Raw genomic sequence first — 72,089 nt, 5'->3', positions numbered from 1 at the left:
GAAATTTGAGGATAGCCGTTCAAAGCCAGTTCAGAGAGGAAAGCCCAGGAGATTTCTATTAACCAATGTAAATAGATAAATATCCAAGAGTAGAGCTGTGGCTCAAGTGGTAAAGGGTCAGCTGTGAGAGGAAAAGCTAAGGGACACTGCCCAGGCTCTGAGTTCAAGTCTCCATACTGCAAAAATAGGTAGAGAGAGAGAGAGAATGAGAGAGAGAGAGAGAGAGAGAGAGAGAGAGAATTTCTAACCAGACTAATAAAGAGTAGGAAAATAAGAAATAGCATAGACTGCTAATACCAGAAATAGAAAAGGAAATATTCTACTAATGATATAGCTATTAAAACTATAAGAAAAAGCTAGAAATTGATAGGTCATGCTTGAAATCCTAGCTACTTGGGAATCTAAAATTTAGAATATCACAGCTTGAGTTAAGCTCAGACAGAAAAATTTAAGAGATTTTAGCTCCAAAATATCCAACAAAAAGCTGGGCTGGAGAGATGTGCTGAGGCTCAAATGGTAGAGGACACTAAGTAAACAAGCCAAGTGAGCCTAAGTCCTGAGTTCAAACTCTATAACCACTGAGGAAAAGCAACTTATAAGAAAGAAATATTGGAAGCAACACCATACCAAGATTTGAGAAATCTGATGAAATGAACTTTCTTCAAAGATACTATGTATCAACAAGAAATTATCAAAAGATAGCCAGGCACCAGTGGCTCACGCCTGTAATCCTAGCTACTTAGAAGGCTGAGATCTGAGGATCGAGGTTCAAAGCCAGTCCAGGCAGGAGAGTCTGTGAAACTCTTATCTCCAATAAACCACCAGAAAACCGGAAGTGGCACTGTAACTCAAGTGGTAGAGTGCTAGCCTTGAGCTGAAGAGCTGAGGGACAGCACTCAGACCCAGAGTTCAAGCCCTGCGACCAACAACAACAACAAAAAAAAAATATATATATATATATAAAGATAATTTGAGTACAACTGTATAAAAGAAAATTATTCAACAATTTGTAGCTTTCCAAAACACAATGTACCAGATCTATATGGCACACTGTTGTATTCCACCAAAATTCAAGAAGAACTGATACAAATCCTCTCATTTCCTCCATAAACTTACTCTTTATAGTCAACATTATCCTAACATCAAAATCAGATTAAAATATTACAAAGGAAAACTACAAATCAATAGTTTTCCTAGACACATGCAACATTCTTCAGCAATCACAATCACCATTTATCATGGAATTTATTGTAGCTATGCAAGAGTGCTTCAGTCATTTGAAAAACAATGCATCACATGAACAGGTTAAAGAAGTAAAAAAACAAATGGTCATATCAATATGAGAAAAAAATGACAAAAATCTAGCATCTCTTCCTGTTAACTCTGGGCAAACTTAAAATGAAGACTTTCTAAAACTGATGAAGAAAAGTCTAAAAATGCAGCTTATTACACATTTAATAGTGGGAAAGACATGTTTACTTGTATATCACAAATAAGACAAGCCTATGCTTTTTCTCCACTCTCACTCCTTCTGCATTTTATTGAAGTTTTGCTAATGCAATAAGACAATAAAAGGTAAAGAAAGCATACAGACAGAAAAGTAAGCAAGAAAATTATTTTTGTTTCCAGATAACATGAAAACAAATCATCCAACAAATTGCTGAAAAAATATGGAACAAGTAAATATAACATTATATATAACTGTACAACATGGTTAATATATCAAAGTCAATTGATATATCAGAAACAAAAGAAATGGAATTTTAAATTTAAGATATATTAATGGTTACATTAAGATAAAATTTGAAATACCTAAGTATAAATATACAAAATATGCACTAACTCAGTATTAGGAAAAGTACAAAACTCTGATAAAAAGAAACACTAAATAAATGGAGAACTTATCCATGATCTTGATTAGGAAAACTCAATATTGTTAAAATATCAAGTCTTCACAATTGAATCTTCATGCAGTGTAATAACCCCCAAATCCTAGGTAGTTATTATTTCTAAAATTTATGCCGAAAGGCAAAAGACCTGTAACAGTAAAGGCAATGCTGAAGAACAAAGCTGGACAATTGACACTAACTTCAAAAGTTGCTTTAAATCTATAGTAATCAAGACAGAGTAATACTAGTAAATAACTCACAAGAACAGAATAGAGAACCCAGAAACAAACTCACACAAATACATTCTTGATCTCTGAAAAGGAACAAAAGCATTCATAAAATAGAAAAAAACATCTTCTCAGAAAATGTTTCCAGAACAATTTAGTTCCATACAAAAATAATAAGAAGCAAATCAAAAAACTTACATCTTTAAGAAATAATTTACTCAAAATGACCATAAGGTAATAAAATGCAAAACATTTAAATTGTCAAAGATAACATAGGATCAATTTTAAGTGACCTTGGATTTGGTGTTGAGTTTTTAATACTCCAATAGTATCATCTATGAAAAAACAATTGATAATCTGACCTTTATTAAAATTTTAATAAAAAAATTTTTATATCAGGCACCCATAGCTCATGCCTGTAATCCTAACTGCTTAAGAGGCTGAAATTTGAGAATTTAGGTTCAAAGCCATCCAGGGCAGGAAAATCTATGAGACCCTTTTATCCAATTAACTACCAACAAAATCAAACAAAACAAAAAGGTCAGGAGCCAGTGGCTCACACCTGTAACCCTAGCTACTCAGGAGGCTGAGATCTGAGGATCGCAGTTCAAAGCCAGCCAGGGCAAGAAAGATCATGAGACTCTTACCTCCAATAAACCACTAGAAAACCAGAAGTGGTGTTGTGGCTCAAGTGGTAGAGCACTAGCCTTGAGCTGAAGAGTTGAGGGCAGCAGCCAGGCCTGAGTTCAAGCCCCATGACTGACAAAGAAAGCTGCAAGTGAAGTGTGGCACAAGTGATGAAGCACTAACTTTGAGCAAAAAACCCCAAAAGCTCAGGGATAGTGCCCAGGCCCTGAGTTCAACCAGTACAAGCTCTTAGAGCACAATTTACTAGAGGTTAAGAAGATAAATCATAGATGCAGAAAAATTCTTAGCAAAGCACATATCTGATAAAGGACTTGTGTCCAAAATATGCAAGGATCTTGTAACACTAAGAATACAAACAGGGCTCTTTCCCAGCTATCTCTTTTCCAGCTCTCACTCTTTCCCAGCTCTCTCTTTCCCAGCTCTCTCTTTTCCAGCTCTCTTTCCCAGCTCTTTCTCAGGTCTTTCCCAGGCCTTTCCCAACTGCGTGGAGGGCCAAGATTACCTGGTGCCAGCCAACGATAAATAAACCTACCCCTTACCTGAATACCACGTGCCGTGGTGCTGTTCTTACTCGGCTACTTCTTTTTAAAAACCTAACATAAATGGTGCCGTGACTCAGATAAAAGGCTTAAAGTCAGGATAGGTGGGATTCCTCTCTGGTTTTTTTCCTCTTTTTTCTTTTTGTGTTTGTTCTTCCCTTTTTGCTCTGAGGAATACCCACAGTTCTGACAGCCTTTTGCGAACCGGTCTGTCCACTGCGGACACAGAGCGTCGATACCATTGCTGGCCTTCACATCCACGTCCACACCACTTCTCTACTCTGGTGAGTGAAACTACTCTCTAAGGCTCTTTGTTGCTCAGTCTCTGTCCAGACGTGGTGCCGTGCCAGAGAGATCCTACAGCCTTTAGCTGAAAGGCCGGTCACCTCTGAAGCCGAGGATGCTTGGTTTGGAGGCTTGGCCCATTTCTTTCTAGAGGGCTCTGGGGGAAGTCGGGACGCCGCTTCTGCCTGGTCAGCTCTCCTTCACTCACAAAACTGACTCTCCTACACATTTAATGGGGTGCTGTGAGTCACGCCTGAGCCGTGAAACCCCTTTGAAATGCCATCTATTCTAAGGTGCCTTGCTAACAAGTTGCTCTTTTCACAGGCCCTGGTAAGTGAGGCCCAACCATCTGATGTGCTTTGTTAGCAAAGATGTCTACACATTGTTGTCAAAAATTTTAGGTTTTGAGTTTTGCCTTTTTTGTTTTGTGTTGTGTATTCTACTACTGACTATGTGGTTCTAAAATTCTGGGCCTATTTGTGCTAAAATTCTCATCACATCTAACAAGTTTTGTCATTGCAGAGTATTTGTTGGTCAATTCTTGATAAGGACCAGGTAAGCTCTATTCTATTTGATCTCCTTGTTGCTTTAATTGGAAATAATAAAGGGCTTTTGTGGCAAAGATTGCAGTTCAAAGCCCAGGCTGAAAAATCCCTAAGACTCCATCTCCCAACTAACCTGCAAAAAGCCAGGCTGGAAGTATGGTTCAAGACTCTTATCTCGAACCAGCAAACAATGCAAGTGGTACTATAACTCAAAGTGGTTCAGTGCTCGCCTTGAGCAGAAGTGCTCAGGGACAGTGCCCAGGCCTTGAGTTCAATCCTCCTTGACTACCAACTGGGACAAGCCATCCCAACAGCAAGCACCTAGACTCAGCCAGTCTGGGGAACAAGGGACCATGGAGAGGAGTAAGAGGAGATGTCACATCAGCAACTTTGTGCCTGCCCTTTCAAAATTAACCAGAGCCGGAGGTCAATAGAAGTAAGAAGCCTGCCCATCTAGTGTCCATACCTGTCTACCTAGTAACTGGACAGGAATTTATATTCTTACCTTTATTACCTGACTTCTCCTCTATCTAGTCACCAGATATCAGAAGTAGCTAAGGACATTTCTACCAACATTTTTCAGCCCCAAGTCCTTCCTCTTGCCATTTATTTGCTCTCTAGAATTTTTCAGCCCCTCAATGCTCATAACACTTCTCCAGGCTTCATCTAAGGACTCACCCTTGCACCCCTTGTCAGCAGAAAGTAGCCAGAGAGAACCCACACCCTATTTCATGGTTATTAAAAGGCTGGAATGTAAGGTCCGCTCCTGGATGGCCAGCAGACCCCACCCTCCTTGCAGCAAAGTCTCCACCCAGTACCTGCGTTACCTAGGCAACTGGCACACCTGGAAGAGGTCACATCTGCATCTGCTGAGGCCACATCTGAATTTGATGTGGCCACACCTTTCTCCGCCCAGACCCTAGATAAGGCCTCACCCAAGCCCAGATGATCTCTTTCCCAGCTATCTCTTTCCCAGTTTTCTCTTTCCCACCTCTCTTTCCCAGCTCTTTCCCTGCTCTCTCTCTTTCCCACCTCTCTTTCCCAACTCTTTCTCAGGTCTTTCCCAGGCCAACTAAAACCTGAACATAAATATTTGTAGCAGGAATATACCATGTTACTATAAACCATGGAACAGTTCTCTGATGCCTCAGATTCTTGCTACTAAAGGCAAATATGATTTCACAGCATACTGAATATAACCAGGTACAACTTTAGAGGATAGAGATGATCAGAAAATGGTACCCAGGTGAACTAAGGAACCCTGTCATCAAACATAATGGAGGAGGTCACATGACTGAACTAACTGTGCCCCCAAACCTGATAAGCATGGGAGAGGTTTTCACTCTCCACTGTCTCCACTTTCGATCATCTGCCATCTCCTTACACTAAAATGGTGCTATGAAGCTTGAGGAAGAAGGAGCAGACTATCTGTAAGGCTCTCACTTGGAGCACTATGTGTCCTGCTTCAGTCTCCTGGAGAATGAGCCCTGCCCAGGCATCTGGTCAACATCTACAGCACTGTGGAGATTTACTGTGGAATGATTTGCCTACATGCTCAACCTCACTCTCACAGAAAACTGCTCTCTATCTAATTCATCTCTGTCTTCCATACTGAGTACCTTGGGCATCAATGTGTGTTGAATAGATGAATGCTTGGATCAGGGTTGCATGAATAGGTGTGGGGTAGGGGGGGAAAAACCTTTCACAGTATTAACTTTTGCCTGATTACATGCACCGTATTTGATGATTTCTATGGTCTACTTTTTCTGCAGATACTTCTATATTCAGATCTAACTTCTTTCCATCCTTTAAGATTTGAGTTTTATGGATTTTGTTTGTGCCCTCCAAGCTGTACCATTAGTGAGAGCTATGATTTTTAAAAAGTCCTGATCCCTTTTACTGCATTTTCTCCTTTCAAAACAGACCTTTTGTACAAATCATTTTATACTTCTGGGAAGACAAATAATAACAGCTTCAGGGGGTGAATATTAGTATCTGTCCACTGTCATATTTATTCTTATCTGAAAAGTGAATCTACTTCATGTTTATTATTTTTGTTGCCATATACAATACTTATATGTCTCAGACTGTCATTTCTAGCAGTTCTTCATGTAGTCATACACAGCAGAGTCCTAACATCAAGATTGTGTGATAAGGGCCATCACACTTCCAAGGGTTCAGCTCAGCTGCCTCCTGGGCATACTCTTCCAATGATGGAGGCCATGCCAAGACTTTCAAGAACATTCTAAGCCTGTGATAGTATGAAGCTTAGGTCATGTCCACTCACATTCCATTACCCTAATAAACTTCAAGTAATCAGGGCTGGGCAGACATTGAGTTCATCCTGGGGAAGGAAGTGTAAATATTTGTTGGAAAATACTATAAACTCTCCCGGGTCAGCAGGAACTTCCCAGTCCAGTGCTTCTCCACAATTTCCTAGAGCTCTGTCTACATTTTCTGTGTTGGTGGCTTTTACCACTCAATGAATAAGGATATTAAGCCAAAGAGTTATTGAGCACCTGGTATAATCCAGCCACTTCATACATATTATAATTATATCACACTTAGTTCTTTCAAGTCTATAAGGTGAGTACTGGTATGATCACACTCCCTAAAAGAAAGCTGCATATGACAAAAAGACAGTAACTGGCCCAGTTATCCCCAGTGAGTCCATCTAGAGATATATTGAACTAGGCCAGATTCAGGCCCAGTTCTGCCAGCTCATCTCATTTCCTGTGAGTCAAGTCCAGTTTCTTTGGATCTACAGACTCATTGTTCATCTTGTTTGATATATATCATCTGTACCAAATAAAATCAAAGCCAGGTATCAGTAGTTTATGCCTATCATCCTAACTAGTCAAGTGACCAAACTGGGAGGATTGTGGTTCAAAGCTGGTCCATGAGCAGAAAAGCTCACAAGATGCCCTAGTAAACCCATAAATGGATACAGTAGTCCCTGCTTGTTGTTCCAAGCTACAAGGAAGACTGGAATTGTAGAAAAGTGGTTCCAAGCCAATCTGTGCAGGAAACTACTACGAGACACCCTCTCCAGGAGGGAAACCAGATAACATGGCATTTGTCTGTAATCCAAGTGAAAAAGCCGAAAGTAGGTGGCTAGCATCTCAAGTATATGCCTAGGCACACCTAGTCTAGCAATCATAAAGCCCAGAACCACCAAGAGTTTAAAAGAAAGCAAACAATATTCTTGTTTCAGTGAAAAAAAATGACAAGAAAAATCACTAAATGTGGCCTGGTAATCACCTCAGTATGACAGGATTCAAAGGAAGCAGTAAAGTAACTCTGGGTTATGATGCAGACAGGACTCATCTGAATGGTCACACTGTGATAATTCAACTGCACTGTCCATTCTTATGTTATGCATATTTTATATGCATGTAACATTTCAAACAGTACATTAACAAAGAGAAAGGATGGAGCAAGAGGTAAAGAATCTGTTGGACATCTGGCTGTTTCCAAAGTTTGGCTATTGTGAATAGAACTGCAATGAATATGTGTGTGTAGGTATCTCTACCATATCCAGAATTACATTTCTTTGTATATGTCCCAAAGTGGCATTGCTGGATTATAGGGTAGTTCTATTTTTAGTGTTTTGAAAACATCCATACAGTTTCCCATGGTCAGAGTTCCATTTTTCCCATTTCCTTTCTAGCATCTGTTGTTTATATTGCTGATGATACCCATTCTGACTGAAATTAGATGAAATCTCAATGTTGTTTTGATTTCTGTTCACTTCATAGCCATGAATGTTGCACATTTCTCCATGTATGTGTGGGCCCTTTTACTTACTTTCTAGTAATACTTTGTACTACTTCAGTTAATTTGTCCATTTATTAACTGGTTTATTTATTATTAAGAGTTTAGATTTGAGCTCTTATATTCTGTTTATTATTCTTATATTCTGTTTATTAATACTTTGTCAGATGTGTAGCTGGCAAATATTCTTTCCCATTGTGTGGATTGACTTTGCAGTCTAGTGACTATTTCCTTTGCTGTGCAAAAGCCTTTTCATTCATTGTAATCTTATTTGTCAATCCTTACTGTTATTTGCTGAACTATTGAAGTTCTATTCAGGAAGCTACTACCTATAACAATATGTTCCAGTGTTTTTCCTATTCTTTCCTAATTTCAGTTCCTACATTAAGGTCCTGAATCCACTTAGAAATGATAATACAGGGAAGAGGTAGGGATCCAATTTCAATCTTCTGTATGTGGATATCCAGTTTTCCCACCATCACTCTTACTTTTGGGCTCCCTTGTCAAATAGCAGCTGCCTACAGCTGTATAGATATTTTACTCTGTTCCACTGGTCTGGTGTAGGGTTTTTTGTTGTTGTTATTTAGTTGGTTTGGGGTTTTTTTTGCCAGTTTCATGCTGTTTTTATTACTATAATTCAAAAAATGTAGCAATTTTTTTAAAAAGACAGGATGGTAAGGTAAAGAAATGTAGGCAGTGTGTACCTATAGACAATTCTTTAAAGAACCTGTACTATACCTGAGAACTATGGGATTGATGCTTGGGGAGGAACATGGAAGGGGTTTGAGTATGAGACAGTAGATTCTTATAAGCTCTCCAGAGTTAAGAGAGCACAGTTCTTAAGAAAAATGTGAAAAGATGTCCGAAGACAGATGTAGGCCTGCAGACTTATAGATTTAGTAATGGCCAGAGGAAATTGATTTGTTCCAGGTAATTCTGTTTTCTTTTTTAAAATTTTTTTTTAAATTTTATTTTATTTGAGTAAAATTTTATTTTATTGTAAAGATTCTATTCAGAGTGGTTACAGTTACATGAGTAAGGTAATGAGTACATTTCTTGTTGAACATTGTTACCCACTCCTTTGTTGTTTTCCCTACTATCCCTTCCCTCTTCCTCCTCCCAATGAAGTTATAAAGATCATTTCCAACATGGTGTCTTGTGAGTCTCATTGTTGCAATGGGTCATTCTGTGTCCTTGTTTCAGCATTTTGTCATTCCCCTTCCCCTCCACAAATTAGATAAATGTATATATAAGATGCAGGGTATCAAAATCAAATACAGTGACAACAAGGGATATACCATAGGGGGAAACACATACACATATAAAAGAAACAAAGAAAAAAATCACATAGTACATTAAAAACAACAGCAAGAAAGATAAAACCTTCCATGTCCCTATGTTAGGATTCATTTCACCTACCATAATCTTCTATGGTCATATGTACATAGCTTTTGAGCTTTTCTGATCATCTGATAAGATTATCCTAAACACATACTAGTTATTGCAAATAAGGGAAACCATGGGACCTATATCTCTTTGGGCCTGGTTTATTTCACATAATATGGTTTTTTTCAAGTCTTTCCATTTCCTTAGGAATGGGGCAGTGTCATTCTTTCTAATGGAAGCATAGAATTCCATTGTATATACAAACCACATTTTCTTGATCCATTCATCTACTGAAGGGCACTTGGATTGGTTCCATATCTTAGCTATGGTAAATAATGCTACAATAAACATAGTTGTGCTGGTAGCTTTAGTATGGTCTTGTTTGTGATCATTTGGGTAGATGCCCAAAAGTGGGATTGCTGGGTCATAGGGGAGCTCTATGTGGAGTCTTTTGAGGAACCTCCATACTGCTTTCCAGAGTGGTTGAACAAGTTTACACTCCCACCAACAATGCAGTAAGGTTCCCTTCTGTCCACATCCCCTCCAGCATCTGTTATTATTAGAGTTCTTGATTATAGTCATTCTAACTGGGGTGAGGTAGCCAATAGACACATAAAGAAACGCTTAACTTCTCTGGCCATAAAAGAAATGCAAATCAAAACAACGTTGAGATTCCACCTCACCCCAGTTAGAATGGCTATAATTCTGTTTTCAAAGTAACAAGATGTATGATCATCAGCTAAGAACAATGTCTCCAACGGTTTGCAAAAAAAAAAAAAAGCTATGCAATATTCTCAAACACAGATCAAACCGAGCACCAAGTACAACAGAACATCTGACAAAGCCTCAACTTGATGTTTTTGTGTCTACAAATTTAATGTGAGATTAGTCAGCATATCTTGAGCTGTCACTGTGAAGAGTAGATGATAAATTGAGTCCAATAGAATTCAGCTTTATCAAGACCATGAATCATAAAAGAGAAGGGCTAAAGAATAAGAAGTAGATGTGATGTTGAACTCTACAGTCTCATCTGAATAAAGAATGAACATGGACATGAAAGGAAGGACTGGCCAGAAGAGTGGTAAGATCAGTGAATTAAAGACTCCAACCAGCTTAAAGAATGGCTACGATCAGATCTAAAGACAGAGTGATGGGGAAAGGGTGGTACACATGCTCAGAGAATCGCACGCCTGCTGCATGGAGCATAGTACAGTTGTAACATCTGTGGCTTGCTCACCACAGTGGGAGCATAAGAAAGGAGGAAATAGCTGCTGGTGATAGAGACACTGAGGGACTGAAAACTCCAAATATTATTTATGTGATTACTGTAGATCACTAAGGATTGTGGCAAAAGGTGTGCTAGGGGCCGGTCCCCCATGTTATATCCCCTGTTGGTACCCTGCATCTTGTATATACATTTATCTAATTTGTGGGGGGGGAGGAAGGGGAATAACAAAATGCTGAAACAAGGACACAGGATGACCCATTGCAACAATGAGACTCACAAGATGCTATGTTGGAAATGATCTTTGCAACTTCAGGGGGGAGGGAGGAGGGAGGACAGGGAAGGGATAGTAGGATAAAAGCAAAGGAGGAAAAAAAAGCAAAGAGATGTACTCATTACCTTACTCATGTAACTATAACCACTCTGTATAGCATCTTTACAATAAAATTAATTTTTTTAAAAAGAAAGGGGAGGTCCTGTGTGCAAACCCATTACTGGTACAGGAAGCAAGCAAGGAAGGAAGGAAGGAAGGAAGGAAGGAAGGAAGGAAGGAAGGAAGGAAGGAAGGAAGGAAGGAAGGAAGGAAGGAAGGAAGGAAGGAAGGAAGAAAAGAAGGAAGGGGAAAGGAAGGGAGGGAGGGAGGGAATAGAGGAGGGGAAGGGGAAAGAGGGGAGGGAGAGATGGAAAATGATAATAAGGCAAAAGAGAAGCCAGATCAGCTCTCCTGGTGGTGCTGAGGATGAGAAAAACAAACAAGAACAATAAAAACTAAACAAAACAATGCCTACTTGAATAGCTTAAAAAAGAAGCCAAGTATTTGAATAATGGCAGAATTTTAAAGGGACAAAAGCATAGAGATAATATTTAACTAATGAAAATGTAAAATAAAGGAAATCTATGTTAGGACTTCAATCCAGAAGAATCATTGGACAATCAAAAAGAGTGGACAAGAGACTTTTACTAAGGACCTCCTTTCCTAAGACGTGGGCTCTTTGGGTGATCGCTGAAGTCAACAGAAATGAAACTGTACTAGGAAAGAAAATGAAGCTAAGATGATCTAAAATGGATTAGGAAATTCTGAATAAATTGCACACATGCCTGCTAAAGGTCCAAACCACAGAATATGCCATTGGCCTTGGCTGAACAATTGAAGTCAGTACCTATTGGCCTTCAACATCTCTGAGCTAGAAGCTACCAGGACGTCATAAATCAGAACCAGTTTGCTATTTAGGATTTCTGCCCAGCAACTTCAGAAATCCTCTCCAAAAACGCTTCTCTGTATAACCCTCTCAGGAGTTATTTATGGCTGTCCTAACGCAGTATATCTAAATCACAATTCTGTGTTTCTGAAATAAGTGCTACTTCCTTCCAACCCTGTGTCAATCTTTTTGAAACTTTTGTTTTGATTGACAGTAATAAACTGAACTAAGGTCCAGAAACAAGTAAGTCAATTATCATTTTTACTTAGTTGTTCCATAGGAATTGAGTGCAAAATTGGGGTGGGGAGACTGTCTGTACTTGAAGATCACAAAGGTTGAGATGTAACACATACATACACACACACAAACACACAAACATACACATAAACACACATTAATACACACATACATGCACCCTTTAATCATGTGTTCTGTCTTCTTGGTACTATCCATGAATATATATTTTTATTATTAATAAGTTTTTTATTGTGAAAATACTGTACAGAGTGGTTACAATTACATGAGCAAAGTAATGAGTACATTTCTTATCAAGCATTGTTGCCTCCTCCTTTGTTTCCCCTTACCATCCCTGCCCTTCCATCCCCCCAAGCCAAAATTTTTTTTCACTTATTTCTTTTTTTTTTCTAGTACTAGAGTTTGAACTAAGAACCTCATGCTTGCTAGAGAAGCACTCTACTATTTGATCTACACCTTTAGCCCTTTGGGCTTTAGTTTGATTTTGATAGGGTCTTGTGTTTATTAGTAGAACAGCCTTTATACCAAGATCCTTTTACTTCTGTCTCCTAAGTAGCTGGAATCATACTCATACAGTACCACCACACTTTGGAACTCTGTTTTTTTATACAAAGCTAAGGATATAAATTAATTCCTGCTGGAATTCATTTTGCTAAATAAAGCCCATTTTCTAAACCAGCTGAGGCCTTTATAACATTGTATGCTTCCCTGTATTTTACAAATTTCCTTCCAGTATTAAAAAAAATAATAGAACAGAGGGCCTCTGTCTTAAAAGCAGTCCTCCTCTACCATGTATGCCCCCACCCACAGGCCTGTTTTTCAAAGGTCTCTTTCACCATCTCTATTTGTCTCTAGTTGATTACTTCATTTTTCTTGATAATATGCCTATTATCCTAATTTTTAACTCACTAAGTGTAGATAATAGCTACTGAATCTTCTGCCTGATGGTTTACTCCATTACTGTCCCTTTCCCTAGTCTATATCTGAGAAGGGGTGACCCCCTGGTAAGTATTCATCAGCTGAACATCCATGCATGTAAGGCCAAAAATGGCACCAATGGTCCAAGACAGGACAGAGGAGAAGGACATTCCACCCTGATCCATCAGCCCTTTCTGGTGTGCAGTGTTGTGCTCTTTCTTAGCAGTCTCTAGAGATACCTTCCAAACCAAGTGTCCCAGGCAAGCTCAAAAATACTAGTCCTTCTCTGAACCTTGACATCCCAAATGGTGCAGTATGAAACCATTTATTCTGCTTCACTTCTTCATACCCTCATCCAACATCCCTACAGAGTCCTATGGAGTCCCCTTCATGGAAGAATGGTACAATGCAGGACATTCCCACATCCTTTCCCAGCTTTCTCCAAAAAGGTACTTTTATCCTTTTGTTTGATCCCTTTCTTGGGTGACTGTCTTCCTAAGTTTGATAGAGCACACTTTCTTTTGGCACCTACTGCCTGCATCTCAGTCCCCAGGCGGACTGGGAAATGAGAATGTTATCTGCCTACTTTCCACTTTAACTCCTCTTTCCACCTCTATCACATAGACTTTTCATATTGTCAGTGATGTCAGAAATCAGCTTCTGATCAGCAAGACCAACTGAATGCTCACATGTTTGCTTCATTCAAATTCTGGACACAAGTAGCCATGATGTCTTTAGGGCCACATATGTCTTACCACTTCACAGCCCACTGTGGAAGGAAGTTTCTGTCCCTGTTCTTGGGCTCCAGTGGAAAATGTCCTCAGTCTTACCAGTTGCAATGGACAGCCATTTTACATGGTCATTCTTCATCAGTAGCCACCAATGATGCTATCGTTACTTAGCTTCAGATTTGAACAATGACTTTTTGTTTGCTTGTGGGTTTTTTTTTATAAAGCCTTGAAACCATCAGGCTCATCTGAGAACTTTTCTTTTTATTTACTTTCTGCAGACTTACCTAACCTCAAGTTGATCACCCTACATCTAAATCCTTGAAGTCCCCACATACGACCCTCTAGACATAGTCAAGGGCCCTGCATCTTGGGCCTGCTCCTTGGAGCTCCCCCTCTCTTTGATTGTCTTCTTTCAAGTCCATCTTTCTGCTGTGTGAGAATAAAACTTCTTCACTCTTTACATATCATCTCCAAACACATCTTTTTATCATTTTGTCATAGTCAACTGAACTTTTAGCCAGGTATGAAATTTACAGTTCAAAGATTCAAAATCATCTCCATTTAATTCCTTAAACTTTGGAAAGATTATTCTGTTGTGTTTAGCATTTCACATTACAAATGTGAGTTTCTGTGCCAGTCTTCCTCTCTCTCACTCTCTTTCTTCCTCTCTATCCCTCTCCCTCTCACCTTCCTTCTTTTCTCTCCCCTTCTTCCAACCATCCATTTGTAAAAGCTTTAAAAAAAATCTCTTCATCACTATTGTTCTGGAATTGCATGAAACAAAGATATATGTATTTCTAGCCCAGTCATGAGTCCTTCATCAGCTTTGAGATTCTTCCTTTTCCCTGTCCTCATTTTTTGTCCTCATATATTCAGTTAATCCATTGGCTCCATGTATACTCCATCTGTTGATTCAACCAGCAGTGGGTTAAAAATATTGGAAATAAATTGTTCCTGTATTAAACATGTACAAACATTTTCCTGCCATTATTCTAACAAATGATACTATAAAATATCTGAGTGTGGTAGCTGAACAAATGTTAAAATAGACAAACAAGCTATCTCAAACTAAGAAGCTTCTGTTTACAGCAATCACTGGAGAGAAAAGAAAACCAGAGCAGAATGGGAAAAAGTATTTGTAAGCAATCCATGTGACAGTATTCACAATATTCAAGAAACTCAACAAAAACAAAAATCCAATTAAAATTGGTAAATGAGTTCAGTGGACTTTTTTAAATGCAAAAATACACATGGACAGTAAAGTATATGAAAGAAAATGCTCACATAATCACTAGGAAAGTGAAAAATTGAGACTGCAATTAGTTACCATATCATCTCAGTCGGTATGATCATTATCAACCAATCAACAAATAAATATAATCAACACTAGCAGGGATATAGAACAAAGGGAACTCTCCTACTCTGTTAGAGGAAATGTAAATTAGTATGGCCTTGGGGAGAACAGTATGGAGTTTTCTCAACAACAACAACAAGAAAATCTAGGAATAAAAGTCTTATATGACACAGTTGTCCAGAAATCCTCCTGGGATTGCGTCCCCATGTTGCTGAAACGGAAAGGTACATACCATTAACCCAACCATTGTGATTTCCCCCACAATTGGGATAGCAGGCACCTACTACTGCATCCAGTCATTTGTTGAAATGTAATCTAACAGTTGGGGCTTAGGCTGGCCAGTTAGAGCTGCTATGCCAGGTATTTTTAATAGCACTATTCTGTTTTATTTTATTGTAAAGATGCTGTACAGAGGGGTTACAGTTACATAAGTAAATGATGAGTACATTTCTTGTCCAACATTGCTACTCCCTCCTTTGTTTTTCTCCTACTATCCCTTCCCTCTGCCACCTCTCCCACTTTTCCCCTCCCCAGAAGTTGTTAAGTTCATTTCCAGCATAGTGTCTTGTGAGTATTGCTGTTGCAATGGGTCATCCTGGGTCCTTGTTTCAGCATTTTATTATTCCCCTTCCCCTCCCCAAATTAGATAAACATATATACAAGATGCAGGATACCAAAATCAAATATAGTGACAACAGGGGATATACCATAGGGGTAAGAACATACAAAAAGAAACAAAAAAAAATACATAGTTCATAAAAAAACAACAACAAACAAAATCCTCTTATGTCCATATCTTGGGGTTCATTTCATTAGCATACTAAAACTACCAGCACAACTATGTCTATCACAGCATTATTCACCATACTAAGATATAGAACCAACTCAGATGCCCCATAGCAGATGAATGGATGGAGAAAATATGGTATAGATATACAATGGAATTCAATGCCTCCATCAGAAAGAATGATACTGTCCTATTTTGTTAGGAAATAGAAAGACTTGGAAAAAAATCATGTTAAGTGAAGTAAGCCAGACCCAAAGAAATATAGGTCTCATGGTTTTCCTTATTTGCAATCATTAGTATACGTCTAGGATAATCTCATCAGATGATCAGAAAAGCCCAAAAGCTATGTACCATATAACCATAGAAGATAATGCTAAGCAAAACAGCACAATTTTTAATTGCCAAAATAAGAATCCACCTAAGTGTCAGTTGGTGCATAAATGAATTTTTTAATACATGGTGTATGTATAAAATAGAAACGTTATGCATGGTCAAAAGAATGAAATCTTGTCATTTTGAGCACAATGGATAAAAGTTGGGAACATTTTCTTAAGAGAACTAAATTGGACACACAAAGACCACATGTTCTCTCATATGTGGAATCTAAAAGAAAGTTGATCTCAAAGTGGAAAAAGACAAGAATAGAAATCACCAGAGGCTAGGAAGGGCAAAATAGACTGCAGCAGGATAACCCACAGTCCAAAAGATAGATAAAAATCTCTTGTTAGATAAAATCACTAGTGTTTCACAGCACAGTGGAGTGATTGTATTTTATGAAGAAGTGGAAAAGCTAGAAGACTCCAAACAAAGATATGGAAGGGAGGGGGAAAAGCCAACTGCCCTGGCTTGATCAGTGCATATTGTATGCATAAATTGAACTGGTCAAGGTAGCAAGCCTGTACATAATTCCAGCACTCAGGAGGCTGGATAATCATGAGTTCAAGGCCAGCCTGGAATATATAGTGACACTATCTCGAAAACAAATTGCAGACCACCCCGTATATATGTGCATAAATACGGTTAATAAAAGAAAAAACATGACTGTCCTGGACTGTTTTAGTGAGGGCAGATAGCTGTGAACCCGGCAAGCAGCCAGTGAAATTTCAAACTTGGGTCTGTCATCCTCGTGTGTGCCAGCCAGGCCACCAGTCACTTCTGGAGTTTTTCCGGTGCTCCAGGCGGGGGACGCTCCACAATCTCTCTATCTGGTGGCTGCAGATGGAAACAGAAACAGAAAAATGGGTCTTGCGCAGGAAAGCTGAAGCCCAGCAGAGTCCAGATGTGGGCGGTGTGTGTTTAAAAAAAAAAAAAAAGGGTGGAAACTCCACCAGCCAAGTTGTAGAAAAAAAAAATAATAATAAGTGGAGTGAACTGTGCCTATCTCCGGGCTGAGCCCCTCCCCTCGGCGCCCGCCCCGGGAGGATCGTGACCCAGGTGGGGCTTCCTCCCACCCTTCCAGGCCCACAGCCCCAGCTGCGACCCTCTCCACCGCCTTCTTCTGTCCCCGCCTGGGGACGAGCGCGCCGGACCGGTGGGCCATGAGCAGCCTCAACAGCACATCGTCGCCGCCCCACCATGGTGAGTGTCCTGCGAAGGGATGGGGCGGGAGCCCCGAGGGGGGGGCAGCGCCCCGCGGCGGGCCCGGACACCCCGCGGGTCCTGCGTGCCACCCGCTGTCCCGCGCACGAGGAGCCAAGTAGGCTCGGGGCTGACAGCAGCCCCGGGATGGCGGGCGCTGAGCGAGTCCCCAACCCCAGGCTCCCGCTCCGCGCCCCAGCGGGCCCTGCTCGTTCCCTCGCTTTCAGTTTCTCGGTGTGGGGTTTGGGTAGTGTCTGGGCCAGAACTTGCACCCTATCAGGATAAAGATCACGCCTAAGAGCCCCGCGTTGGGCCACCCCAGGAACCGCACAACAAGTTGCTTTCTGTGGGGAAGCTCCCAGGGACCGCAGGCTCACACTCCGCATTCGCGCGCGCGCGGGGCTGTAGGGGAGAGGCACAGATGTTGGAGGGATCCGCTGGCCTGGACCCTTTTCGGGTTTGGAAAAACAGGAAGTCCTATGTCCTGAGAGTCTTGGCGGATGCTTGGAGACACTGCTGTGCCTTGCCCCATCTCCTCTGCTGTGTTGCTTTCAAGAACGAACTGAAGTTTTTAGTTGTTTTGTTATGTGGTTTGTTTGTTTGTTTAGAAATAAGTGTTTAATCGTGGCTAAGTCCGATTATCAGAGCTTGTGTGAGAGAAGATATTCTGAGCCTCTAATGCCATGTGATCACACTAAATTATTAACATGGTAAAGATAATGGAATTTGAGGCATGGGCTCTTTTATAAGTGCTTGAAATGCAAGCCACTGGCCACCGCCAGGACTGAGAGTAGTCAAGCTCTGCTGATTTGCGCTAGGTGCATGTGTGCACACCACAGTGCTTGTGCAAGCCTGTGAGTGTGTTTGGAATAGTCTACGGATGCACATACACTATAGAACATGGGAGCTTTGGCTGCACTCTCTGCACTGAAAGTGTCTTAGCCTCCCTCCCCCTATACACACATAGTTGCACATCGTCTCAATTCATTAGTTTATGAGTACAATGAATCTTGACCAGTGCCACCCCTTTCACCATCTTCCCCATCACCTCCAACCTCACTCCTCCCTTCAATTTTCCTAGTTCCATTTTTACATATGTATGTTGAATATTATGACTTCATTCACCCATCCTTCTTCTACCTTACTTACTAGCAAGCAAAGCTTCCTAATCCACGAATGAGAATCATCATAGTAATATTTCTCGTTTGAGTTGTAAGAACTAATCCTATTTAGATGGTTAGACATAGAGGCTGATGTGTAAACATTAGGCACCTTTATAGTAACTGGATCTGTGCATTCATGAGCAGTAATGTGTTTGTGTATGTGTGACTTGAGCTCCTCTCTCCTGTGTCTATATGCACATGTGTACATTGAGTGCTTCGGGGGCCTGGATTAAGGGAACAGAAGGGAAGCCTTTGTACTCATTTCACTTCAGGGGCTGAGGAAATTCAGGCCACAGACATCCCAGGTCTAAAGAGGATCTTCCTTCCCACTCCACTCCCTCTCCTCAACAGTTCTAGGATTCCACTTCCAGACCTTGACCAATGACTTGCAAATACTTCCCCTCCCAGATTGGTGGAGCCCTTGCCTGCATACCATTCTAGATTGTCCTCCCAATTTGATTTATGGCAGAGGCTCTGCTGTGGGAGGTCCCTGGGGCCCTACTTCTTGCTGCTAACTCAGACAGGATGTGTCTATATCCTGTCTCAGTTTATGTAGCTGTAGCTGTTCTGCAAAACCAAGGTTAGAGTGGAGAGGTCTTGCTTCCTTCCACCGGCCTTGCCCTGTCTAGCTGGGCTCAGTGGCTCTCCAAGCCCAGATACCAAAGTTATTGCTAGTGAGTCACTCACAATCGCCATTGCCTTGCCCTTGAAAGAAAAGGGTCAACCCTCACTGAGGAAACGGCCAGGTTTGGCAGCTTTATATAGAATCTGCCGCCTCTGGCAACAGCAGAGAGGATTGCATTAAGTGCCAAATGAAATTCCATCTCTGCCATTGCTCAATCCCTCCAGATACTGGTGGTGTTGGGAATCTCTTGGGGGGCTGGCTCAGTCAGCAGTTGGACTTTTCCCAGGGTGTTCTTGGTTGGGCAAGTGTTGCTGGGGGCATGCAAAGCATGCTGGGAAACAGGAAGCTTGGAGTGAGTATTCTGTTAACAGGGGGAAAGGTGAAGCACTTTTACAGTAAGTAGAAGAGGCTCCCTCAGTAGGGGTGAGAAAGTGGCCATGCTGATTTGCCTTGCCCATCTTTGGAGAGCAGAAATCTGTATCTAAAATACCTTTTTGAGACCTAACCCCAACACTTTCCAGTGTGCAAGTGAGCCCAGCTAGTACGGGCTGCACCATGAATGAAGAATTAACAACAGGAAAGAGAACCACTTCTTCCCACCACAAGGACAACTACATTGACTGTTAAGAATCCTTTTGGAAGCATTAGATGTATGCATGTGTATGCATACATTCATACATACACACATACACACACACATACACACACACACATACACACACACACACACATACACACTCATATATATATACATGTAATGCAGCTTGCTTTTTATATATCAACTTTATCTTGCTTATCTCTCTAAAAATATATCTTAAAGATTATACCTAAATGTGGCACCTTATATAGACTAAATCATCTCAGGACTGCAGAGTATGAATTACATAATTATGAATATCTTCATCTAATGCATTTAATTATTTAATACATTTAATTATTTAATACATTTCTTTGCTGATGGACATTTAGTTTGTATATAGACATGTGTTTGTGTGTGTACATGCATATGTATATGGGTGTGTGTATCTGTCTATCTATTGTATAGGGGCTTGAATTTAGGGCCAGGGCTTATCTCTTTTTCCTTGAGGTCTGGTGCTCTAGCACCTTAGCCCCAGCTGCACTTCCAGCTTTTTGGTGGTTAATTGGAGATAAGAGTGTCACAGACTTTCTTGTCAAGGTTGACTTTGAACCTCAATTATTAGATCTCCGCCTCCTGAGGAGTTAGAATTATAGATGAGAGCCACCAATACACAGTTTGTTTTTTTAACCATATGTTGTAAATCCTTGCAAATAAGTTTTACTTGCATACAGCTGTATACTTTTAGGGTAAATTTCCCTAACCTAAAATTTAATCTATGGAAGAAGGTTGTGTTTAAAACATTTCTTGAGCTGGGCGCTGTTGGCTCGCGCCTATAATCCTAGCTACTCAGGAGGCTGAGATCTGAGAATCACGGTTGAAAGCCAGCCCGGGCAGGAAAGTCCATGAGATTCTTATCTCCAATAAACCACTAGAAAACCAGAAGTGGCACTGTGGCTTAAGCGGTAGAGCACTCGCCTTGAGCTGAAGCGCACAGGGACAGTGCCCAAGCCCAGAGTTCAAGCCCCACGACTGACCAAAAAAAGCCGGGCACTGGTGGCTCACACCTGTAATCCTAGGTACTCAGGAGGCTGAGATCTGAGAACTGCGGTTCAAAGCCAGCCCGGGCAGGAGAGACCATGAGACTCCTATCTCCAATAAACCACCAGAAAACCGGAAGTGGCACTGTAGCTCAAGTGGTAGAGCGCTCACCTTGATCTGAAGAGCTGAGCGACAGTGCCCAGGCCCAGAGTTCAAGCCCCACGGCCAACCAAAAAAAAAAAAAAAAAAATTCTTGACACTCAGAAACTTCTTCCTAAAAGTTACACTCATTTCTAATGCAATCTTCCCTCATGTTCACTCACTGGCAGCCTTGGCCAATTGATGGAAAAATTCCAAATATTATCATTTTGGAATGCACCTCTATAATTACAAGTGAGACTAAACATGTTTTCTTGCTTCCATAAGGCATGTATCTCTGTTTTTGGTTTGTGCCTGTCCAAGACCCTTCTATCCATCTGTCTGTGCATCTCTGTATAGAGTTAGGGCAGGCCTGCTGTGGGAAAGGTAGGAGGCACCTCCCAACTTCAGTGTTCCTGTCTGTCCATGAGGGGGTGGGAACAGCAAAGTTACTTCACAGGAGTCATGTGGGGCACAGGACGCTGGCAGCCTGGTGCTGTGCCCAGCAGTGGTGGTAGTGGAGAGGGTGGTTCTTAAGGAAATGTATGCAAGCAGACCTGGCCTGCAAGTATGGGTGCTATCTGGGGTCTCCAGCATACAGTTGGTTGTTATTTTTGTGTTTTTGATAATGGAACAACATTACCACTTCTAAGCCAAGCCTTGGAAAGTGCTTTGCCTCCATAAGCTGTGTGTATGAGAGAGACAGACAGAGACAGAGAGAGAGAGAGAAATGATGGGCTTTTTCTTACCTGTTTGGCAGAGGAAATGCTTGAGGCTCAGGGAAGATAACCAGATAAAACTGACTTGGGGCTCTGAGGTTCTGAAGGCAAAGCCAGTCTGACAACAGAAACTGTCAGAGCTATACACCCTGCTGCCCTGAGCCCTTCTTGGGGCATGCCTAGTGGCCCCTGTGCATCTGCCCTTGCCTGGCCTCCTCACTAGATTCACCCTCCACAACTTCTTGCATCAAAACTCTGTTGGGGATCCAACACACACACACACACACACACACACACACCTCTGTTTGTCACCTGAGAAACCTCACACACTTGACCAGGGACTCTTTGAAACCCTGAAAGATTATTGTTTCTGTTCCCTTCCCAGGACTCCTATCTTCAGAAGGGCTCTGTTGCTCCCTGTCTTTGCTCAGGGCTTGATACACAAAGGCACTGGAAAGTGACTAAGAAAAGTAGATAACTTCTCAGCCTTCCCTAAGAACCACGCTGTCAGGGCTGGTGCCATTCCAAAGTCCTATTTAATTCCATCCCAAAGGCCAGAAGTGCTTTTGCAAAGTCTTGCCCTCCACAGCTCCTAGGCCAGAAGCTAGCATGTACTGAGAGGCCAGCAAATAATAAATTTCAATGGACAGAAAGTCAAACCAAAACTCATTCAAAGAACAGAGCAAGGAGGCCCAAGAAGTCACTTCCTGGCCCAGCTTTTAATCATGTTCTTGATCTCGCCTTCTCCCCACATCGCTTGCGCCCACCTCCCTCTCATCTTGGCCTGGCAGTTTTTCTAGCTCGTTATATAATCTGACCTTTTCAAGGAGTGCCGGCCCCTGGTCTTAGTTATAAATTTTAATCTTTATACATTCTTTCGGAACAATGTGCCTGTATAGAATCTTAGCCAATGGCAGAAACTGACAAAGGCCCCTTTCCCCTGGTGCTGGCTGGAGCCCAGCCCATGGCCTTGCATTCCACGTCAGGGAGGTGGGGGGGGGTTGGACATTGCCCTCTTCAGACTCCTAGGCATGCTCTCTTCAGGGAGCCCCTGAGCTGAAGAGGGAATCTGCTTCAGCCCTCCGATCTCTGAGGTCCCAGCTCTTTCTCCTATCCTTATACCTCAGGCCTTCAACTCCATCATTTTTTATTCATAACTCTTGTTGACGCTTTATTGTCATCCCTCTAGTTTCTGCTCATTTCCTTCTGTGAGGCAGCCACTCATCCTGGCTCTTACTGCCAAACCATCATGATTAGACATCACTTGGGGCTCAGCAGGTGCCCACTTCACAGGGCCAAGGAAAGGAGCTTCCAATTTGGAGCACTCATGTGGGGCCAACTATGGGCAGGGCTGTCTCAGCATCTCATGTCACTGACACACCCTGGTGCAACTCCTTATCTCCACTTTGCATGAATGGTACTGGACCCCAGAATCCCTTTCTTCACATACTGTGTGATTATGAGAGACCTGGAATCTCATCTCTGCCATTTTTTCTCCTGGGATGCTAGACAAGACAGTTTTCACTGTGTGTGTGTGTGTGTGTGTGTGTGTGTGTGTGTGTGTCTGTCTGTCTGTCTGTCTGTCTGTCTGTGTATGTGCACCAGTCCTGGGGCATGAACTCAGGGCTTGGGTTCTGTTCCTAAGCCTCTTTTGCTCAAGGCTAGTGCCCTGCTGTTTGAGTCAGAGCTCCATTTCTGGATTTTTTGGTAGTTAATTGGGTCTCACAGACTTTCCTACCTGGGCTGGCTTCAAACCTCAACCCTCAGATCTCAGCCTCCTGAGTAGCTAGGATTGCAGGTGTGAGACACTAGCACTTGGCTCAAGCCTTCACATTTTATGTGACATCGGGAATCTCAGCTGTGTTGTTCTCTGTGGGAAAACATCTTGTGGAGGGATGGATGGGTGGAAGAATGGACTCAGATAGTATAGAAAAGCATGATCTACAGCATGCCATCAACTGCAGTGTTTACTACACCTTTTTTCAACCCTTATAAAATCCTGGCCCTCTGTGGTCCAAAGTAAACTCTGAGCTCTTGTTGGCTCAGGCACTCCTTCCTTTAGTGCCCTGGCTAAGTACCCTTGAGGCCCCTTCTCTCTCCACAAGTCCTGACACTTTTGCCTCTCACTGTCCAATCAAACCAGCCATTTCTCTGGTCCTTTTCCCCCCTTTTTCTGATCCTCAGGCTTACTGATGGCCTGGACCCTGTCCCTGAGCTTTTTGGCTCAAGGGACCTATACCACCGTACCACTTGAGCCACAGCCCTACTTCTGGCTTTTCTGGTGGTTAATTAGAGATAAGTATCTTGTGGACTTTCTTATCTTGGGTTGGCTTTGAATCACAATCCTTAGATCTCAGCCTCTTGAGTAGCTAGGATTTATAGATGGGAGCCACCAGTGCTTGGCTCCCCTGCTTCTTTGTGGTGCCCTTTTGAACCAAAGCTGATGGTCCAGGTGTTGCTTAGAGGTTTAACTTCCCTACTCAGACCTCATCCTTAGTCACAGGTCCACTTGTGTGAGTTCCTCAGAGGGGAGCCCAGCTCTGCTTCTTTGAGTGGTGCCCAGGCCTGACATGTCCTTTGAAGTAACTTCTCTCACCTTCCACAAAACCTCTAATTTTAGGGAAATTCAGTTATGGTTGAAATTTTATCATTATTCTTTTTATTTTCTTGAAAACAATTTTACAACCTCTTTTCCTTTTTACCAGTGCTAGGAGCTCTCCTGATCTCTTTCTTTACTATACGGACTGAATCCCTGACTCAAAGCTGCACTTAGCAGAAGTTATCTCATTTCACCCCCGGCAGCCTCAGGGGAGGTATTTTTATCTCCCTTTTGCATGTGATGCTACTGAAACCAGAGATGGGCTATAAGAGAACTGTGCAGAGAGGCCAGCCTCAGCCTGTCATCATCTCTTTCCTCCCCCCTACACCACATTGAGTGTGTTTAGGAGGGGATGGTTCAGCCATCCCACCTGCCTCAGGTGTAGGGCTTAGAGCTCACAAATATGCCTTAGTTCCTTTTAAAATCAAAAGGAAGATATTTATGCTGTAAGGTCAAAGAGTATATTTGTTTTTATATATATATAATATCATCTATATAATCATAAGTACAATTTTGGGAGGAGGAACCCATAAAGTGACAGGCCGAGGCCCATGGAGGTCTCTTATGTCTCTGGCTTCATCTACTCTAGGTCATAGGGCTAGTGCCACCATTCACATATCTCTGTTTCTCCTCTCTCTTCTATCACTCTCTCTGTTTTTCTCTCCTCCTTTGACCCTACTCCCAAACCCCACCAAGCCCCATCATTTTTTTGTCTTACACTTTTTGCCTTGTAAGCTATTGAATAAGTTTTTTAATGACCTAAGTTTATTGGCTCAGTTTTATTATTTCACGTGATCCATGTTCTTTGGAGTATGGTAGCTACATAGCCAAGTGACAGGTAGTAGGAAGTCTCCTCAAGGAAGAGACAGTCAGGCCACCCATGAGTGACAAGTAGATGACAGTCAAGGTAGATATGGACAAAGGGGCTTAGCAGAATCCATACATGGACAACCTGCGGGATTGCACTGATCACTCATGATTGGAGCTGAGAGTAGATATAGACCAAAACCCAAAGCCAGGGTCTTAGTACAGGTGCCCCAGAGCAGACAGTGAATGGCATTTGGCAAAGGCGCACTCTTTTCCAATCAGCAGGGATTCACATGGTCCTGTCTTTAATCCCAAATTTGTTACCCACATAGATGTGATCAATTCTAGGTTAGAAATGTGGCAGCAGAGACCCTGGGATTTCCCTGAGCATCATCACCATTCTCCAACCTTGTAGCCAAGTGTGTCTCCTCCCATGTGGGACTCTGTCATCTGCCCACGCTGAGACACAGCTATCACAAACCCAGGCCCTTCTACTTGGCTCCATGCAGTCCTGAGGCCTCTCTCCCAGCCTCAGAATCAAAGACCTTCCCCCTTCCACAGCCAGATCACGTTTGCTAGTTCATTGCTCAAAGGGGAACAAAAAGGGTCAGCTTGTAGCTGTGCATGTGCTGCCAGGCCAGGCCAAGCTACCATCCCTGGGGGCCGGGGGGAGACAGTTATGGCCAGCTGCCTGTAAGGGTGACTACAAGGGCACCCTTAATGCCCCCGCCAATTCCTGGAATGCCTCTACCCCAAACCACCCCTGACCTGGCAGCTTTGTCACATAGTTGTCAAATGTGTTGCATTTGTAACTACAACAAGCCACGATCAGAGCTGCCATGTGACTGTGTTTCTGCTACTCTTTCCAAGGCCCTTCTACCTCCGCTGCCATCTTCATGAAAGGTGGGTACCTCTCTACAGAGGCTGAAGCAGGAGGATCTCAGGTTTGAGGGTCAGCCAGGCAACGTTTTGGAGAACAAATCTCAAAAACAAATTGCAAAGAAAAGGATTCTGAATATGGATCTCAAGTGATAGAGTACTTGTGAAGCATTTGCAAGATTCTAGATTCAATTCTCAGTGTTGCCCCCCCAAAAGATATAAAATTATAGTTCTTCCCCTTGTTCAGATGAAGAGAGTAACTTGACAGAATTCACATGATGAGGTTGTCGTCAGAGGAGCTAGACTAAAACAGAGTTCTCTGCTTCCTTTGTGAATGACATTTTTGTGCTCCCAGAAACTCATTCATCAGGTGCTGAAGGGGGTGGAGCTAAGAAAGAGAGCCAGGCATCAGAAGAAAGAAAGACCTGTGATACTGACATTAGGTTGTACCATTCCTTCCCTCTCCCCTTCCTATATATGCAAATATACACGTATACATGTCCACACATTGGTACACATGGCTGACATGCATTTATGTACTAGGCATTACATACACATACATACACATGCCCACACACATTCCTCCCCACATTCACCCCCTTTGCAGTCTTCAGTTCACCAGCAATATACTTGCTCTACAATGGGGAGCTCTGGGGGATCTCATGGCCTCAGCTTACATTAGAGCTGCCATACATTTGGTCCATAGGTCCTCCTGACATTCAGATCTAACAAATGAGAAATGCTGTTGATATGTTTGTTGTTGTTGTTATTTTGTTTTTATTTTTGTGTTTTGGTACTGGGGTTTAAAGTCAGGGCCTTATTCTTATTTCACTTGCTAACTTACTAAGCTGGCACTCTACTACTGGAGCCATGCCTCCAGCCCTGCTTTTTGCTGGATGTTTTAGAGATGGAGTGTTGTGAACTGTTCTGTTAAGGCTGGCCTTGAGCCTGGCTTTGATCCTCTGGGTCTCAGCCTTTTGAGTAGCTAAGATTACTGACATGAGTGCTGGCTCCGAGTTCAGCTACTGGTAGCACCTTCTCAGGCCTTGGCTAATGCTAATGAAACTGAACTATGCTATTGAACTGGGGTTTTTTGTTGTTTTTTGGGGGGGGGGTGTTTGATATAGTGCTCTCATTTCGTTTCCCCAATGGGAATATGTGTTGTTTGCCTAGATATCTGAAGTGCTCTCCATTCCTCACAGTTTGCTTTGGGTGATGTCATTCATGGTCTGTGCAACAATCACCTCCACCAGACAGACAGGGACATAGCAATTTGGAGAAAGCAGAAAGGTTGCTGTGTGTGTGTGTGCGTGTATGTGTGTGTGCGCGTGCACATGTGCGTGTGTGAGTGTACACGCGTATGCATAACAAGCCAAATGCCAATCCAGTAGATGGAGACAAATAATTAAAACTAAATCAAAATTAAATGAATTAGAGTCCAAAAAACACAGCTCCACTTTTTTGATGATTAATTGTAGATAAGAATCTCAGACTTTCCTGCTTGGGCTGACTTTGAATGGTGATCATCAGATCTCCTGGTGGTATGAGGGACCAGTGCACAGCTTGCTTTGGCTATTTTTTATTTTGTTTAGTACTGTGTTCTCTCTGCTCTCCTTCATTGAAAATAATTATTCATAAACACAGTAGAGGAGGCAGAGGAGGCCTTCCCTCTGAGTATCTATGCATCCTCAACCATGTATCAGTAATTACATATTTGGGTCACTTTCCAGTTGTACCTTCCATACAGTCCTTCTTTAGTCCTAGCCTATCCCATGATTGAACTCTTTTATAAATCCCAAGACTTGAGCATCAGGTTTAAGCTATGTAAAATTCTATTGTGAAGCAGCTTACCCACAAATGTTTACTAATTAGCTCACTCATTCCTGATTCTATCACTAGACCCACAGGGGTTTGGAGTGGGTCTACCAAGATCTAGTCCTTGTAAGCGAGAGGAGATGAAGACAGGATTTTCAGACTAAAACGGCTACAACTTTATAATAACCAAATAGTTACCTAGGTATTTAAACAACAATATCAAGTAGTGTAACCCTCCCTCATATAATATATGTCAAGCTAACATGAAATTGCAGTGAATTCCTACTGAATAGAGTTTTAGTTGTCTGGATGCAAATCTTGGCCTGGAGGAAACAAGTTGTCAATGATTGGTGTTGACTATTGAGAATACTGTTCTGGGAAAAATCTTCAGAAAGGATAAGTTGGAAGGATGTCAAATAGAAGAGTAGCAATGTACAGAGCCCTCACTCAGTGCAGAGGTGGTCTGGTCTTTGTAATGCCAAGCACATTTGTCTACCAGCATTACTTTTTCTCCATGGTCCTGGGAAGTGGGTAGGGTGGCTGAGGGTGGTATCTCCATCTTCAGGGCACAAGAAGCTATTATGAGCATCAAGGCTGTGATCTGAATCCAGTTGGCCCAACTCAGGGCCATCTTTGAACCTTGTATAGCACCCACCCTCTTATGTGCAGGAAATGAATTTCAAGAGAGAACAACATTTTGATTCACAAGGGATTGAAAGAAGTTGGTTCAAATAGACTAAATGCATTTATTTATATCAAGTTTTAGTAATTGCCTCTGGGTCATTTCCTATTTAAGAATCCTGGAGCCTCTGGGAGGGGGGATCCCATTGGGGACAGGCTATTTTTGAACAATTTATTTGAGTGAAATGATGTCTGTCACTCACTGAGAAAACAAAGCTTGACTGGGGATATTGCAGTCACAGGTGGTGACTGTCCCCTCAGAGAAGATGCCCAGAGAGCCAGTGTTTCCACGGGCTCTTCCACACCTCCACACCTCCTCATTGCAAGTTATCACCCCTTTGGAGGCTGGGAGTCTGTCTAACTCTCCTCCCAGCCTTTTTCTTTACTTTTTTTCCCCCTTTGGTGGTGCTTTTGATAAAAGCCACAATTATCTGAGTTGCTCACCCAACCTCCTTTGCCCTGGGACTGTGGGAACAAAGGAGCAGACTTGGGGGTGATAAGGTGCTGGCCACACTGTCTGCCTCCTTCCTTGGGGAGTCCTGATGATCCCCAAAGATGATTCTGTGAGCTCTCTGCATATGAAAGCCTTACCAAGTACAGACAAGCTCTCTGCCCCAGTACTCTGAATGGTGTCTCCCTTCAGACCAGAGATCCCACTTTGAACAGCCATGCTGCTGCAGGTTGCTGCCCAGAGCTCCTCTACCCCAGGTGGAGTTAGTTGTTCAGTTCAGGTTCAGTTCTCAGTTAAGGTTGTGATCACTTAGCCAGGCCCTTCCTGAGACCCCAACAATCCCAAGACTCAAGAGCCACTGAAGACTATCTTCCAGAAAGAGATGTGCAAGGTCCAGTCAGAGCAGCCCTCATGCGCCCAGGAAGCCATGAGCATGGCCCCATCTCTGTCACTACTGACCTTGTCCCTTTTTGCCACTCCCAGCTAATTAACACCTGTGTCCTTACAACCTCATGGGTATAACCTCATAGGTATTCAAAGTCTATAGGAGACTTGATAGGGGAACACACTGCAGGAGAAACTGACAGACTCTGAAAACACCACAAGTTTCAAGTGGCACCAATCAAAGTTAAAGATACAGACTGGCCACTGTTGCTAGAGAAAGCTAGGTGAGGGTCCAGGCCAAAGGCCAAGCCTGGGGTGCACTTAGTAGGTTCAGTGGGTGTTAACTTGAGAATCAAGACACATAGAACAGAGAGACAGGGGAGGGAGAGAGACAGAGAGACAGAGAGACAAGGAGCACAGAAGCCTGAAAACCTGGTACAGAGGTTGACTACTACCACTGCCTGCTTTTATGAAATTTCTTGGCATGCTGTTGCTTATGTCATTTACACAGTGTCCACACCACTGTCATGCAGCAATGGCACAGCTGAGTAGGTAGTCCAGGCCCACAAAGCCTAAATCACTTACTCTTTGCATTGTAGAGAAAAAGATGCCAACTCCTGACTTAACCCAACAGAGACTTTCTTATGGTGCAACTCCTTGGCCAACAGCCCAGTTGGACCATGGGGCCCCTCTCCAGAGAGGCCAGCCTGAGGGATGATAGGAAGCCACAGAAGAAAGTCTTAGCAAAGAGAGGTCACAGTATAAGCAGTGGCCAGGGAAGTGTGCTCAGGCTGAGTTGACCTAGTCCACAGGAAGCACCTAAACTCCTGTTATTATTCTGTCCTACCTAAGCTACCAGGATAGGGACTTTTTTCTACACTTCCCTTTCTTGCACTCCACTCTCACATCCTCTATGAATATAGACATTGAGGCTCTGTCACTGGAATTCAGAAAACCCTCACCTCACTTGGGCAGGTGCAAAGCATGTCAGATAGGCTTAACCAGAGCTCAACAGACAGCTTACAACTGTGTTCTGATTGGCACCTCTGCATAGGTAAAACAATGGTCTTTCCGTATGGTTTGTAGCAGACCAGGCATGCTTCCCATCTCCTTATAGATACCAGTCCTCATCCCAGAAGGTTATCACCAAATACGGAGGTGGAGATTCTGAGGTTCACTGTGTCATCTGGCCAGCTTATAAAAGAAACTCAGTCATGGTCTTAACTGAGTCTATCACTCCTCTTGTTCGTGAACCGGGCTTGTTTTTCCCATCATGCCATCAGAGGCATTAAAAAACTTTATAAAATGGAGTTCATTCACCAGGAGGCCATATGTGGAGATGGGAGAAGGAGAATCAAATTTGCCTCCTAGGGATGGGGTTTTGTGCCTGTGGGCCAAAGTGTGGAGAAAGGTGATTAGAGGTGAGGAAGCAGCTGGTGGTCTGTGCATGTACAATTGGACCTCATCCATTGGAAGCATACTGACTTAACTTCAAAGGTGTTTTCTTTATTTAAAACATGAGGTTTGCTTTGGTTTTGTTTCTTCACTAGCACTATTGGGTTTGAATGCAGGACCTTGTGCTTGCTCAGTTTTCTTGTTCAGTGTTTTGCCACTGGAGCCATGCCCCTGGTCCCACATTTTTCTGGTTAATTGGCAGTAGAATCTGGTGGACATTCTGTCCAGGCTGGCCTTAAACCTTAATCCTTTGGATCTCAGCCTCCTTTATAGCTAGGATTATAGATATGCGCCATTGGCATTTGGCTTAACACTAATGGTTTCAAAAAATCAACTAAGAGCAGATAAAATTGGTAAGCACAGGAAGAGTCAAAGGGTTTGTTTAGTAACAAGGATCAGGTGCTCTATTCAGGCTTTGCCTCAGCCACCTGCACCAGCAAACCTAGGTCCCAGGAGTCACATTTCACTTACAAAGGAGAAACATCAATTCTTCATCAGGCCCTGGGAATGTGACATTGAACCAGTAATTATCCCAAAGTGGAGCTGATGAGGGCAAGACACAGACACTCAGATACAATGCTCAGTTCATTGGATGGTGCCATGAACTAAGGAAGATGATCCAGTCCAGAAAAGTAGTATGGAGGGAAGAGAACAGAAGTGCCATATGAAGGCTGTGGCCAGAGCAGGTGTCACTGGAGGAGGTGATGTTTGATAAAGACCTAAAGACCCAATGGAAGCAAAAATCAGGCATGGAGGAGTAGAGAGAAGACAGGACACAGGATATGACATAGGAGCAAGCCTGGCTTGATCCAGACACAGTAGGACTGGGGTAATAGAGTGGGAAATTAAGGATGGATAGATGAAGTGTCAGAGAGTCAATGAGTTGGACCTTGTTGTAGCACCCAGAGTTTCACCATTTCAAGTTCTTACTTAAGACTGCTAAGTATGAGAGGGCTCCTCAAGACCTCAAGTAGCCCTTAACAAATTGCTGAGCTTGTTCTTGGGTGAATTATGTCATGTGTGAGCATTAGAAAAGAAAAAGATGATGGAGGAAACTTTCTGGAATCCTAAAATCAGTGGCAGCCATCAACTGCCCAATTTGTATATGTGTACACAGACATAAACGTGTGCATATTTGCATATACACATACACATGGATCATACAGGGCTGTTTTCAAAGTGTGTCTGAAATTTCTGATTGCATCTCCTGGGTGAAGCTTTTCTGCAGCCTCAAGAGCAGTGTCATTGTACAGCGAATGAATGTGTGTGCAGGGCCACTGCCCTTAAGCACCCGTGGCTCACAGAGCCTGGGGGATTATGAAGGAGAGCAAGAAACAAGACAAGGACACTGAGCAAAACCCATTCAGGACTGGTAAGATGTGCCAGGAGGCTTTGCTTGCAGCAACAAATGATGGGAACCTGGGGCTCCAACCCAAACCAGAGCTCAGAGCTGAGCCTTTTTCCTTTGGGGTGTAGGGAAGGGCTGGCCTAGTGGACAGGGAAAAGAAGCTCTAAAGAGTACTGACCAGAGGAGTCTCAGCTCACTGTTCTGGGCCCAAGTTGGCACCAATGGGGGAAAGGGGCACCTCACAGCATGCTCAGCTTTCTCAGACACAGTGAAAATACAGCACAGAAATGCAAGCTTTTCTCCTTCCCAAATCTGAATGGCTCAAGCTCACACAACTCAGCTTCCCCCCAGGATTCCTTACTCTCAGGCCTTGAACTGGCCCTATCAGGTGCAAATTCACGTAACTCATCTGCCTCCCATGGGCAATAAGGAACACTGGAGGTGATGTGCTCATTCTAAACATGGACCCTCAGACTCACCCCATGTGTCTCTTTCCCTAAATAATTTGTTCCCAGGACAAAGATCCAGGAAGGGAGGAGACTGTTATTACACAAGAAGTTTATCAGAGGCAGTCCGGGGCAGAGGAGCCACTTCTAACAGCTTCAATAGGGAGGGAAAAGAGCCTTCCCAGGAAATCTAATAGTTTGTACACTCAGAGCCAGCAGACTGCTTGTCACTGACACCACGTGCTGTACCCACTGGTGCAAACAGGAAGTGGGCATCTCCCCTTCCCTACTGAAACAGAATCTCTAAGAACCTCCTTAGGCCCTTCCTGGTGCCTACTATAGTTTAGAACTTGAGTATCCCTACAAAGGCCCATGTGGTAAACGTTTGATCCCTGAATAGCACTAAGGAATGGTAATAGGGCCCAATGGGAGGACTTTAGGTCATTGCAGGTACCCATGAAGGACACTGCCTCTTTTCTTCACTTCTGGCCTATGAGTTGAACTGTTCTGCTCCATCATGCTCTCACACCCAACATGCCCAGTTGATTGTGGACTGAAACTTTCCTTTCTGCTTTATAAGTTTATGACAATGATGGGGAGCTGACTCACTCAGGTCCTAATACAACTTGGTATCCATTGTGTGCCTAAATGCATAGGGTTTGGAAAAGCATGACTAACAGCCATAAAGCCTTAGCAATAGCAAATGGCAAAGCCTACACTGCAATTTAGGCATCTGCTACAACCTCTGTCTGTACCCCACCAGCCAACTGCAGGCAGTGCTACGCTTTTCTTTGTTATTACCCTGTGGGCTTTAGGTAATGGAGTTTTAAGGGGACAAGTGGCTTTGTGGTAAGCATAGCCTACCCCACCTCAGTACATGCACACACACATGTGCACATACATGTACATCCACATACATGGTGTTGTGGAGAACTGACTGGTCTTTTAGATATATGCACTGGTCTCTGCTCTGCTGCAGACCCCAGGCAGTGAGAGGGCTCAGAGTCACTCACTTCTGAATAATAGGTATACAGTGGAACCTTGCCCAAGGGAGGGTCTTAGAGATTCTGTGTCTGCAAGGGAAAGGAGACTCCCACTTCCTGTCTGCACCAGCAGGTACAGCACATGGTGTCAGTGACAAGCTGCCTGCTGGCTCTGAGTGTACAAACTATTATATTTCCTGGGAAGGCCCTTTTCCCTCCCCATTGAAACTGATAGAAATGGCTCTTCTGCCCAGGCCTGTTCCTGATAAGCTTCTTATCAGCCAGCCACAGGGGACCTGTGGGTCCTGCACTAGGCAGTCAGTGCTGATAAAAGGCCTGAGCTGGCTGCTCACCAGTTTCATCCTCAGACTTGTCCCCAGAGCTATGGTTAGAAATAAGAGCAGTTAACCCAAGAACCTCTACCTCTTTAATTTCTTTTTCTGTTCATTTGTTTACCTTTTAAAAAATTATTGTCTTTGTTGTTGTTGTTGTTGGTCTGGTCTTGAACTCTGGGCCTGTGCTCTTCTGTCCCTAAGCTCTTCAGCTCAAGGCTAGTGCTCTTCCACTTGAGCCACAGCGTCACTTCCAAAAATTATTACCTTTAAGTAGTTGTCAGTAGTAGCCTTAACTCAGGGCCTGGGTACTGTCCCTAAGCTTTTCCAATCAAGGCTGATGTTCTGCCACCATATATATATATATATTTATACTCATATAGCATATATTTATATATACTTATACATAAATATATACAAATGTATGTAAATAAATTTGTATACTTAAATATATTTATATAATCATACATAATACATAGCCATATATAATAATATATTTACAATATTAATGTAGGTATATTAATTATATATTATATGAATTATACATATTTTAATTTAATTATATTATAAAATTGATAGCATTAATATAATTGTAATTATTATATTCAATTATCTCATATAGTATTAGCTATATATCAATATATTATATACAATATAAAATATAGTATTATCCAATATATTATATATTAATTTATGAACATGTAATTGGTTTGATAGTAGTATATAATATGTACCTATATCTTAGCATATATATATATATATATATATATATATATACTAGCATATATAGGTATATATTAAAACATATACCTACATATTATTTAGATATGAGCACTGGTCTCTGCTCTGCTGCAAACCCCAGGCAGTTAGAGGGTTCAGAGTCACTCACTTCTGAATAATAGGTATACAGTGGAACCTTGCCCAAAGGAGGGTCTTAGAGATTCTGTGTCTGCAAGGGAGGGGAGACACTCACTTCCTGTCTGCACCAGCAGGTGCAGCACCTATATATACCTAAATGTATTAACATATATATAGGTATATATTAAAACATACACTCTCTTTCCTTTCTCACACAGCATAATTAGACAGTGCTTGGGTAGCTGCAGCATAGGGCTTCACTGGGAACTCATTAATACATAACTCGATAAAGAGAGCATCATACGACCTCCTTTCAGATCCTAGAATCCTGGGAGCAGCTTCAGTGCTACTGCCCTCATTTTATGGCAGAGACACTGAGACTTATGCAGAGAAGATCTCAAGGTGCTTCGTCTAAGGGGATGTGCTTGAGTGGAAACCAGATTTGCTGGCACCAAAGCCTAGTCTGACTTCCTGCCTGCTAGGAGTGCTGGGTGCTAAATGAAGGTCACTTCAGTTTGTGAGCTCCCCTGACTGAAACCCACAGCACATGTCACGTGAGCTCAGACAAGGGCTGAGGCAGCTTTGGAGCTGGAAGGCAGCATTTGGAATGCACTTACCCTAACATGTTCTCTTTGTCATCTCAATTCAAGTGGAACTGGTGCTCTGCAGTTTCAGTTAGCAACTTAGAAAGATGGAACCAAGGCATGGATGTTTCTTTTTGTTTTTGCCTCTATGAATCACTTTCCTTTAATCTCATGGGTGCCTCTCACAATGGTTGGAAATCTCTTCCTTGTTTTTTGTTTGTTTGCTTGCTTCTTTTTGTTTTTATTTTCCCTTTTGGTTTTATTCTGTGGTGCTAAGATGAAGCTCATGGCCTCACACAATGTAAAGCATGAACTCCACCACCAAGCTATGTCTCTCTCCCTACAAACCTACTTCTTGTATGAATTAAAAGTCTGAGATAAATCTTCACTTTTAGTATCTGAGGTAATATAATTGTGAAAGTGACTAAATAACTGGTCATATGGAAATGATAAGATGTTACTCACAACCATCCTTTCTCTCCTTCCACGTGGATGGTCCCTTTGTAACTTTTGGTTACACTTTTATTATTGCCAGAACCTCAAGCTCTCAGATTCCTGACTTTTCAGCCTTGCCAAATTTGCCTTCCTACAGCCTCTAGAACTCACATCCTGATTCCCTGTTCCCACCCACTCCTTTTACTCTTTTTGGCTTCTCAGGTTGGACTACTGATCTTATCTCAATAGTACTTCCAACTACTCTTCCAAACTGTATTCAGGCCTTCTCCAATCCCTGTCCTGCATTTCTAAAGAATCGCCTTTGCAAAAATCTCTTTCCTGAAGTGTCGCCTTGCCTATCTCTCACCCAAGCAGCTGACTCAAATCCATGATAGTGATGGTGGAAGAAGAAATAAGACAAGGAAAAGGAAGAGAAGAAAAGGAGATATGATATATACACTATTTAGCCATTCATATTCTCTCTTTTATTTCTAAGGCCTCAGCTTTTATATTACCCCAAAAATTCAAATGTATTTATTTAAAAGATTTGAAAAATTTTACCTTTGTTTCAGTAAAAAAAAAATTGTGCTTAAAAAATACACAAGTATTTGAAATCATTACTGCTTTAGATGATTCTGTTTCCTGAAAAGACCTCCACTCTAAATGCTTGAACAGATTTAGCCCTGTAGCTGCTTTGGGGGTAGATGATATTATTCAGGTATTTGATTTGAGTAAGCAAACTCTCCTCGTCTTTACCAAAGAAACGAGCACACCAATCTAACAAAAGGCAGGGCTGTGTTGTGATTAACCTTCTACCACTAAGTACAAGGTTGTGTGCTAAGTTTTAGAATGCTGAGTTCCTTGATGACAAATGATGGAGAAAGGATTCTGTTCATATTGACTACATTACAACAGCAGGACTGGGCCAACTATCCCATTCCTATCCCTCAGGAGATGGTCACTGGAGGTGACACTGGTCTAAGTTTGTTTGGCTTCTCTTTGATTAGTCTCTAGGGCATTTATCACATTCCGTGAAAGAAACATTTAATTTAGATGGCAGTTGATTTGTGTCATGAGATTTCAAGTGACAGAAGGCAGAGTTATGTGTGTGTTTATAACTTCTTTGCTTTTAAAAGATTAATGTTGGGCAAATATAAATCAAAATACTGAAAGGAGGATTGGGAAGACGAAGCAGGAGCTTGTCCATCTGAGTGATGGATTGAGACATGTAATGGAGTATTTTCATCAGCTAGAAACACAATGAGATAGGGATAGTGGATGGACATGATATTACTTCCCTAGGCACAGAAAAAAGACAGCCAAGGGGCGGAACCAGGGGCAGGCATCTTTCTGTTTCCTAATGAGGAAGTGAACTAGTAACTCCCCTAAGAGCCTTTCATACCCTAATACCCAAAAAACAGAATTACAGGGACAAAGGATAGTGAGTAGCACAATGGAAAGATTCTGGCTTCTGAGGCCCTGAATGTGTGTGTGTGTGTGTGTGTGTGTGTGTGTGTGTGTGTGTGTGTGTGTGTCTGTGTCTGTGACTACACATGACCATGTGTGCATCATATGAAGCCTATAGGGATACAACAATACTGTTCTTGGTATCAATGTAGTTTTACTACATTGGACACCACCCCTCCAGGGGACTTCATTATGCCGACACTGCTATAAAGGAGGGAGCTGAGAGTCAAAGACATGTGTAGATAGCTGGGACATCAGGGAGCCCAGAACTCCTGCCATCTCTCTGTGCCAAAGTCCATCCTCAATACATCCCCCCACCCACATCGAGATGGGCCTTAGAAGCCCTCAAAGGTCACAACTGTGAAGAACAGCCTGGCTTTGTCTGTACCCTGACCTGGTAGCATGTTCCTAAGGTATAGACCCAAGCACCCTATTCTTAGGCTATAAAATCCAGACTGGTTGTTATAAGAGCAAGGACTCTTTCCCTGCTGTATGTGGAAGATACTGGGTTTCTGCAGAAAGAAAAAGGCTTTGCTATCTTTCCAACAAGGAGGCCAGGAGCTGAAGAGCATCTCATTTCTGTCTCCCTGGTCAGTTCACATGAGGGATGGGGAGGAGTGGAGATTTATGGGAAGGGAGAGTGGAGAAGCTGCTTGGTGATTGGATTGTATGGTGAGAAGGTAAAGTCTTAGAATTCTTAGGCAACTGGAAGTAGTCCTCTTCAGGGAGGAAGAAGTTACCATATTCTGTACAGGGAATATTGAGACATCAACTGGCCATTGACCAGATAAGCTGGACATATGTCCATTCTTGAAAAGTTGGTTCCAAATCTGGGGACTTTTCCTGAAGTCTTTTAGGAAAGTGTTAGCTTTCACATACAAAAGGATTGATGTAGGTTATGTGGAAATCGTAGCCAGTTCTAGTACTGTACCAGGAACCATAATGCCTCACATGTATACTATAGACCCAGATATCTAGCCTTCATCATTGTCCTCTTGGATGAATGGTCACACTGAGGGAAGGAGGCTCTTTTGATTAGCACAGTACCCTTCCCTGCAGCCCCAAAGTCTCTGGAGGCCTTCTAGATGCAAGAAGAGAAGTCTCTAAAGAACAAGAATGGACGCCCTGCTTCCAATTCCAAGGCATTTCCTTTCTTCCAGGACCTGTCATCACTGTTTACTTCTAGGACCTGTCACCACTGCACTCCTGCCCTCTGTAGCCCTCTGTGGCCATCTTGCTGTCTGGCCTTTCCTTTCTTATTGTCTTCCATGTCTGCTGTGGGTGGGGGACGTTTAATCCCTCACCAAGAGACTCTCCTGTGTTTCTTCTTGCCCTTCTGACCAGGTCCATGAGCACACAGGCTTTGCATCTGCCTATCCACCCCATGAGAAAAAGAGAAAGGCACTTCCCACATCCAGTGAGCAGAAGGCTACACCTCCTGGAAGCCCAGTAACAAAGCATGCCTAACAACATCATCAGTATTTACACGTGCAGCCCGATTGAGGACATCTAGTCATGTAATTAGGTACCTAATTGTGCTGAAAATGCAATTATATGATTTTTAAGTGAATTAAGTCCTCCAGAGAAGTGGTGAAGATTAGAGTACATGATCCAGCTGGAGAGCTGGGACTTCAGAGGGCACAGCAGTGTGACCCGGGCTGTGCAGGGGGTTGGGGGATGAGTATGAATGTGACTTAGCATGTATAGGCATACACAGGCACACATACATGAGGACATCAGAATTGCCTCCGTGTTCACAGGACTGCATGCCAGGAGCATAATAAATGGCAGCTGCTATTAGTGTCACTGGAAACTCAACATACAGCTGTGGACTGTTTAGTGACTTAGAGAATCTCACAGAGGTTTATTTATGCATCAAGAAAGAAGCCGGTGTATGGAAAGAAGGGATGATGACAGAATCTGAGGGGACCTTTCAGAGGATTTTTCTATGTAGTATTGCTCATTTATTCTCCTGGCCTGTGACATGGCCCGAAATGCAGTTCTTGTGCTGTGGCATTTCAAAAACCAGCACCTGTGGCTCACGCTTCTAATCCTAGCTATTTAGGAAGCAGAGATTAGAGGATTGAGGTTCAAAGCCAGCTGAGGCAGGAAAGTGCATAACATTCTTGTCTCTAATTAACCACACAAAAACAGTCAGAATTGGGGCCAGAAGTGGTGGTCAAGTTGTAGAGCACAAGCCTTGAGCAAAGAAACTGCTCAGGGACAGCATCAAGGCCCTAAGTTCAAGCCCCAGAACCAGCGCACGCGCATGCACGCACACACACACACACACACACACACACACACACACACACACACACACACACACACACACACAAAGGACAAAGGCTTGACAACTATGAAACATTTTACTAGAGATATGAGTATGTCCTTTGAAGTCTGTGGGGTTGATGTAACCTCTTTTTGAACAGTCAGTCGACTAAGGGTGGGTTTTATATTTTGAAAGGGTTGTAAATAAATACATGAGCACCTAAGAATGTGCAACAGAGATGATAATTGGCCACAGATGTGATGTGTTTACTACAGAAGTGGACATGTTTACTACATGGCATGGCCCTTCATGAACATGCTTGCTAGGCTCTACAGTGGAAAAAGCAGCACACAGCCCTTGAGCAGAACCAGGAGGGCTTTTCCAAAGAGGTGAATTTAAAGGATGAGCAGAAGTTCAGTCTCTATGGCTAGGACAGAGCCTATGACTTCCAGGATGTTTCCTTCTGGCCAGCTGCCCCCAAAATTGAATGGTCAAGCAGCAGAACCTGGTGGACCAGGCAGTAGAACACACAGCCATCCATCCAGATGTGTCTGGCCTGTCACCAAACATGAAACAGGGAGGTTGCCTTGGCCTTCCTTGAGCCAGTGACTTTGGCCTTTGTGGAATGAAAAGGTCCAGATTAGGAAGGACAGGTGCAGAGAAGGATGAAGAGATAGAAAATGGCCTCTGTAATGAAAAGAGACAGAGCAGCTGAGAAAAGGATGGCCAAATACACCTTGAACATTGCAGCATAAGGCTCCTTCCCTTGAGTTGGCAATCAGAGCGAAAACTGGCTTCTACTTGAGAGATTCCAGCAGCTAGTATGGAAGTTAGAGTCTCTCCAGTCTTTAGAGAGATACCCCAAGCTGGAATTCCTGAGTAGCTAGCTGAGAAGCCTACCAAAGGTTATCTCAAAGCAAGAAGAACTTGTGTGCTATTGCCCCACGATTCCTAATCCCTCTCCCTGTGAGGTGTGAACTGAGCTTTCTTCCACCTATAGAAGGTTCTAACCAAGTATATTTGGCCTCCAGACACAGCTCAGCTTCCTCTGTCCACAGCTACAAGGGGGAAGGCAAAGGATTGACAGCCATTCTTTTTCATGCTGGGTGCTACTCTATGGAAATGACTGTCTGCTTCGAGCATCTCCTTGTCAGGCTAGGCAAGAGGTGTGTGAGCACAAGATTCGGGGGTCATTCAGAGAGGGCGGCCAAGGTCCTGCTAGCCAATGTCAGTCCAATCTTGTTACCCAGTGGAGCACAGAGGTCAGGGTCCTTCACAGACATGGTTTTCAAGGTTCTGAAAAATAATAGCTAGTTCTCCTTTTTCCTTCTTTCCTTTTCTTTCTTCTTTTTGTTCATGGTACCAAAGTTTGAATTCAGGTAAGAAGGAGCTCTATCACTTGAATCATACCACCAACTTTTATCCCTTTAGCATTTTCATTACTTTTCAGACAGAGCTTCATGCTTTCTGTGGGAAGTCAGCCTCAAACCATCACCCTCCTACTTTTTCTCCCAGGTAGCTGGGATTATACGCATGTGCCATTCCCATTGTGCCTAGCTTGTTTGTTAAAATGGGGTTTTGCTACCTATTCCTCCAGGCTGGTCTTGAATCATGATCCTGACATTATTTATATAGTCCTGGAAGCCTAGAGGCCTGAGAAAAGAAGTCAGGAAAAGAAGCCTCTTGGCTCTGGAGAAGAGAACATTCTACATGATTGGATTGTGTAAGCAGAGGCTTGTACCCAGAAGCTGTGTCAGGAAGGGGTATCTCTGCCCTGTATATGCCTGGTAGTCTTGCTCAGGACTTGCAGATATGCTTGTCAGAAGAGAATGGAGAAAAGAAGCAAGGCTGCTATAACTCACTGGTCATCTGGTCCCCAGGTCTTTTCTGCCTACCTCTCTCTGCCCTTACTCCTGACCTCTTCTGCAAAATATTTGTACCTGCCCTTAATGTTTACAGCAAAACTTATCTGCCTCCATTGAACTACAAGAATAAAGAAAAGAAAAACTGATTGACTTGTGCCCTAATCTGAACATGGAGCCACCCTCTTCGAAGTCCAGGATGACAGTAGGAAATCCACAGTGAACTTTTCAAAAGTGTAGACAGATCAGGGTGAAGTCATCACTCTCCACATGAGATGTCTGCTCCCAGGGTGTGGGGGGATTGTGTGAGGTTCACAGTTCACTAAGAAGACAGAAACTGTTCTCCTGTATTTTCTACCTAGAGCAAAGAAGAGAGGAACCACTGGGTCTCTACCCAACAGCCTGACTAGTATTTTTAGAAAAATCAAATTCAAAAGACAAGAAGAAAAATAAATAAAAGTCAGGAAGAGCAGGAGGAGAAGATTGCATTCTGACTCCTGGGGAGGCTGGCTTAGGACACATCTCCTCAGCTCTTTGGGTTGGATAGGGGGCCTGGTATCAATAGACCGCTGCACAGGTTCAGCCCTAAGTCATAACAACAGCGCCCACAGGGAGCTTGGTAGATTTCTGTCCACAGTGGGCTCTGGCTTTAGCCCATGAGAGAGGAGAGCAACTACTTAACTTGTAGTTTAGTACCTGGCTATCAAGCTGACTTCTATGTAAGAGAACAGAGAGGAAGCTGTAGGGAAGTAGAAGACCACATACAATGTTAGGTGAGAGGTTTGAGTGATAGATGAGGATTATAAATATGTTTTTATTTTCTTCTAATATAGGATTTCTTGTGCTCTCAAAGCCATCTACAAAAATCTGTGGGCTGCTTTTACTATGGGAGGGAGGTGGAGGTTGCTGTTTCTGAGCAGAAGTGGCAGGCAAGACAGGACATGGTGTAGAAAGAGGAACACTCAGTAGACCTTCTTGTGAGCTGTGGGGCAATCTGACTACTTTGCTCTGCACTTTGGTACCCTTGTTCAAGGTGACCTATGGGTGAGTTCAGGATGATCAATTCTACCTTGAGAGTAACAGGCATGTTATGATGAGTCATTAGATTAGGTGCACATAGGCCTCAGCTGTACATTTATTATGCAGTCCAGATGAATGCACACACTGAGTGTGAGCAGGTGACACCCCCACAAGGTACATCCAGTAGCTGGCTGGAGCCAATGTCTAACACACAAGGACCAGGCATCCTAACATCTGGATCCCAATTGAGCAGCAACCTCCTGCCCCAACCCAGAAGCCTTACTAACCACTCCACAACCCAAAGGCCTCTCTCCCTCCAGGTCTGACATCTGCCAGCATTGCCACTCACCTCAGCAGGCCAGGCTTTGATCACCTCCTCCAGGAAGCCTTCCTTAAGGCTTCTGGTAACTGAAGCCTGCACTTAATATGGAACATGTTGCTAGGTACTAGAGCAGGTATACTGAAGGAAAGAATGGGAAAGCAGTTCATTTCTTCCCTGTCATAGGACCCAGGAATCCTGGGACTAAGTTAGATGGCCGAGTTTTTCTCTCACATCCTTGTCACTTCTGCAGTGCCCATTTGGACACTATCATATAGAATATGGGCAGCTAATTTGTCACATAAGTGTTACCTTTCCTCAGCCAGATCCTGGGGATAGAAGCTATCATCCCTCCTCCCTCCCTCTCAGCCTAGGGCCTGGTTCAGTACAACCTGTTTCTCCTTCTGTGGCTAGCTTCTGGGGGAAATGGGTGGCTTAGTAGTAAGCTGTTCACTTATTTTTGGGGTGCACTTTCCTTCTGAGACCCAGAGCTTGAGAGCCACATCCTCTCTGGGAGCAATAGCAGCAAATCATCAAGGAAAAGTAAATTTATTTGACCTTTCTCACGAAACTAAAAGTCAGCTAATGAGCTCCAGATGTCACCTGTCAACTTAGCTGGCACAAGGACATTGAGCAACTTAAAAGAGCAAGAAGGAAAAGCCCCAGCATCAGCCAGAGAGAACTCTTTGTACCTTCCAAAGTTACCCTTACCTGTCCTGCTCCCGAACCCCCATATTAGACTCACACAAAGTCCTTACTATCTCAGAGTGCTAGGAAAAGTGACTTTTCTACCATATCTGTAGGGTCTTTGAACTTTAGACACTCTGGGTAACTAGTCTAGCACAAGGCTCAGTAGTATATGCTATTGCTGTTGCTGCTTTGCTGTCTTCTGGTCTTGTCACCTTCTAATTGAGGGAACTTCCCAAGGACTCCTAGCACTTCCTTTCTTGGTTTGTTCTCTCTTTTCTGTTTTGTTGTGTTTTGTTGCTGGTACGGGGGCTTGAACTGAAGGCTTCATGCTCACTTTGCTTGAGCCTCACCTCCGATTCCAGTTTTTGCTGGTTATGATTTATCTGCCTGGTTTGGCTCTGAGCAGAGAACCTTAGATCTCAGCCTCCTGAGAAGGTAGGATTATAAGCCTGACACATAAGTACCCAGAACCCTTTTCAGTTTTAAAGCTAAAAGCAAGGACTCCTCACAGGACTGAGTATTCCAGTATGACTCCATCCTCACTATCAGCTCTAAGAAAACCCATTCCCTGGAGTCCTTGTTCTACATCCTGAATTCTTCCCTCCTTGCTGAACCAGATGGGCAGAGGAAGACAGGAAGAAGGAGCTTCCTCTGCAATCACCAGGGCAGAAAGGGAAATTATAAGAAGTAGACCAGGAGATACAGGATAAAAATAGCTTTGCGGGAAAAAATAAAGCAGCCCCACAGCTATGGCTTGAATGCTTGTTCCCTGAGTTAGATGTGTTAGAAAGTTAGTCTTCAGAGTCATATGATAATGATACTTGAGAGGGGATCTAGATCTCATGAGTCTATCCATACATTAATGAATCCGTGGGTTATTAAGGGACTGGCTATAAAAATGAGTTCTCTCTAGCAAACTTACTCTTCCTTGCCATTGGATGACCTCTGTCATGTGATTATACGGCTGAAGCCTCTTCTCGGATGTCAGGGCCTTTCTTGTGGGCTTCCTGGACTCCAGAACCACGAGCTAAATAGAAGCATATTCTTCATAAATTATAGTCTTTGATATTCAGTGCTAGCAATGGAAAAGACTAAAACACCAGCACAATGTCATCTGAAAGCCCAAGAGATAGAAGGCTCTTGGAGGCCATGGAGGATTCTGACATCCATCCCAGGTCTAGCACCTGACCCCGGCACCCCACCAACATCTGAGCAACACCACTGGCCCCCAAAGATACAACTACAACTGAGGTTCTACACTGTTATCTGCATTCACACTGCTAACTAAAAAAAAAAAAACTATCACCTGCATTACAGGACAGCACCTGGGTGCTCTGCTGTCTCCTAGGGACTGCTACCTTTCACCAGGCAAGCACAGGTGGACTTGGACTTTGTGGTATGAGGAAGGAGGCATGACCAGCAAGTGGCAGATGCCATGGAAGAATGGTTATTCTCAGATTCTCAAACGTATGGATGGTGAAGGGAGCAGTTTAGTTAATTCTGGTTCCTTCAAACATTCAATAATTTTCATCCAGTGCCAAGCACCCAGCCTGATGCTGCCCATAGAGCGAGCTCTGAGTAGGACAAATGTGGTGCCCGGACCTGTGGAGTTTCTAGTCTGCTGGAGATTTAAGATTTAGAGGAGAGTTGGGAAGACACAATGGGACCTTTTGAGTCTTTCAGACAGCAGGCTCTCTCACAGCTAGGTAGTCGCGGGATAGGCTGCAGGAATGTGTACCTCCTCTCTCATAGTATTCCAGGCCCTTGTGGGTCTTGAAATGAAGCCAAGAACGTAGCCCAGTTAGGCCAAGTACATATCTCTCCTGGAAGCCAGGATTCAAAGGCTGTGCACACTCACTCCATGCGGCCTGAGCTTGAGGTGTTGCCTCCTGATCCTTCTGGGTTACCTATACGACCCTCTACAAATGATCTTTTCTGGGGCTTGGTTTTCCAGTCTATTAAGTACAGGTAATAATAACCATCACAGGGACTAAGTTAAATTATATTGGATACCAAGAACAGTGCCTGATATATAACAAGCAATTGCCAATTGTTTTGAAAAGAGGAAGAAATAAGGCTGAGCTGTAGCTCAGGGGCAGAGTACTTCCCTAGCAGGCATGCAGCCCTGGGTATATGAGATTCTGTAACCATCTATGTTAACTTAGCAAGGTGCTGTTTTTACTTGCTGGCTTGTAGGGTGCTGGGTGACTGAGAAAGGTCAGGGTTCCAGCCAATAAAGCCTTCATTAATGCCCTCTGTGAATATTTATTAAGCACCTACTATGTGCTGACTAATTCATAGGCTACATGTCCACATTTTATGCCAGAGTCCAGCATCCACTTGAACCTGCTGGCTTCTGGTTTCAGATTTTCCTGCTTGCAATACTTTGAATGCTAAATCCTCTTTTCTACCTGGCTCAGTCTCCCCTGCCTGCCTTGGATATGTATCCACTCTGTCTCTTTGCTGGCTTGGTTCCTAATTTTATTCCCTTTGCACTCTGGGAGCCATGCTGGTCCCAGGCCCCTTAGGCTAGCTCTCCTGCTCATATGCTGTGGATCTGCAACCTAGAGACTCTCCCTCACCCCTGCTCTGGATACCAGAAGCCAAGATCTAATCACACAGAGCCATGTGGCATCCCTGAAGACAATGACTTCATCACATTATAGTTTCAGTGGTGACTTGAGCAGAAATGACTATTACAGGAGCACCTTTCTGTGCTTTAATATGCTTAGCTGTTGTAATAGGAACATCGAATTTTCATGTTAGCAGTGCTGTTTCCCTGTTCTAATAAATCCTTCTCACTTGTTTCTCAAAGGGGAGTAGACTTTCTGTGTCACAGCTTAAGGGACCACTAATGCAGCTCTCCTGGATATACTCCTTGCTGGGTCCAAATCTTTAACATACTGGGAAACACACTCAATATCTTGGATCACACAGGGTGGTCCTGCACACAGGCAATCAATGGGGAGACCTAGCAATGGTCTTCTAGGAGAGCCTTCTTCAAGAAAGCAAAGGAGGTTTTCTAGAGGTAAATGTGACGGTGAAGTCCCAGACTCATCCCTTGCTTCAACCCCATCTTCCACCTGTGAAATGGACCAACAACACTAGCAATCACTCAAGACTGCTTAGAAAGATCAATAGAAAGCCCACAGACTGGGAGAAGATCTTCACTACCCATACAACGGACCAGGGTCTCATATCTAAAATATACCTGGAACTTAAAAAATTAAATCCCCCAACAACAAATCCTCAAAGAAACAACTACCTGATTAATAAGTGGGCTAAAAACTTAAAGAGAGACTTCTCTGAAGAGGAAATAAGAAGGGAAATAAGAACAGACACTTGAAGAAATGCTCAACTACTCTAGCCATAAAAGAAATGCAAATCAAGACAACAACATTGAGATTCTACCTCACCCCAGTCAGAATGGCTTTAATCAAGAAATCTCATAAAAAAAAAACAGATGCTGGAGGGGATGTGGCCAAAAGGGAACCCTGCTGCATTGTTGGTGGGAGTGTAAACTTGTTCAACCACTTTGGAAAGCAGTATGGAGGTTCCTCAAAAGACTCCACATAGAGCTCCCCTATGACCCAACAATCCCGCTTTTTGGCATTTACCCAAACGATCACAAACAAGGTCATATCAAAGCTACCAGCACAACCCTGTTTATTGAAGCATTATTCACCATAGCTAAGATATGGAACCAACCCAGATGCCCCTCAGTAGATGAAAGGATCAAGAAAATGTGATATGTACACACACACACACGCACACACACACACACACACACACACACACACACACACACACACACACTGGAATTCTATGCCTCCATCAGAAAGAATGCCATTGCCCCATTTGTTAGGAAATGGAAAGACTTGGAAAAATTATATTAAGTGAAGTAAGCCAGACCCAAAGAAACATAGGTCCCATGGTTTGCCTTGTTTGCAATGACTAGTACATATCTATGACAAGCAGAGAAGGGCAAAGACTATGTACATATGACCACATGAGATGAGGTTAACCGAAATGTACCCCAAGACAGGGACACAAGGGTTTTGTCTCTCTCTTGCTATTTTTTTTTTGTTGTGAAAATACTGTACAGAGGGGTTACAATTACATGGGCAAGATAATGAGCACATTTCTCATCAAGATTGTAGCCTCCTCCTTTGTTTCCCCTTCCCATCCTTTCCCATCCTCCCCCCGCCCCCTCCATCCAATCCTCCCCCCCCCCCCGCACCAAAGTTGTAATGTACTTATAATGCACTATGTGATTCTTTTGTTTCTTTTGTAAGTTCTTCCCCCACAGTATAACCCCTGTTTTCACTGTATTTGGTTTTTCTGGTGATCTGCATCTTGTGTATACATTTTTGTAATTTGGGGAGGAGAAGGGGTATCCCGGAATGCTTAAAAGGGGATGCAGGTTGACCATTGTAATGATGAGACATACAGGACACTATGTTGAAAATGAACTTTACGATGTTGGGGTGGGGAGGGAGGAGTTGAGGAGGTAGGGAGGGATGTGATGGTGGGGGAAAATCAAAGGATAGGAAATGTACTCATTACCCTACTCACATAACTGTAACCCCTCTGTACAGTATCTTTACAGTAAATATATATATAATTTTTAAAAGACTGCTTTGAAGGACACATGAAACAGGAAATTGGAACTAATCACAATCCAGTGCCTGAAGGAGCAAACTGTCCATTAAACACAGACTGTCCATTTAACACAGTAGGGCACCTCACCATCCATGCCACAGATACCTAGTGAGCATCTACCAGATGTGGGCACTACCTTCATGCTGGGATACAGCAAGGAGATGGCAAAGTCCTAGACCAACCTGGTGTTCACAGGGTGTTCTTCAACCTGGTCAGCAACCAAATTGAACCTAGGCCAAGTCTGTCCACCTCAGTCAGGGCTCTGTGCACTCAATGAGCTTTTCCTATCTACTTGGGCCACTCAGGGCTGCTTACAGAAACACAGTGGGTGCAGCCTGGAGCTAAGGTGTTGCGGGATGTGGGACCTTCCTCACTAACCAAGCCCTTTCTTTCCTCTCCACAGATTCAGGGATGTCAGACAAAATGATGGACATCGCCATCATTGCCGGTGAGTTTCCACAACTGGGTCCTTCTAGTAGCCAGGAAAGGCATATGGCAGAACCAACCTAAAGATCTGGGGGTGAAAGGGTGACTGTGGCCAGAGCATCCATGCCCTCAGAGGGGCCTTGAAGGTAGAGTCTGGTCCTGGTCAGAAATGTCCAGCATGGTTCCTGGTGGAGTAGGCAAGGTAGAGAGACCATAACAAGAGGTACTCTGTTTCCACAGGGCTTCAAGTTAGAGAGGGAGTGGCCTGAGCAGAAGAGATTACAGATAGAGGTGAATGGGCAGGGGACTAAAAGGGCTGCCTGGTCTTCTCCCCATCTCACGCATCCCACACTAACCCCACCCCCAGCCTCATGCATGCCTCTGTCCTAAAGGATGTCTGACCTTCACTTGCCTGTATTGGATCCTACGCAGTAGCTTCTCATTGGTCACAGCTCTGAACCAAACTTCAGTTCAGGAGCAACCACATTTAGAAGATACCACTTATTCACGTCCTGTGTTTGAGACCCACACTTCTTACTAGCTTATTAATAGCTCAGGGAACTTCTTTAATGAAATGAAAAACAGCAGGAAGCCATCAAAGACACCTGTTCAGTTTCATTTAACCCAGCACCCTCCTACTCACTGGATCCTGAGCCTGCTTTTACTCAGCCAGTATTGTTGACCTTGTAAGACATAAGTGTCCCGCTGCACGCAGCTGGAAGTTTAGGAAATAGTTCCACAAAAGCGGGACTTGGCAGCAGTTTCAGCCTTCTCATATTCCCCCAATGACCCCTTGAATAAACCTGTATTCCAATAAAGACAAAGGCTTGTTCTGCAGCCTCAACTCACATGGCCAAATTCAAAACACCACCATAAATTGCTGCCCTTCAGCTCCTTCTAAAATCTCCTAGTCTCAGCCCCCATACCTCCTCCTCCCAAGGCCCTGAATGTTACCCCTAGTGATTTACCCCAGCATACCCTTTGCACCAACCAAGTCCAGTTGCTCCTTTCAGACTGGGGAAGTCCTTGGGCGTACAGCTAATGGCCACAGGCTAGGGTGACGCCACTTTCCACCATGAATCCCCAAGCACATTTAATAACTCTGATCTTCCTGTTTCCCTACCCCACTCCTCTAAAGAACAGCCAATTCTTGCTAGGCTTCTGAGACTTTTCTAATTTTACCACAGAAAGTCTTGCACCCTGGAAACCTCCGTAGTTGGGATTGTCTGAAGAAATAAGAATTTGCCATTCCACAGACTCATCGTTTTTAAACCCTGCAAGGATCATGAAGCAGGGTTAAGTCTAGCCAGCCTGTTCTAGCCACAGTGTCCAGTGAAGGCAGGGAGGGAGGGAAGAGAGAAGGGAGAGAGAGGAGAAAAGGATCCTTTCAGATGAACAGACAAGAGGCTTGCACAGCTAGGCAGAGAGCAACAAAAGGAAGGAAGGAAGGAAGGAAAGAGTTGGTTTGGCCTGGCAGTAGATATAGCAGTATATCTGTTCTGGTAAGGCCCCTATGGAGTCTTAACCCTTGCCCGAGGTCACATGGCATGTACTCTAGACTGACTCATGCATTTCTTACCTCCTGAAGCTGTGATTACTGCTGTGGCTTTTGTCCTGGTCTGCCTCCTCCTTGTCATGCTTCGCTACCTGTACCGGCACAAGGGGACCTACCACACCAATGAGGCCAAAGGCACAGAGTTTGCAGAGAGTGCAGACATGGCCCTGCAGAGTGACCCTGCCCTCCAAGATGCTGGTGACAGCAGCAGGAAGGAGTACTTCATCTGAGGGACAGCAGACCTTTCCTCCCCAAATGCCTCCTCCAGCTGTGGGATTGGAAAGGCCCCACCACCTACCACCCTTTCCGGAACCACCAGGGAGCTCTCAAGGGCACTGGCTCTTCCTAAGATTTGCCTTAGAGAACATTGGGTGCCTGCCAGGAGGAAAGGGGAGGATGCATGTTATAGGGGTCTGTCCAGGGGACCCAGGGGAACAGCAGCTACCCCAGGAAATGTGCCTTTGTACTGTGAAAAAAAGGAGAAAGAAAGTCTGACATTTAGGTCTTTCTGGGCCCTCAAGTGTCATCTTACCAGCATGAGAAGCCTTCCAAGTGTGAGAGGGGTGGGTAGACCACAGACTGGGGATATAAGAAAGTGAGACATCCATCTGCTGACTGGGGATAATGACATCAAATGTCAGTCCTTGACATTTGGGGGAAAACAGCAGGTGCCAGAGCTAAAAGGTACCTTTGTCTCCCATTGATCCTGCTTAAAACGATTGGAAATAAATCTGAAATGTAACCAAGCATTCCATGTCAAACCCACACTACTCTAATTGTCTGAGGAACGATAAATGCTACCCAATGCTGGCTTTTCCCTGGTGTGATTTTGAGTCCTTTGACAAAGTATATGTGCATGGGGTTGAAACTGTCTGGTAGTGGTATGTGTGCATACATGTATGTACATAGATGTGTATGCATGAATGTATGATTGTGTGTGTGTGTCCAGCATCATTTCCCCACACACACATATACACCAGCTATCCAAATCAAATATAAGAAACACATTGTCCCAGTGGTCAGGGAACTGGCTAAAGGGCTGGTTTCTGATGCGCTGTATTAAAACAACTGGACCTACTCAAAGTTATGAGTGAACTCTGTCATTTATCCCAAGTGAGGATGGTGCTTGGTGATTGTAATATAGACTGTAGAGTCCACTCTCTTGTCTTGGGATATCAGGACACTTACTTGACCTGTCTGGTCTCTATGTTCCCATGTTTCAAGTGAGAATAATGCTAATAAAGGTAACTCTGGATGCTAATGCCCAGCAGTGCAGGCAGGATCACAGGTGCCCAACACACAGCATTCTCACTTGTAGTGTCACCAACACATAATGAAATATCCTCCTTTCACCACTTGCACACTTCCACCCTGAGGAGTTACTGAAATACAAAATGAATGGCAGAGAAAATGAGCTCATTAACTATCCCTTTCCACTTGAATCTTGGTAAGATTCCTAACAGCTCATCAGCCACTCAGAGCAGCAGCTCTGAGTTGGTCAACTGTTTCCTGGAGTGCCAGCATCATCTTGGCTATCTCCTCAGCTCCACCATCTCCACTAGAGTAGGCAAAAGTGCACACCTCACAGTTCCTGAGAGGTTAATAGCAATGCAAGCTTAAAATGGGCTACAGTCCTAAGATGTTGCAGGGGGAGAGAAAAGAGGCAGAGAGAGCTGGCAGCAACTGACAATAGTAAGATACCCTTTCCCCAGGTGACTTTGCTTGCTTGCCCTCTACTGTAAAATGCAATGCTTAATAATAGTAGCCACCCCTTATCTGAGGGCAGTGTGTTCCAGAACTCCCAGTGGGCACGTGAAACCAAAGATAATACATTTGTATGGTATATTCCGATAGTATGTTCTGTTAATTAATATATATGGATAACAATGATAAAGTTTAATTTATACATTAGACACAATAGGAAATTTAACAATAATAGTAAAATAGTGTGACTAATACCCATACACTATAATAAAAGTTACTTAAATTGTGAATTGTTTATTTCTGGAATTTTCTATCTAATATTCTCAGATGACAGTGGACCATAGGGAATTTAAACTTCAGAAAGCAAAATTGTGGATGGGGGTCTATTACCTAGGGCCTTGCTTCCCATACTGTTCTAGAATACCAACCTGGTAAAATCATTATAGAACAAGGAGCAAACAAAAAGGATATTTATTATGAAAATAAGTTTCAAAATATTGTGATTAAGTAAGGTAAAGCTTCTTGACTTCGCTACTAGTTCAGTAAAAGTAGACTCTTAAAGGAAGAGAAACAAGTGATGAATTTCCCACAAACTCAGGGGCTATGACATCTAACTGACATCTAACATCCCTTCATATGGTCATATCAGTTCCACTTTTGAAAGTGCCAGCCTACGTAGAGCCTTGTCTTTGAGGATTTGATCACAGATGGCTGACCAGTAAGCACAAAGAAGGTACACAGACCTGCCTTGCTTTGGAAAGGGTTCCACTCCTGGGAGATTACCCAAAAACCCTTGATTATTTCAAAGGATGTTGGCCATGTGCCCCTCCTTCAGTGGGTCCAGAAGCCATCTGTACTACCTATGGATTCAGAACTGGCCCCCGGTCTGATTTCTCCTCTTCTCACCTACCCATCTCAAACCCATCTCATTCTCCTTACTTTCCCAGTGGCCTGAAAACCTACTGAAGTACACCTTCCATACCAGCTCTCTGGATTCCAACTCAGCAGCAGTGATAGTGTCTCAGCTTCAGTGCTGGTCCTCAAATGTGGCCCAGTCCAGATGTCACCAAGGAGGAAGTTATGACAAGCTGACTGCTGAGGCCAGAATACTGCACTGAAAGGCAGAGTGAATTATGAGATAGTACCGCATATAGTAACACATGCATGCACGCACATTCACACACACACACACACACACACACACACACGGGAAAAGATGTAAGTTATAACCCACCTAAGTCAAAGATGCTTTCATTGTCTTGGCTAGCTCCCTAGCAATACACTGAAGACGGAGGTCATTATACAATTATGTCCTGAGAATGAAGCTGCGGTAAATATGCACAAAGAGGCACAAATCAGAGTTTCCCCAACCTGTTAAGGATGAAGAAAGGAAAGAGGAGCTGAACAAGGAAAAAAAGATGATGAGAAGCACAAAGATGGGGAAGGATAACTGGAAGCGAATTTAGAAAGGCCCAAATATACTAGAAGACATCTTTGCTTCTTTACAAAACCTTCAACCCTTACTAAACAACCCCAGCAGGTGATTTAGGTTCATTCTCTCCTTAGATCTGCAGAGACTGAAGCTCAGAACGGCTGAGAGCTATGGAGGACATGACACATCGATCCCCAGAGAGAACATAGGAACCTTTACCTGCCTGGCTCATTCCTTCTCACCTTGTTGAAGGTGATCACCAGAATTCTTAGGGGTGCAGACTCCTGAATACTGGAGCCTTTTACCAATGTGGGGGTCAGAGCACTCTAGGCCCTGTCTGTCATCCAGAGACACTGGCTCATGACAGAATGACATCTACTACTCCTCTCTCCATTTGTCTGCCTCCCTTTCATTCTTTGACCTTTCCCCCTTGGTAAAAAAATAATGATTTAACTTTTCCACATTCCAGACTTGTCAACAACATGAAGAACATGTTTGTACTTTAGAGGGCTTTAAATATTCTTAATGTTTTAAACATATTTTGAATAATAAAGATATAAGCATGCTAAGAATTGTGAAGGGGATAGTATTTTACTTTCACGTGAGCAAGTTAGCTATAACAAATTCACGAATACTAACAGAAAGCATGGGATACCTTGGTCAAAGACAAAGGACTTTATTATTCAGATCTCTTTGTATCCTAGTCTCACATGGGTCACATGGAATGCCCCAAATGATAACTTGCCCACATGGAGGGTTGAGATCCAGAACTGAGAAAGGAGAATATATTCTGCTGGGCAGCAGATATACCTACCCTTTGCTCTAAGAGTGGGGAGTGGGTAATCATGGGGGAGGCACCATCTCTGTTTTCCCAAGAGCTTTTATATGCAAATATGCACGTGTTTAAAATACTTATTTCACTGAAGAGTGTTCCAACATCTTCCCAGATGTGGAAAATGTGAGAGATCCATGAAGAATTGACTCCCAACAAAGTAGGCACTCCCTAATACTCAGTGAGTGATCAATAACTATTACTGAATACATACATAAAACCCAAGATGTGCTAAGTAACTGGGCTCATAGCACTTTAAAGTATCTCAGCCTTCTCATTAGAAAATCAAAACATCTGTTCTTTAAGCCACATGGGGAAACTTAAAGTAGAAAACTTTTCTCCTGTCTTTTGTTAGTGTGTAGAAGATAGAGCTGCAGGTTTGGTTGTTTTAATCAGCTTAAGATCACAAGAACAGAGAGAGGCATACAGCTGGGGAAATGCTTAGTTCCTGGATAGATTCATAAATCCAGAGCCTGGCAATGAGGAAGGACAAGTTCTGCCAGCCTCTGTTTCTAAGAGCTTTCTGTAGTAAGAAGTCTCTCTTACCAACATTATAGACCTTAAAAGAAGTGGGGGTGATGCTTAACACATTCAGACTTCCTGGTCTTAAACTTTGAAATGAATATGTCAGCCAGCTTTTAGTTTTGAAGCTGAAATATTATCGTTGAAACTGTTTATTTTTCTCCGAGTCAAAAAATTCATCATAATGAGCTCTATGTTCAGTCCTCTCAAGATCAAACACCTTCAGCCTACAGATGTCCAGAATCTACTGCTTTCTCCTCCATTTAGCTCAATGCTGCTGTGTATCAGGTTTTGTCTTTTGAAGATGACAGTGGAAAGGTAAGGACTGAAGGATTGTGCACCTCTAGAGCTCAGCATCCCAACAGTGGAAACACCTTCATTTATTCCTCATCCTTTCCATAACAAATATCTAAGTTTATACCAGGTGGCAGGCACCATGCCAGAGACAGGACAGAAAGTCTTTGTCCCAATTCCCCTTACAGGGCAAACCTTCATTACAATGGGAAAGGTGGCTCAAATGGCTCCAGATGCCCATTGAAGAGAACCTTCTGGTCTGAGAGGATGGACCGACAAGGAGTCTTGGAGGAGGAATTCCAAGCCAGGCTCTGAAGGAGTTATTCAGAGCAAGAAGGGAGGTCAAATGCTGGGACATGGAAACAAGTCTAGAAATTGTGAATGCTTTGGTCTTTCTGGAACATGACATCTTTCTGAACATGACCAAGGATAAGGCTGGACCCAGAGATTGCGAAGAATCAGGTTGTGAGGGGTTGTGTCTCCATACTGTGGAGCTTTGATTTGTCTCTGAGCTGGTGATGGCCCTTGCAGTTTAAAGGAGGAAGTGCTGCATAGATGGGATACTACCAAATTTGTAAATCCCTTTGACAGGCCAGTGCTAAGATGAATTAGAAGGTGTACGCCAAGAAGATAGCCTAATTTTTAGTTTTCCCTTAATGGGGAAAAACACCTTATAAAAGGCCCCTCAGAGAGAAAAGATTCTCTTTAGACAGAATTCTGAATCTACCAGACCCCTTATTGGCTGTGAAGCACTATATATGTAATTTTACCTATAACGCAAAGATCAAAACAGACTTACTGAGTTTGTGGGTGAAGACTGCTTATCAAACTCTGTAGCTAAAATCTTTATGGAATGAACTAATTTCTTCAGAATCGTATAGATACACACCAGGTCCTCTGGGTCTGAGGATACCTGCCTAGAATCATGGAGGAGAGATAAATACTAAAAAATTTGGCTGGGTATCAGTGGCTCACGTCTATGATCACAGCTACTCAGGATTGTATTTGAAGATCAAGGCTCAAAGCAAGCCCAGACAGGAAAGTCCATGAGACTCTACTCTCCAGTTAACCACCAAAAAAGCAAGAACTGGAGCTGTGGCTCAAGTGGTAGAGCACTAGCCTTGAGCAGAAAAGCTCAAGGACAGAGCCAAAGTCCTGAGTTCAAGCCCCAGGACTGGCATTTAAAGAAAGAAAAAGAAAAAGATTTGGAAGGGTGGCCTCAACAAGTCTGCCCTATATATGGGATGTCAAAGACACCATCCAAACCAAACCTTCAATCTCAAGTAATGGAGAAAGCCTACAACTCAAGTTTTCTTCTTTAGAATGAATATTACCAGGCTGTCCATATAGTGGAAAGAGGGAGACACAGGAAGGCAGAGGACATGGATGGCTCCACACCCTTCTCCTGTCAGAATGCCAGCCTGTCCCAGGTGGAAGAGAAAAGAGAGAAAAGGCTATATTAAACCAGGCTAAATACCCAGGAGTGTTTTAGACAAGGTCACAGAGACCTATATGGGATTTATGACCAATCATCTAATTTTCCTGTAAGAGAAAGAAATGAGGACGTGGAGAGTCTCCATATGGAGCAGGCTTTGCATGCATTTTAAATACTGGGCATCTGCGCAATGCTACATCTCTACTATTCTAACATCTGTGCTTTATCAGACACTTTTGATATATTGGATACCTAATATCCTGCAATATTGGCACCTATTACATACTGAGTCTATGTACAATAGTGGCCTTTGCAATACGAGGCCCATATGCCATACTGGGGACACCTGTGCAATATTGTGTCCATGTGCAATACTGCAAACTTCATAATACTGACACCTGTGCAATACTGCATCCCTGTGCAACAATGAAAACTGTAAAATACTGACACTTGAGCACCTGAGCAATGTGCACCTGAGCAGGCCTGCACATTTGTGCAACACTAAGTACTAGATGTGAGGCTGGCAATCGGAGCAAACCTTTTGATGTCTTAGTTGTCACTAGTTGAAGGAGACTAATTGGTTCCTAGGAAATGACATGGAGGGAGCAGTCCAACGGCTTTACTCTTAGGGATCTGAATCACTCATTAGTAAAAACAGATGACAGATTCTGCTCCTCCCTTCTTTATGAAATTGTTCTACTAGGCCAGTGCGGGAGATAGGAAGGACTTAAAAGAGACAAGAGCCTTCTGCCACCAGTATTTTTCCATTCCTTTCAATGCATGGTTGAAATACAACAGCAGAAGATATTTTTTGATTGCTAATATAGAGAAGCTTTTCCCCTCCCAGACACATTTGATTTAAAAAAAAAAAAAAAAAGGCTAGAGACTTCTAACAGCCAAGCTGAATCAGAATTCTTGGCAGTTAGTTGCAGTACCCCCTAGGGAGCTAGGAGGAAGTTCTTTAACTTGTTTATTTCAACCACTATTAATCGCTTGCCATTGAAAAATTATTCTAATAAGAAAAATGTAGATACATTTACCAAAGAAATAATATATATGCATATATTGAACAAATATATAAGTGCACGTATATGTGTATGTGTGGGCATGCATGAATTTCTGGGTCGTATTTTAACATAGTAAAGCAGAGATTATTTAAAAGAAGCCTAACACAAGTCACCAAGGGTTGCATGAGCTCACCAGGGCTGATGAGGACAGACTTAGACATAGCTACTATGGTAATAATTCTTGACAATGTACCGAGAATCATGTAAGTGTTCACATTCTTTGATTCAGAAATGCCTCTAAAATGTCTATCCTGAGAAAATATCCTGTAATCCCGGCCAAATTTCACTTAGAAGGGCTCATAATAGTTCTCATTACAGTAGGGAAAATTCTGAACTGTTAAAGGGTTCATGGTTTGGAGATGTGAGGAAAATTACTGTGCACACTTGCAATCATATATTCTACAGCAAGAAAATTATGTTGGAAGAGTTTTTTAATAAGTTGGGGAAATGCTTACAATATCGTTCAAGTGGAAAGTATTAAATATACAATAGGCAAGTGTAAACTCAACTATCCTTTAAAAAAAAAAAAGCAACACAGGAAATCAGTGTTCATTCACACATTAATGGCTACTCTTCAAGGTGCTAAGACCATTAGGAGTTGGGATCCAACAAAGCTCTTCTGAGACTGTCTTTTTTGGAGACTGACGCCAGAGCTTCAGTGTATACTTCATTTTGCCCTCTAAGATTAGACCCATGGATGGGTTTGCTCATAAATCTATCCACTTCCTGGCAAAGTGGCCCACCCAGTAACTCTGTGCAGGCCCCAGTCTCCTGGGAGTCTGCTAACGAAGAGATCTTTTAGCCATTTACTCTGTAGAGACCTCAGCATCTGAAGTAGAGGCCTGTTAGCAGATAATAATAACAAGCTATGAGTCATTGCTTTCTGACATTCCACTTCCTATCTAGTGTCTCTCAAAGTGTCTTCCAAAAATAAATCATCAGAAAAAAAACTAGACGTACCTCCTAACAACTGACATTGTTATAAAATCCAGAGTAACTTTATGGCCCACCACAAGGGAGTGGTCTTCATAACCGGAGAAAGAACAGATTATCTTGATTACCACCAACTTCAACCATGGCTATACAAAGACTGATTTCAGATCTATACCCAGCTCCACTGCTGGAGAGAAAGGCCAGTGGTGTTTGGAAGCTAAGCAAATAGATTGGGGACATGGGTTTGACCAACGGCTCCAGGTGCTAGAAAGCATGGAAGATCTCTTAGAAAGCAACTCTTTCCCCCAGAACATGGAAGATCAGGAGGGAGGGATGGAGTGACTGTCAGAGATGAACTAGGACTATCATCCCCTAGTGTGCCGTGCTCCATGTACCACACACCACCTACCAACTCACCTAGTCCTTACTATCACTGTTTGAAGTAGGAGTTCGTGATACTTGATTTTAGGTGTCAACTTGACTGGATTTTAAAGGCATGCCTAGTGAACTGGTAAAGCACACTTCCAACTGTGCCTGTTTGTCTCTTCTCTCTTTCCCTCTGTCTCTGTCTCCCCCCACACTCCCTCCCTCTCTTCCTTATCTCTCTCTCCCTATCCCCAACCCTTCCTCCCTCTGTCTCTGTCGGTCTGTCTGTCTGTCTGTCTCTCTCTCTTATACACACACACACACACACACATTTCCTGCTACTGCCCTAGGACATCAAACTCTAGACTCTACAGCCTTTGGACTCTAGTATGTGTATCAGAGGGTTTTTGCTATTGAAGAGTTACATGCCACAGACGCTGGCTTCTAGCAATAGGTGAAAATCCACGAAGTAGCAGTGTATACACCGGTCGGTTGTTCCTCGATATATTGCAGTTCACTCATTGCTACTTCGTGGTTGACTTATTGCTACTTCACTGACGGGTCTTCACCTCTCACGGTGTGTGTGGAGGGGGTACCTCTGGAACATGACTCCTGTGATAGGTGAGGGAGCACTATTTACACATTAAAAAAACAAAACAAAACAAATCATGATACAGTGAAGCTGCAGTAAGAGAACGGTGATATAAGGAGAGATGGCTGTACCTACCTCCTTGTCCTGAGGCTTCCGGTATATATATATATATACACATATATACACATAAAATACATATAATATGTACATATTATATATAATATGTGTATAATATATTATATATATACACATATATTATATATACACATATATTTACATACATATATACATTAATATGTTTTTATTAAAAAAATTAAAAAAATATGTTTTTATTGTGAAAATACCATAGAGTGGTTACAATTACATGAGCAAGGTGATGAATACGTTTCTTATCAAGCATTGTTGCCTCCTCCTTAGTTTCACCTTCCCATCCCTGCCCTCCCAGCCCTGCCCCCCCCAAAGTTGTAAAGTTCGTTTTTCAACATAATGTCTTGTATATCTCATTGTTGCAATGGATCCACCCGTATCCCTAGGTTTCTTGAACTGAGCCATATGGCTCAGCCTGCAGGTGGCTAGGGAGAAATTTGTCTGACTCTGAGAATGTGAACCAGTGGATTATAATATACATGGATATATAATATACATAAATGTGATATATAGATTATATATTAAATCTATAAATATATTATTGATATGTATAATATATCATCATACATAGTATAGATATGTATGGAATTTACATATATGTATATATTCACACGTACATATATATACGTATATATGTGTATATATAGTATATATATACATATATATGTGTATATATAGTCTCTGTTTCTCTGGAGATCTTTGACAAGCACATTGCTCTTTTCTTCCCTCTATGCAGATGAGAAAACAGAGAAAAAGAAACATTAAGAAATAATTCCAGACTGCATGGCACAGTGTGGCAGAGCCAGAGTCTGAACTCAGGCTTCGGCTAGTACACTGATCTCTTACACTTTTTTTTTAGAAACTACTGTTTGTGAGTGGAAGAGTTATTTTGACTCTTTAGGAAGCTGAGGTCTATACATTTTTGTTTTGGTCTGGTCGTGAGTCCTGAACTCTGGGCTTGGGCGCTGTCCCTCAGCTCTTCAGCTCAAGGCTAGCTGAGCTGAAGAGCATGCAAGGCAAGTGCTCTACCACTGAGCCACCTTCCCAGCCCCAGGTCTATACATTTTTAAGGCGTGAAAGAGAGTTTCTCAATGATATCCAATATATTCTTCTGTAGAGTATGAGGAAAGTGACTTCATTCACAGCCCTGACTCAACCAACCTGTTTGTACAGCTGCTTCCCAATTTTTGTAAGTACATCCCCAACCAAACTCCACAGACCAGGATGGTGTGGCCCTCCAGTTGATCTGGGTACCTTTGTATGTTAACCAAGCCAAGGCACTATCTGTGGGGTTCTGAGTACAAAGAGACCACCTGTGTACCAAGATGGGAGAACATGGCTTCTTTCCAAATCATCATTAGGTGTGTGCAGAGAAGATCCTATATTCCTGGTTCTATTGTCCTGAGCATAACAGATAAGTGTCTGTCCTGACAGAGGTCATAGACATGGCAGCAGTAATTGAAAGTGCCCCAAATTTCCATGTAGCTTGCTACATGTAGGGATAAAAGGACCACAGGGTGTTTCCATTCATGGCCCAGAAGATAGCAGGATGAAAAAAAAATGGTGAGGTAAATTTGCTTGGAAGAAGAATTCTATTGGTCCAGATAAATGAGTAGGAATTATTAGTAAGTGCTTGCATACATGAATGGTGAGTTTCAGGAAGAGGTGAGTTTTCAGGCATGTCCAGAGTCCTAAGAATAGTTGATAAGTACGTGAAGGGCAGGTAGAAGCAGGATGAAGCCCAGAGAGGGAAAGAAGAAAATACTAACTACCACAAGGGCCAATCACGGAGATTTCAAAGTCGGGAACCACAATTGTTTTCTTGGTTAATGTGGAGCCACATATAAAACTGTGGTACCACAAGATTATGATGGAACTGAAAAACTCTAATCACCTAGCAAGATTATGCTATCCCGATGTCATAAGATAATGTATTATTCTCTCTGTGGTGAAACAGGAGTAGTAAACAAGCCTGCCCTGCCAGTGTTGTAAATGTACACCACATGCAATGATGCTTGTACATAATGCTTGATAATGACAATAATATACTACATTGCTGATTGATCTAGTTACTGTAGTATACTTTTTACTGTTATTTGAGATTTAGTCCTTGACTAACCAGCATCTGTGGGACATCTCAGCAGCCTCATATGCCTGGAGTTTACCACATCTCTCTATTGATTTTATTAATGCAGTGATAGGAATTGAACACAGGCCTTGTGCATAGTAGAAGGTTTCATGGAATGACTGAACACCACCATCTATGTTTATGTAAGTACACCCTGGGATGGTCATACAATGAAGACATTTCCCAGTGATTCATTTCTCAGAGTACATCCATGAGTGCATTTGCTTTTTAATCAGTGGAATGGTGAGAGGACCCTGAATAAGGAGCTGTTGAACAGTACATTTAGTATTATGAGGGATGGACAATTAAATGATATCTTCACCCACTACAGAACAAAGTGATAAATTCCCACCATCTTTTAAATCTCTAGCTTAGAGGAATTTTAAACCAAAAGAGAAGTGAACAGGATACAACTATATCCCTTGAATATCTCACTGTATATCTATCATTTTATCTTCATAGGTAATGTCTTATCATTCATCTACAATATATTAGGACCCACTGACACATAACTATAGCATATAAGCTTGAATCCCATTCTTAGATTAGGGGGACCTTGCAAAAGTAAGTTCATTAATGCAGCCTAGGGAAGGTCATTTAGTTTACATTTTTATATACTTTCAGAAGTGAAGTCTGCAGCCAAGATAGCACAAGTAAATTCCCCCTGTTCTAAATGCATGGTTATACGTGATAAAGCATGAAAAAAGGAAGCCTCAAAAGCAGAAGGGCACTTCTGTGGAAGCAGAAAAAAGAACAGAAATGCAGGGGCACCGGCTTGTTGAGGAAGAAATGGCCCCAGTTGGATTACAGGAAAAAAGCTCAGGAAGATTAATTCTCAAAGAAAGCAAGCTATCTGAGCACAGAAAAGGATAAGCAAAATTAGATTCACACCTGACCAATTCTAGTGAACCACAGAAAAGCCTCCACAGGAATGACAGACAGCAGGGCCTAAATGACCCCTTCACCATAACAGAGCCAGAAGGAAGCAGATTGTCTAGCATGTGCTGAGTGAAAATTTGTCTAAAGAGATTAGTATACATCTAGCTGGAATTTTAGATGGGGAAGAAATAGAGAGAGGTAATAAGTAATTGGGAAATTTTATGAATTAATTAAAACACAAGTATTCAGTATACAGAAATCCCAAAGATTCCTAAGCAGGATGAACGCAAAGAATCCACACCTAGTACCTCAAGGTAAACTGTTACAGTGATAGCAATGAGAATGTTCTAGAAGGGAGTGAACAGAGGTTATGTTGAAAAACGAACTTTACAACTTTGGCGGGGGGGGGCGCACAGGAGGAGGAAGGATGGGAAGGGATGGGAAGGAGAAACAAAGGAGGAGGAGGCAACAATGCTTGATAAGAAATGTACTCATTACCTTGCCCATGTAATTGTAACCCCTCTGTATGGTATTTTCACAATAAGTAAATAAAATTTAAAAAAAATTAAAAGAAATAGGTTAAATTTTATACTATCAATAATTATTTTCATAGATAATATCTCAACAGCAAGAAGTCAATAAAACTGTAACAGTACTTTCAAGAAGAAAATACAGCTGGACGCCACTGGCTCACGCCTGTAATCCTACCTACTCAGGAGGCTGAGATCTGAGAATCTCAGTTCAAAGCCAGCCTGGGCAAGAAAGTCCATGAGACTCTTATCTCCAATAAACCACCAGAAAACCAAAAGTGGTGCTGTGGCTCAAGTAGTAGACTGCAAGCCTTAAGCTGAAGAGCTGAGGGATAGTGCCCAGGCCCAGAGTTCAAGCCTCACAACTGACCAAAAAAAAAAAGAAAAGAAAATACAACTCTATTCTGACCATGACAATTTTTTTCAGTCATGGGCCCTGAACTCTGAGCCTGGGCACTGTCCCTTAGCTCTTCAGCTCAAGGCTAGCGCTCTACCACGAGCCACAGCACCACTTCCGGCTTTTTCTGCTTATGTGGTGCTGAGGAATTGAACCCAGGGCCTTATGCATGCAAGGCAAGCACTCTACCACTGAACTACCTTCCCTGCCCCAAGACAAATTTTTAAGAGCATAACCAATAAATATATTTCTTTCTTTCTTTCTTTATTTGTTTATTTTTATTGTAAAGGTGATGTACAGAGAAGGGTTACAGCTACATAAGTCAGGTAATGAGTACATTTCTTTTTGTCAATTCTTCCCTTGCTTTCTCCCAGTTTTTCCCTCCTGATCCCCTCACAAGTTATATAGTTCATTTTCAACATTATGTCTAGTGAATATCACTGCTGCATTTGTTTGTCCTTTGTCCCATTTCTGTGCTCCCCCTTACTCTCCCCAAAACAGATAAACTTATATGCAAGACAAAAGGTACAAAAATCAAAAACACTGACAAAGGAGAAAAACATAAAACCAAATCAAAGACAAAATGCAAAATAACAAAAAAAAAACATTGTTTCCATTTCTTGGAGTTCATTTAGGTACACATAATTTTATGTGATAATATACACATAGCTATTGAGCCTTTGGGATTCTCTCCTACAAATATCTTCCATTGGTCTCACTGTGTGAATGAACAAACACATTTTCAAAAGATGAGAAATTTTCATTAAAGGAAATTCAGAAAGGAAATTTATCTCAGATGGAAAGTACAAGATGAAAGATAAAATGATAAGAAAAATTGGTAAATAAATCTAAATCAATACTGACTTTAAAGATAATAATGATGATGACTTGTAAGGCTATCAATGTGATGGTAAAACTAAATATTTGATACCTGGAACTCAAAAAATTAAATCTCCCAACAACAAATCCTCAAAGAAACAATTGCCCAATAAATAAGTGGGCTAAAGACTTAAAGAGAAACTTCTCTGAAGAGAAAAGAAGAATGGCCAATAGACACATGAAGAAATGCTCAACCTCCCTAGCCATAGAAGAAATGCAAATCAAAACAACATTGAGATACCACTTCACCCCAGTTAGAATTGCTCTCATTAAGAACCCTAATAACAACAGATGAGGGGATGTGGACAGAAGGGAAACTTACTGCATTGTTGGTGGGAGTGTAAACTTGTTCAACCACTTTGGAAAGCAATATGGAGGTTCCTCAAAAGACTCCACATAGAGCTCCCCTACGACCCCGCAATCCCACTTTTGGACATTTACCCAAATGATCACAAACAAGGCCACACTAAAGCTACCAGCACGACTACGTTTATTGCAGCATTATTTACCATAGCTAAGATATGGAACCAACCCAGATGCCCCTCAGTAGATGAATGGATCAAGAAAATGTGGTATATATACACAATGAAATTCTATGCCTCCATCAGAAAGAATGACATTGCCCCATTTGTTAGGAAATGGAAAGACTTGGAAAAAATTATATTAAGTGAAGTAAGCCAGGCCCAAAGAAACTTAGGTCCCATGGTTTCCCTCATTTGCAATAACTAGTACATGTCTGAGTCAAGCAGAAAAGGTCAGATAAGTTGATGTTAGGGAAATGAACCCTAAGGTATGTATTGTATTCAAATGTTTTTTTTTTCTTTCAGGTGATTGTTTCTAACACATTTATAAGATTATTTCTTTGTTGTTTTGTATGTCCCTCCCCCACAATATAACCCCTGCTTTCACTGTATTTGTGGTTGGTATAATTTGTGGAGGGGAAGGGAAAAAACAAATCATTTAAATAGGAATACAGTTGGACCCATTGCAACAAAAATGAGATGTACAAGTCGTTATGTGGAAAAACGAACTTTACAACTTTGGTGGGGGGAGGAGAATTGTGGAGGGACGGGGGGCGGGGAGGATGGGAAAGGGAAACAAAGGAGGAGGCTACAATGCTTGATAAGAAATGTACTCATTATCTTGCCCATGTAATTGTAACCCCTCTGTACAGTATGTTCACAAAAAATAAAAATAAAAAAAGAATTTAGACTAAAACAACAATAAAAAAAGAATGTATTTTATTTTTATTTTTTTGAAAGTATGAAAAACAAAATATTGGACAGAAAATACAAAATGTTATTGAAATCAATTCAATTATATCAGAAATACAATGGGAAAAAATGAAAAGATAAAACAAGCTGTTTACCAAAAGTATTTTTAAAATATATCAACGCAGAAAGCAAAAATAAAACAATAAAACAGAACATATTATGTTATATTCATTTCCCCCTAAACTGGTATCATAGTGATAAGCTTGTAAAAATATGGTCAAGAAACATAAAGAAAAAATAATTAACCATGTTTTCAGAGGTATTGACCCAAATATCTTGGAAAGACACTAGGATAAACAGACTAAGCTAAAGAAAGGAAAGAAGATAGAGAGGAAGACAGAAAAGGAAGGAAACAGAACAAAAAAAGATTTGAAAAATACATCAATGAAGATCAGAAGGTAGGTAGGTAAGTGGATGGATGGATAGATAGATAGATAGATAGATAGATAGATAGATAGATAGATAGATAGATAGATAGATAGATAGATACATTGGTATAATATACAGAAACATGGATAAATACATGGCTGCATAGATAATCAATTAATATTTATAATTTCCAGGAGTAGAGAAATGCAGCTTCTTTTTGAATGTACACAGAATATTTTTAAAAACTTTTCACCTACTGACACCAGAACAATGTGTCAACTAGATTTCAAAGGACTGGTACCAGTTATCTCATCAATTCCATTCTCTGACCACAATATAGTTAAGTTAGAAATCATAAATTGACTTAGGTCTAGTCTGGAGTTATTAACTTAAATGTATACATTATCTCAATAACATTCCTTTGAATAAGATATCCGTCAATGGAAAAAAATTAAAATGGATAAATAGTTTAAACTAAAAGATAAAATAGCCAGACGCTTGTGGCTCACTCCAGTAATCCTAGCTACTCAGGAGGCTGAGATCTGAGGATCATGGTTAGAAGCCAGCAAGGTTAGGAAAGTCTATGAGACTCTTATCTAATTAACTACTAAAAACTGATAATGCAACTATGGCTCACTGGTCAGCTAGCCTTGAGCAAAAAAGCTCAGGGACAACACCCAGGCCCTGAGTTCAAGCTCTGCAACTTACCAAATATAACAATACTACTACCAAGCTATGATGGCTCACACCTGTAATCTTAGCTTCTCAGGAGGCAGTTCAGGCAGAAAAATCTACCTCCAAAATAACTAGCAAAAAGCTAGGTTGGAGACATGACTCAAGTGATAGAGCACCACAAGGTTCTGAGTTTAAACCCAGAACTGGCCAAAAAGAAAAAAAATCATAAAAGAGTGTATCCAATGAAATGGAATGATAATTTTTACCCAGATGGAATTTATAGAATTAAATACTAATATAAAAAAGAAGAAAGATGAGATCATTTAATGAGCTAAGTAATAGTAGACACCTAAAGCAAATGAAAGCATCCTAAAGATGAAAGCAAATTTCAAGGGGAAATAACTTCATGCAATGGAGAAAAAATATCAAAGCCCAGTTCTTTGAAAACTTCAGGCAAAAGTAATCAAGAAAAACATGAAAGAATCTATGAATAAATAATTTCAGAATTAAACAGAAACTTTAAGTGCTGCAAATATTAAAAAGGCAATACAAAGACATTATGAGCAGTATTGTACTGATAAACTAGAAAACTTCAATAAGATGCATAAATTCAGTAAAAAATATAACTTGCTAAGATAAAACTTAAAAAAAAATCAAATTCTGAATGGTGCTATAGCCATGAAAGAAACTGAAGTTATAGTTAGGAGGAAACTGGGCCCATGGAGTTTCCTAAAGAGTGTGTTAAAGATACAGATTCCCACTCCTCCAGGGAACAAGCAAGGGGCTCATTTTATAAGGCTTGTGTAACCCAAACAACAAACTCACCACAACAGAAACACGAAGGAAAATTCATGAATCTAAACATAAGGACCCCTCAACTTATATTAGCAAGATAGATTTAACATTTTAAATGGATGAAAGCAAATCATATGTTCACAGATCAAAGGAAAAATAATAGGTCTATCTTTGAGATGCAGAAAAATGTGATAAAACTAAACATGTAATCAAGATATTTTAAGAAAAAGATCAAGCCAGAAATAGAAAATTCCTCCATCCAATAACGCAAGCATTACAAAGCAGTGACAAGTGAAAAGTATTACCTGAAGATGAGGAATGGATAAAGGCTCACTGTCACCTTTCCAAGAGCAGCAGTCACTGTAGGGCCCAGTTGCCATGGAAAAAGACATAGAAAACATGATATAACAATTCCGGTCAGCACTTGTACATAATGTGACTTACCATACAGAAATCTCTAAAATCTATATTATTAGAATAGGCAAATTTAGCATTACTCTCTTGTTAATTAATTACTGGATGGAATCAATTCTAAAGCTTACATTTTTTAAGTACTAACCACAATGCTATAAAAATGTCATTTACAAAAACCAGGTAGTGATGGCTCATGTCTGTAATCCTGACTACTCAGGAGACTAAGATCTGAGCATCGAGGTTTGAAGCCAACCCAGGCAGGCATATCCATGAGACTCTTATCTCAAATACAGTAAATTACAAAAAAAAAGTAGAGCATTAGCATTGAGTGAAGCTCACTTAAAATTATCTCAAGAACTTAAAAGTCCACAAAATAAATTTATTATGTACTTGACCTATTTGGGCAAAATTATAAACTTAACCAAAAGATATTAAACTGCTACTATGTGTCTCCCCAAAGCCCTTGGGAGGAGGTGGAACATTTTAGGAATCAGGGATAATAGGAGGTTTTGGTGAGGGTGCTCTCAAAGATGGTTATAGAACCGCAACTTTTTCTGTTTGGTTCACTTCCTGGTAGCCATGATGTGAGTAGTTTTTTCCACTATTTGTTCCCCACATGAAGTGCTATCTCACCACCACCCTAAAAGCAATGGAGTCAACAGGCTGAACCCCCTCCCCAAACTGTGTGCCAAAATAAATCTATACTCCTCAAGACATTGGATTACCATCTGTTCAAACACTAATCCCATTGTGAGGGTTCCACATTCATGGCCTCATTTAAATCTACTCACCTGCCAAAGGCCCTTTCTTCTAATACCATAGCGTTGGGGATTATGACTTTTATAGATAAATATGCTGGGATACATTCAGCCCATAATAGGCTGAGTCTCACTCTTTCTATTTTTAGTATCAAAGCTATCTCAGTCCTGGCCTGCCCATCACAGTTTACTTGTTCTGGAGCTGCCCTCTCTTACATACTCCCTCTGAAATTTACATAGGACCTACCATGTTGGTTTTCTGGTCACAATTGATTGTCTAGGGGAAAGGACCTAATCCAAGTTGAACCAATCATACAGACTCTCATTATAATTCTCTTCCAGAACAGGGCTCAAGATAGGCTCACTTTGAGCCCTCTTGTGTGATTTAAAAATTGAGTCCAGAAAACATATGCTACAGTCCTCTGTGCAAGGTGATGCCAGGAAACCTTGTTCAAAGGTCTGGACGGGCATGGCATTGCCATGGTGGGGTGAAAAAGAATAAACCATTTTGGAAACAAAATTCCATGGAGAACCTGGTAACCTCTCTCATAGATATCACATGCTCCGTCCTGAGGCATAACACTAAGAGGAGGCTGGGAAAGGAAATGAGCAGCCTCCAGCTTCAATCTTCTGCAACAAAACTCCCCATCCCACCACAGGTCTTTGGACCTGATTGAATGATTTGCTCACATCTAAAACTTTGGAGATACCTCTTTGGGTTTTCTAGAGTACCTTAAAATGTATATTCTTTTCAAAGATTTCCTTTTAAAATTAGGGTTTTTGTTCCTACAAATAACAGTACGCTGGAAGCATGCAATTCTGACTGCTTCCAGCTGGAACAATTCTCCCTAACTAACCTGTCTTCCTCTAACCTTCCCATGTCCCCAACCAAAGCCACCTGTCAGATGCTATTTACCATTCTCTCTATACCTTTTCTTCCTTTCATCCTTTTCCTTTCTTTTTTTGCATCAATTATTTTCAAAAAAGGGTATCATTTTAACATGTTCATTTATGTGTATAAATCTTCCTCATCCTAACCCTTCCTAGCCTAGTTTCAGTAAGTTTTCTTGTTTTAGTTTCACATATTGCAAGCACACTCAACTCTGTGGGGTGGGGGGGGTGAAGTTGAAGCATGTCTTTAGGGGACTGTAAATACTAGTGGATTGAAGTGGATGAATGGAGAGGGGGAAAAAAGGCATATGAAGTCTGTATCATTTACTTATGGATAACAAGGAAATTGGCTGGGAGAATCCTATATTTCCTAAACTTTGCTCCTTTGTAGAAGAAAAGGATGATCTTTAGAACTAAGAAGCAAACAAAATCTGTGGGAAATAAGGTGAGATTGCCAATTTGAAACTAGTAATTATTAGCTCCTATACACTTGTGATAGAGTATCACTCTGAGTGATAACTGGCTTGGTCCTTTCATGATTTGAAAAAAGCCATAAACTATCCTGGACACTACTCAAAGTCAAGTTCAAGGTCAACAGTACTCAATGGACAGGATTCTGTTCATTCTATAGAAAATTTACTCTAAAATTTTAGTTGTAACTGAGACTGGGTAATTAAGCAAGAACAGGAATTTATCACAGACTATAGGTTAAGGATCCCAAGATCAAGGCATTGCAGATGCTGTTTTTGTTGAGGACCAGGTCTTTGCTTAAAAGATGACACTTTGAACTCTTCATCTGCAATGAGGAATGAATCTTGTGTACTCACATGGCAGGAAAGATGGAAGGAGAGGAAAGAACCACCTCATTCTCTTCAATGTTTTATAAAGTACTAATCCTATCCAGCCAGCTCTCTGCCTTCCCACAAGCTTCATCTTATAATGCTGTTGTATTAGGGATTAAGTTTCAACATGAATTTTGGCAAAGACATAAACACTAAAACCATGGCAACTATGTGTGGAAAATTAAAACATGAGGCTTTCTTATGAAAGGCAAAGATTCTTCTTTGTGTCCCTGGAAGGTTTTAGCAGGAATGTCAAGTTCCAGTTCTCATAATAGCAAAATAAAAAGTCTCCAAGAAATATAAACATAATCATTCAGGAAAGAGTATTTGGATGCCCCAAAGGTATGTTTTCATTAGTAGGGTCTAGTAGGATGTGAATAAAACATCATATATCTTATTTATCCAGCAGTATTGGGCTGCCCACATCAACATGATTTCTCACAGTTTCTAATAAAAAAATGGAATTTAGTAACTCAGTTTTCATCTGCTATCCTGTGCTTTTTCATTCCCAGTCAGCCACTTTATAAAAGTCATTACACCCCTCCTTCTTCATCCAATCCTAATGTATTACACTAACTGCCAGCATTAAGTAAGTAGGAGATGAAAACAGGAAAGGCTTTCAAAAGAAAAAGAAGTATAACAGCTCTTCGTTTAGTGTTTAATATACAAAGTGCGTGTTATAAGGACTAGTGTGGCTAAAAATACATCATCTAATTTGATAATAAGATTGTGCAAAATGTGTTATTACTCTTTGGTAAATGAAGAGTCTGTCACAGAGATGCCAAGGGGCTTGTGTGTCTTACTTCTCTATTTCTCAAATAAATCAAGCTCCTGCCACCTCTAGAACTTACATCTTCCAACTCTGGCAGTTTCTGTAACAGTGTTCTTGATTTTCAAGGGCTGACCTCCAGTGTCCTTTCAGAGGTATGTGCTAGGCATCATGTCTGTGTTCTCTTCCCTGTCCTCTCCTTCAGACTACCTTGCTGCTCCTTATTTGCACACTAAGTTGAGTGAAACTTTGGTTTTATCAGTCTTGGAATTTTTCACTTTGCTCAGAAACCTCCTCTTGTTAAAAGAAAAAAAAATTAACTCAAGATCAAATTCAGCCAGCTCTTCATAAACACACGTCCCTCCTCACAGATTTAGCCAACTATGAATTGAAAAAAACTTTTAGAACATGTCAGAAAGTTTTGAAAAGCAAAACTTGAATTTGTTATACATCAAACACTATACTACCCCTAGGCAAATGAAATGATGTGTAGGGACACACTAGTTATGTCTCCCATTAGGCCACTGACCCCCAATGTCTCTCTAACCCCTCGTTTTTGAGCCTTGCTCACCTTGAGTCCTGTTCTACTGTGTCTCCAGACTGAGGTGGTTGTATCTGCCCTGAGCATGTTAGACATTTTTCTGGTCATCATTCACTAGGTAATGTAGTTTTAAATGACTGTTTACATTTTTTCAAGTATGATAAGTATATGATATGTGTGCCCTAAGGGGTAATGGAATCAATCCCTCAGTATAGCCAGGGATGCTATCTTACTGCCTGGGGCATGTCAGCCTTTTCTGTGCTTTCATCACTCCACCTGTGGGACATCACGAATATCATAAATGTGATATCTTATAGCTCCAAGAGGAATATAGAAGTAAACCAGCCTAAGCCGTAGAGTATGTAGAAAAGAAAGGGTAGTTGTTATATGGTGGAGACGTGAGAAAACCAGCTGAGCCAATAGTGGCCAGGTGCAAAGGGTGGAAGCACAGTAATCATAGAGTTGGGGTGAACACGGACAAGGTAGTGTTTAACCACCTAAGAGTTAGGATGGGGTATTAATAAAGATGATGGAGGAATTGTTGTAGTTGGGAGGAGATGTTGATAGGAGTAGTGTGGTACATGGTGGTAGCAGAAGTTGCAGTGGAAAGAGGGGGGTGGTGACAAAGATAAGTTTCATACTTTGGTTTTGTATGTAACCTCAGGTCACCCAGCTGTCAAGTCTACTGGTC

The 72,089-nt window shown here is 42.0% G+C and overlaps 1 protein-coding gene across 1 annotated transcript; it reads left to right on the top strand.

Annotated features, from left to right (window-relative positions):
* Window positions 1–17,119: 17,119 nt before the first annotated feature.
* Window positions 17,120–50,748, top strand: Gypc (glycophorin C (Gerbich blood group)). The gene is made up of 3 exons (XM_042685275.1): window positions 17,120–17,340; window positions 48,356–48,400; window positions 49,967–50,748. The coding sequence occupies exons 1-3, from the start codon at window positions 17,301–17,303 to the stop codon at window positions 50,161–50,163; spliced, it is 282 nt and encodes a 93-aa protein (XP_042541209.1). The 5' UTR covers window positions 17,120–17,300; the 3' UTR covers window positions 50,164–50,748.
* Window positions 50,749–72,089: the final 21,341 nt, after the last annotated feature.

This window comes from Dipodomys spectabilis, unplaced genomic scaffold (assembly GCF_019054845.1).
Source record: "Dipodomys spectabilis isolate Male_0828 unplaced genomic scaffold, ASM1905484v1 ptg000094l, whole genome shotgun sequence".
Taxonomy (NCBI): domain Eukaryota; kingdom Metazoa; phylum Chordata; class Mammalia; order Rodentia; family Heteromyidae; genus Dipodomys; species Dipodomys spectabilis.
Note: the sequence above shows the minus strand (reverse complement) of the source record. Positions and strands in the feature narration are given on the sequence as shown.

Bases quoted from the DNA above. Each gene is read 5' to 3' on its own strand.
- Gypc (XM_042685275.1), top strand. From the start codon at position 17,301: ATGAGCAGCCTCAACAGCACATCGTCGCCGCCCCACCATG. The intron at 17,341-48,355 runs GTGAGTGTCCTG...TCCTCTCCACAG, and splicing joins ATCGTCGCCGCCCCACCATG to ATTCAGGGATGTCAGACAAA. The intron at 48,401-49,966 runs GTGAGTTTCCAC...TACCTCCTGAAG, and splicing joins GGACATCGCCATCATTGCCG to CTGTGATTACTGCTGTGGCT.